Here is a 72,089-nt window from a genome sequence, read left to right as displayed (position 1 = left end):
TTAAATAAGCTTTAGCTGCTGTGGCCTGGGCTAATGGATGGAAGGCACTAAGTTGGCAACATGGTGTGTCAACCTCAATGGGTGACTATGGCTTGCGGCGGCTTTGTCCATAGGCTAAAGATTGTTTCTGCAGAGGCAGGTCATCTCAGATTCTGTAATGGTGTTTTAAGTGTCCATTAGTAGGGCATTTATTACAGAACAGGGCCATGTTTGAGAAGGGTCCAAGAGAGCCATAACCATAGACTAAAATGCAGCCTGATGCCAGTACTGCTTAGGGATATTAAAGATGAACAGAATCCTATTAGATGTGGTTTCCTCTGCGTCTTTTGTTTCTTTTTTTTTTTTTTGAGGAAGATTATCCCTGAGCTAACTGCTGCCAATCCTCCTCTTTTTGCTGAGGAAGACTGGTCCTGAGCTAACATCCATGCCCATCTTCCTCTACTTTCTATGTAGAAACCACGTAGATGCCTACCACAACATGGCTTGCCAAGCAGTGCCATATCTGTGCCTGGGATCTGAACCAGTGAACCCTGGCTGCCGAAGCGGAACGTGTGCATTTAACTGCTGCATCACCTGCTGGCCCATCCTCTGCATTTGATTACACTGACCCAAAGCATCAGCCTCCCAGTACAGCAGCACCTGATACTGTATAGTGATATTCAGAATGCACTTACTGAGCAGCTATCACATGTCAGGCCCTCTACCAGGATCAGGAAATATGGAGATGAACAATACAGAGCTGCCCAACCTCACAGTGCTCCCTTCCAAAGGCCCTCCCAGTACAAGATGGTAAGTGCTACAGTCACAGTGATGCTGGCCCTGATATCAGTTCCCCTGCGTTAAACCCAGCATATATGGGGTTAAACCCAAAGCACTGTTTCTCTGCTTACTCCCTGGCTCCCTAGCTCCAGAATCCACTATTTGCCATGGAGACAAACAGCCAAGGACAGCTACCTGGATTCCTTATCATCTCCTCCTCCCAAGGCCGAATGCAGGCTGGTGGGAAAGCTCCCACCAGCAAGGCCAGTGACTCCCCCCTCCTCTCTACAAGCAGCCACATGCCTCACAAACCTTTAAAACCCCTTGCCTCCCCTCTTTTGGGGGGACGAGGTAAAATGAGACTAATTTGAGGGCTCACTCTCGTCTCCCAGCTGATGTCACCTGAAATAAAACCCCTTTCCTTGTCATAAGCCTGACATTCCAGTTTGGCCCCTCTTGTGTGGTAGGTAAGGAACCTATGTTTGTCTGTGGTAACAATCTGGTGAGGCAGCCAGGGGGCTCTTTCCCATGTCTCTGCGGCCCGTGGGCTGACTGGGATTTCCTGGGAAGCAGACCAGCAGCTGCTTAGGTAAATTTCCCTAGGGACTGTCCACAACACTTTCTGTCTGGCCCAGCACTGCTGACCCTAGACACGTTTTCTCATGGCAAGGAAACAGGTTCTAGGTTTGTTTGTTTTTTCTTTGCTCTTCATTCTTGTGAGTCGACAGACTCCATCTGAAATATGGTTAAGTCACCTCAGGCACACCCATGTACTTCCTTCTCCTCCTCTGTGGTCCCTTCCATTCATGGAGGGGCCATCTGGGGTCCCTTCCGTTCACAGAGGAGCCATCTGGGGTCCTTTTTGTCATGGAGGAAGTACCCGGAGTTCTTTCTGTTCACAGAGGGGCCATCGGGGCACACATTCGGAGTGGGAAGAGTTGTAGGACTTTCTACCCTCAATCTGGGAACCAGTTCGCTGGTGTCTGGTTTTTCTGCAACTGGGTCTGTGTGTCTGTCTTTCTCTGTGTATCAGAATGGGAAACATGCTGTCTGTCCCCAAGCAGAGCCCATTGGGGCTAATTCTAAGTACATGGCCTAATTATAGTCATTAGCCAATGTCGAAAAAGGGATGATTTTCTTTTGTGACATTGCATGGCCACGCTATTCTTTAAACTCTGGAGAGAAAAAAATGGCCAAATAATGGATCCTTAGTTGGAGAAAATTTTTAGAGCTCTTGTCATAAACAACTGTTTTACTGGTACCTATGAAAGACCAAATTAAAAGAAAAATACAACGGCTAGTCTTAAAAACTTAATCAAACTTGGGGTCTCAGTTTCTTCTTGGGGGGTCTTACAGATGCTAATGAAAACATTAAGTTAACAAAGAGAAATCAGAAAAGGAGGAGTCACAGGACTCATCCCAATGGGATGGAAGTCTTTAACTAGTTATTAAAAAGAAAAGGTGGGATGAATAGAACAGACATAAATAAAGTTAAAACAAAGCTTTTAAGAAAACATTGCCTAAGGTTGGATGGGCTAAAGAGATCCCCCAGTGGACCCTAACATTAAAAGACATCAGACAAACCTGTTCTATTCACCCCAGTTTGAAAAAATTTTAAAAAGTCAGGAGGCAGAAATCACAGTGAGAAACCTGACCAGCAATTGTTTGGGGCAAGAGCTAGGCTGCTCAGGTTAATAAGACTATCAAAATTAAAGCATTTAAGCTAATGTCATATAAGAAGGTTATGTCAACTTTGCATGAATGGTTTTTTGGGGAATAAATGTTATGTCTAACTGGGAATACTTTCCCTACATAATGTTGTAATATCAAAACTTGTTAATGGAATTCTAATGTAAACTGTAATTAAAAGTATAAGTATTGAAAAAATTAACATAAAGCCTTGTAAAAATTGGTATATTTAAATGGGTTTTATGTAAAATAATTACATCTCTTTTGCCTGATTGTATTATAGATTATGTTGTGGGGATAGACATTGTGTCTCACTGGGGAATATTTCCCGTGCCTGATATTGTAAGAACATATAAATCCACCCTTCAGGCTATGTTAATTACCATGCTAAAGGAGATCTCACTTTAAAATGGCCAAAATGGGGCAAGTTCAGTTTACCCAAACTGATGTATGCAATTGGAAAAAGCCAGCTACAACAATGGGAAGCCTGTTTTAATCTTTTGAGGCTTCTAAATAAAATCAGGAATACCTTACTGCCTCTTTAAGAGAAAACAATTAAATAATTAAACATGCCAGCAGCCTAAGCCAAATCTGCTGCTTCTGTCACCTAGATTTGCCACTGCAGCTCCCCCAAAATTCCTGATCTAAAATTAAACAAGTGAAAATAAGTAAACCTTTGAGACAATTTGGAGTCGTAATGGCCATTCTGGGGAGCCTCTGTTTCAGATGAGCCCATGTTAGCGGTTACCCTTAAAAGAGAGGATTCAAAATCTCTCATATTGGAATGCAGTCTTTGATTAATATGTGGAATCTTCTAAAAGACAAAGTTATTTAACATGATATAAAATGATCTTTGGTAAATGAAAGCCTGTTTAAGTTTGCTGGTTTGATTTAAAATAGGCATGTCCACTGAGTTACCAGCATCAGATATGATGCAGACATACAGCCTGGGTTTACTGGTCAAACGAGCTCATATTATCTCTGTTACAAAATTTATTGGCAAAACTAATAACTCACTATAATGGCTGATTTTGGTTAATGTCTCATGAGGTTTTTATAGATCTAAATATAATTGTTGAGAACAGGTAAACTAAATAAATGTAAAAGGATAAATATTTTTGGAGAAACTTTTTAACAATAATTATATGTTAAGATGTATGTACTTAAAACAACTTAAGATGATGGCCACATGAAGTTTTTAAGAGGAATTAATACATAATTGTTAAAACTGGGTAAGAGTTTTTGAGAACAATAATTGTGTTTTATGGTTTGTGTACTTAAAAACAGCTTCCAAAATCTTTTTCGTAACTTAAACTTTATAACTTCACTAAATTAAGTTAAATGACAAAACCTGGGTCATCTGGGTCACTTTCAGATGGGATGAAACACTGAAACATTATGGCTGAACGTGTCTAAGTTTATCTACTTTTGGCTTCTTATTACAGAAAAACTAAAAAGTGTTTGGGTCTATTAATATACACACCTTGTGTTTTATCACTATAAAGTAACATGTTTCTAAAAATTATAAAAGGTATTTGTAAATTTGTCAAACCACAAAGCTAATGTAAAAAAAGTTTGTAATTGCTTACTTGGTGTTTACTTAGAGATTAAGTTTTCCAAGGGTGAAAGAATCTAACTAATATATGTAACTAAAGTTACTAAAAATTAATAGGGAAAATATTTATATTCAAGGAAACTAAAATGTATGTTTTTAGTAAAAAAGTATAAAAAATAACAGTATTTTTGCTTGTTGGGTTAAAAAAAGATAAGTTTGTCTAAAGTACTGGGACTAATTCTAAATATGAAAAAGTAAGTGACAAAAAGTTTATAAAGGTAAAACTCTGAGGAGTTTTATGCCTGGTCAAGTTGGTTAAAATTAAAGTAAGTGCAATTAAATAAATAAGATTTTTTTTGAAAAAGATTGGCACCTGAGCTGAAAACTGTTGCCAGTCTTCTTTTTTTTACTTTTTCTCCCCAAATTCCCCCAGTAGATAGTTGTATACTTTAGTTGTGGGTCCTTCTAGTTGTGGCATGTGGGATGCCACTTCAGCATGGCCTTATGAGCGGTGCCATGTCTGCACCCAGGATCCAAACCAGTGAAACTCTGGGCAGGTGAAGTGGAGCATGCGAACTGAACCACTTGGCCATGGGGCTGGCCCTAAATAAATAACTTTTAATGTCAAAATTAAACTGGTACAAAATTAAAACTTGGCCTTCAATTTCTTAAAAAGAAAGATAATTTTCCTAAACTTTTAGTCTTCTCTTGGTAACAAACGATTATAAAGGTTTTTTGCTTTGAGTAGTCTACCAGAAGGATAAGGATTTTATGTTTTCTCACAGCAAATTTCCTATATTGTTTCTGTCAGATCCCTAATCACAAATGCTAAGGTTTTTCTAACAGCTATTTAATTCTCTGCATTCACCTAAAAGTCTTTAACTGTCATTGAGTATAAGGGGATAATTAAATATTGCTTCATAGAGACCTATGATATTATATAGGTAAATGTTATTGATGTAAATGTTTAAAAATTGTATAACATTACTAAAATTCTGATCTTTTCTGATTGTCAGCCATAATTCTCGTTGTTCTCTCAGAATGTTATGTGTCACCAAAAATAGCCAGGTTTCTTTGTCAATTGCCATTTTTAAGTCTTTTGTTATTTACAGACAGTTGTTAGTTTACTCTGATATCATCACAAATATGTTTCATCTTCAGAGAAGTTCACGGAAAGGACTCTGACATTCACTCTAGAATACAAATTTCTGATAAACTTTCAGATGGTAAAACTAAAGTTGGTAAGAAATTGCAGAACTCTAACAGAGAAACTGATGACTTCATGAAACTGCTAACAAGATTAAGGTTGAGAATCTATTACACAGGACTAAACAAATGGATAAGAATGATTATAATTTTTATGACTTCTTGTTTAAAACATTGCTAATTTTTAAAAATGTTTTGTTTTCTCAGAGTTAAGGAAGTCTTTTTCTTTTTTTATCTCTTGCCAGCTGACTTACAACAATTTCATAAAATTATACATTTGTAAAAAAAATTGAAACATTTATCTTTTCTCCCTATCTGATCCCTCCAGAATTTGGAAATTCTTATTAAGTATTCTTAGTTTCATGGCTATATAATTGTTTACATAAGCTCAATAAGAATCTACTCTTCTTGTAACAGGGAACAATTGGGAACCCTGGTTATATTGCCAAGGCTTTGACTGGAATGTCATATTTGAGAGAAACACAGACTCGGATATGACAAGACGGCTTTTGAGGAACGAAGGTTAACTTTCTGAAATAAAGCCACTTGAAAATATTGACCTGGTACCTTGCTTATGGGTTCCTAGTGATCTTGTAAGGTTGAGTAAAGAATGTCACTCCCTCTGGCATGTGCAAGGAACCCCAGGATATTTTGGGGGAACCTCAGAAGAGAGGAATTCACCCAAATCTGTAGGTACTGCAGGCAGAATCTGATGACAAGTTCTTGGTCTGGCTTTCCTGGCCTTGAGAGGCCTTTAAAGTTCAACCTGAGATACCTTATAAAAAGTTCCAGCAAAGCAGATTTAAAAGAGCCTATATGATCAATTGCTATTCTTGCTGTACTTATGTAAGCAATTGGGCCAAGTTTATTAATAACAACTTATTTTGTAAACAAGTGGGCCTTAATTTGGCTATCCTTGGTCAAAATGAGGGTGATTTTAGCTAAAAAGTTATGTTCCAATAGAGACTATAATACACATTCATAAATATTAGATTCTGGTTCCATTAATTGTCTTTGAAATTTTTGTTTCATATTTTTAAATTAGACTGGATCTTGAATTCTTCTAATCTCCTGAAATATCTGAAATAACAAATCTCCAAACTAATGTTTTCCATTTTTTCCATCATTTTCATTTGGAATCATTGAGAATTAAACCTGCCCTTTTTCCTGAAGTCTTAAAAAGTGAAGCTGGAGGACTTGATGTAAACTTAAGAGAGATTCATGCCTGCTGTTGTGCGAGCCACTCAAAAGAAGGTACCTGAGTGCCTGATGACACCATCAGAGACATTAAAACTACAAAAGAGGGACTGGCCAGTGGTGCAGAAGTTAAGTGCTCACGTTATGCTTTGGCAGCCCGGGGTTCTCTAGTTCAGATCCTGGGTGTGGACACAGCACCACTCAGCAAGCCATGCTGTGGTAGGCTTCCCACATATAAAGTAGAGGATGATAGGCACGGATGTTAGCACAAGGCCAGGCTTCCTCAGCAAAAAGAGGAGGATTGGCAGCAGTTAGCTCAGGGCTAATCTTCCTCAAAAAGAGCAAAATTACTAGAAATCTTGACTGGCTGCTCTGTCCTGTTCCTGGGCTCAGGAACTGATTTATAATTTGCTCCAACCCTTAACCTTGTTTTTTCTTTTTGTGTCTCTAGAAATACTTCTTATTAAATACCTGGTTACTTACATGATACAGGCCTAACCTTGGGAGCCCACCTGCATCTTGGCCTTATTAAAAGACTGGTTCAATGAGATGAAACAACCTACACCCCAATTCAGCAGGAAGTAGCTAGATCGGTCATCCCCCAAGTCCCTCAAGATTGAGAAATGAACATAGAATAGGGGGGAGTTGATGCCAGCCATGATATCATGTCCCCTACATTAAACCCAGTATATATGGGGTTAAAACAAAAGCACTCTTTGCCTGCTTACTACCTGCTCCCAGGCTCCAGAATCCACTATCTGCTGTGGACACAAACAGCCAACATTACCCACCCAGATTCCATATCATCACCTCCTCCTCCCTACAAACAGTGTCCCAAGGCTGAACACAGGCTGGTGTGAAAGCTCTGAGGAGCAAATCCACTGACTCCCCCTACCTCTCTACAAGCAGCCACATTCATCACAAACGTTTAAAACCCCTTGCCTCCCCTCTTTCTGGGGGATGAGATAAAATGAGACAAATTTGAGGGCTCACTTTCACCTCCTGTCTGATGTTATATGAAATAAAAGCCCTTTCCTTACCATAAGCCTGGCATTCCAGCTTTTATTTGGTCCCTCTTATGTGGTGCGTAAGGAACCTATGTTTGTAGGTGGTAACAACAGTAGGTTTAAACCAGAATAGCTACCTCATATACCTCAATGTGTGAAAATTTCTTATCAATATATATGCAATTTCTGTATCCTTGGGCAAAGACTGTGTTGAATATGTGACACATACTCAATATTCTTGAATGCATTTTGTTCTCCATTCATGTATCAAGTCACTAGAACAGTAGGCATGGATTGCCACGAAGAACTGAGAAGGCATCTAATGCCAGCTTAGTGGTAAGAAGTTGCTCAGAAAGCTCCCATGGAGGAGAGATGTGTTACCCGAGTCTTCAAGGATTGGAGGAAGATAGCTGGCAAAGAGGCACAGGGAAGGAAGAACTATTCAGGAAGAAGGATCCACCTTTTCCCCAAGGAGATGAATTTAGAGAATTGAAATAATCTAGCTAGAGGGAAAGGAGGCCACAAAGGATCAGGAAGAAAGAGTGTCAGGAGAAAAAGAAAAACAGGAAACAAGAACAGAATGGTGAAGGATTTTAGCAGGCAAATGGCAAAATTAGACACATCTTAGAAATAAGACTCTTGCTTCAGAGAGAAGCAGGGTAAGAGGGACAAAAAGTGCTGGGGCCAAGGGTATCTGACAGACTGGATGAATAAAGAGGAAAGGGCTGATTATTGAAGTTGGAATTGACACACACATGTATAAAAAGATAAATAAATTAATACACACACACTATACTGGTTCTGTTTCTCTGGAGAACCCTGACTAATACATACAGGAAAAATAGTAAAATAGTTTGAGTCCTTACTCTGGGACCATTGGTATGCTTTGTAGTGACCTCTATTACTGCTGCCCCTCCCCTTTGGGACAACTGCCAAAATCAGGCTTGGCTGTGTACCTAGTGGTACCCCTTCCTACAGGAGAGTTGTACTTCCCCACTCCATTAACAACATAAGCCTTGCCCATGTGACTTTCTTTGGCCCATGACAAGAGAGTGGATATGACCTAAGTGATTTGAAAGCATATGCTATTTTCCCTCTGTCACATGAACAGCACCACCTAGAAAGAGACTGTTCCTTCATACTGAACCCCAAAGTGAAAAGGCACAGGGACTAGAGCTGTGACTAATTTATAAGCACTGAGCATAAATGTGAATAAAAGATAAGCCTCGCTTGTTTTAATGACTTTACAATGTACATTATGATAGGAAAACCAGCCTTAATGGACTGATACCATCTTAATGGATTATTGAACTAACGACCTCCCTTGTCACCAAAATAAACTTTATGAAAACTTTATATATATATATAAATATATATATTTATATATATATATAGTCAACGCAAATAACCAATAATCATTCTATAGATAAGAGAGATAAGGTGTTTTACTGGAACCAAGCTCAGGACCAGCCCAGGAATGCAGTTTCCACAAAGGAAGAAAGTGTTCCAGAGAAGCATTATTTTCAGTACAGTTTTATATCTTTTTAGAACAAAGAACGTACATCAAACATGCCCAGGATACATATTTGTGAAAATTTCAAAGAGCTATTTAGTTACAGATTAACAGGTCAACGTGACCCTGCTGTTTGGGAGAGGAAACTTATCTTCAGGAGTACTGATACTGGCATTATAGGAAAGGAAGTGTGCATTCTTATCTTCAAAGAGTATATTATTTTACTTTGAGATAATGTTTCAGGCACTCTTTACTTTAATGGTCCAAGCAGACGCACAATGTATGTTTGACAAGCCATAAGTCAGGTTTCTTTAGTTCAGCCTGAATCAGGTTTAAACCAGAATAGCTACCTCATATACCTCAATGTGTGAAAATTTCTTATCAATATATATGCAATTTCTGTATCCTTGGGCAAAGACTGTGTTGAACATGTGACACATACTCAATATTCTTGAATGCATTTTGTTCTCCATTCATGTATCAAGTCACTAGAACAGTCCCTGGCAAGCTAGGTGTCTGGTTGCTTCAATGACAGAGTTAGAATCTCATGAACTTAATCTATGTGTAGTAAACCTATAAACCATTAATTACCAATCCTCATAGGCAGCAATGGTAGCATAGGTAATTCTAAGGAAATAATGGAGATGCCATTCATATCATTCATTCTTCCATTCATTTGTTGAGGGAGAGGTAAGCCAAACCGCCAGGGCACTACCAAAATAATACCTATTGAACTGCTGTCAACTTCTCTGCTGCCTAAGGCTGTGATCTTCTTTGGGGCAAACAAGAGCCTGGTCAGGAATTAAAAAGAAATCCTGGAGAACTACATGACTAGAAAACTCTGAAAATCTCTAACAGGACATATTCTGGAGTTTCTAAAAGGATGCCCACATGGCCAGGAAAGACCTAGAACAGGAGAAGGCACCAGTTGCTCACCTCTGATTGACGTTATCTTGTACAACCATGAAATGAAACTTCACGCTGTCTCATGTAACGTGTGAAGTCTGAGGTGGACTTTCTCACACAAACCCCCTTGGCAAATGGTGAGAAACATATAGACAATGCATTTAAGGAAATATGACCCATCATTAACAGACCACTAAATTACACTGACACAGACGTGGCCTCTAGGAAGTGAGCTTAAAAATAAAAATGAGAACATAAACAAAATAAACAAACAAAAGGCTGGTAGAAAACTCATTGTCCACACACTACAGGTAAGACAGAAGCTACTGAATTAGTCCAGGAAGATTGCTAAACAATAAGCAGCAACAAGAAACAAAAACTGCAACAACAACAAATACTAGAGAGTGGAGAAACCTCATCCAGAGTTGTCACATTTTTAAAAGTCCAGTTTTCAACAAAAAATTATGAGACATGCAAACAAACAGTAAAGTATGCCACATACAGAGAGTAAGAAAAGGTAGCCAACAAAAAATGTTCCAGAGGAGAGCCTCAATATTGGAATTAGTAGACAAAGACTATTATCAGCTATTATAAATATGTTTTTAAAAAAATCAAGGAAACCTTGCCTAAAGAAGTAAAGGAATATATGACAATGACATCTCATGGAAATAGAGAATATCAATATCAATAAAGAGTGGTATGTTACAAAAAATAGACAGAAATTCTGGGGTTGAAAGTACAATAACTGAAATGAAAAGTTCACTGGAGGTGATGTGGGGTCGGTGAGCCAAGGAGTTGAAAGAAAGATTTCTTGGACTCTCAAGATCTGGCAGTAGTACTCTTATTTAGAGAAGAGTGTGCAATAGCATGGGGACAGGACCCATGGGCAGTCAGAGCTGCTGCGTGGGGACAGGACCCACGGGCAGTCAGAGCTGCTGCTGCCACCGCTGCTCCTGGGAACATGGGTGGAGAGTAAGGCTAACTTTAAGGCATAGATATTTGAGTTATGTCTTTACAAGACAAAGGAAAGAATATGTGAAAAGAGTTGTTAAAATGGTATCAGTGCCGTAGGGTCTGGTTATTGGGTGGTCCTATAACTTTTAGATAAGGATCAAACTGCATTAAGTAAATGGCAGAAGCCACCACTTAAATATTATCTTCAGCTAAAGACAAAGGAGGGTGTTGGGGGGGGGTCAGTTACATGAGGTTGCCAGACAGTAAACAACTTAAGTTCTTGCCTTTGGTATTGAATTGATTAAGAGTTTCTAGAGATAAGGTCATCCCCCTTCTTCCTGGCACAAGAGAGGAGGCATCTTTACAGATGGAGGTTTCCCTTACAAATGTAAATGTTTCCCAACAAAGGGCAAGCAAACTCCACTCCTCAGAGTTGCTTTTATTAAAGGTAACCAGCCCCCTTCTCATCTTCAGTTTTAAAAGCAACCAGCCTAAAATAATCCTCATCAGAGGGACTCAACAAAAGACTTGAGCTGGCAGAAAAAGAATCTTTGAACTTGGAGAGTGATCAATATAGAATTTTCAGTCTGAGGAGCAGAATCAAAGGAAAATGAACAAGGCCTGAGAGACCCGTGGGACACCACTGAGTGTACCAACATACACCTAAAGAGTGTCCCAGAAGGAGAAGACAAAAGCAAAAGGGTAGAAAAACCCTTTGAAGAAATAATGGCCAAAGACTTCACAAATTTGGTGAAAAATATTAGTCTACTCATTCATGAAGTGCAATAGAATAACCTGAAAGAGATCTATACTTAGCCACATGTTAGGCAAATTATAGAAAGGCAAAGACAAAAGGAAAAATCTTGAAAGCAGCAAGAGAATAACGACTTATCACATATAAGAGATCCTCAACACGATTAACAGTTAACTTCTCATTAGAAGCCATTGAACTAAGAGAACAGTGATACGACATGTTCACAGATTTGAAAGAAAAAAATTGTCATCCAAGAACTCTGTATCCATTAAACTCTCCTGCAAAAATGAAACAGATATTAAGACATTATCCAGATGAACAAAAACAGAACTCATTGCTAGTAAATGCAACAGGGAGGGTGGATGAAATGGGTGAAGGGTGTTAAAAGGTACAAACTTCCAGTTATAAAATACATAAGTCATGGGGATGTAATGTACAGCATGGTGACTATATTTACTAATACTGTATTGCATATTTGAAAATTGCTAAGAAACTAGATCTTCAAAGTTCTCCTCATAAGAAAAAAATTTACAACTATGTATGTTGATGGATGTTAACTAAAGTTATTGTGGTGATCACTTGGCAGTACATACAAACATCCAGTAATTATGTTGTGAATCTGAAACTATGTTATATGTCAATATACCAATTTAAAAAAAACAATAGCAAAGATTTAGACTCTTCGTGAGATATACAATTGGCCAATAACATGTGAAAAGGTGTTCAATATCTTTAGTCATCAAAGAAATGCAAGTTAAAGCCATGATGAGATTCCTTTTCACATGGACTAAAGTGACTAAAATCAAAATGTCTAATAACAATGCAAATGTTAGTGAGGATTTGAAGTAGCTAGAGCTCACACATTGCTGGAGTGAGTGTAGAATAGTATAGTCACTTTGGAAAACTGCTTGGCAATTTGTTTATAAGTAAACATCCATCTATCCTATTCATAACCCAACAATTTCACTCTTAGATAGTTACCAAAGAGAAATGAAAATATAAGTTTACAAAGACTCATACAAAGAATGTTTAGAGCAACCTTTTTCATAATAACTAAAAACTGGAAATAATCCCAATGTACATCAACAGGAGCATACATAAGCAAATTATATATTTATACAACAGAAAACAACTCAGCCATAAAAATTAACTGTCAATACTCTTTCATGATTAGAAACAAAGATCTCAGCAAACTGAGAACAGAAAATAATTCCTCAGTGTGATATCAGGAAAAAGACACAAACATTTACTCTCTGCTTCTATTAAACATCGTATTGGAGGTGCTGGCCAAGACAATTAGGCAAGAAAAGGAAATAAACGGCTTTCAGATTAAAAAAGAAATAAAACTATCTCTATCACATGCTCTTGTATATAGAAAATTCTAAGGAATCCACTAAACAAACTATTAGAACTAATGTATAGGTTCAGTAATGGGTCAAGGTACAAGACTGGTATAAAAAATTGGATTTCTATCTGCAACTGTAATGAATAATTCAAAAATTAAGAAACAATCTCATTTATAAAAGCAGCAAAAGCAATAAAATATCTAGGAAAAATTTAACAAGTAAACATAAGAGGTACACTGAAAACTACCCAACACTGTTGAAAGAAAGACCTAAATAAGTGGAAAGACATCCAATAACTTAACACTGTTAAGATGGTAATACTATCCAAATTGATCTATAGATTAACACAGTTTTCATCAAAATTCCATCTGACTTTTCTGTAGAATGACAAGCTAATTCTAAAATTCAAATGGAAATGCAAGGAAAGGTGAATGGCCAAAACAGTTTTCAAAAGACAACAAATTTGGAAGGCTTATTATTCTTTATTTCAAAACATACTATAACTCTACAGTAACTAAGACAATGTGGTCCTGGCATAAGAATAGATATATAGATTAATGCAAAAGATTTGAGTCTAGAAATAAACACTCAATTTATGACCAATTTATATTTGACGAGTACCAAGACAATTCAATGGTGGAAAGATTGTTGTTTCAATAAATGGTGCTGAGATAAATGGATGTCCAGTTCCAAAAGAACGAACTTGGAAACCTACCTTACATCATACACAAATATTAACTCAAAATGAATAATAGATGTAAATGCAGAGCTAAAATTATAAAACCCTTAGAAGAAAACAGGAGTAAATTTGTGACCTTGGATTAGTCAATGGCTTCTTAGATATGGTACCATGAAAGTCTAAGCAGTGAAAGAAATAATAGACAAACTGGACACAATTAAATTTGAAAGCTTTTCTGCATCAAAGGGCATCAAGAGAGTGAAAAGATAACTCATAGAATGGGAAAAATATTTGGGAATCATGTATGTGTTAAGATACTGTCACCCAGAATATATAAAAAACATTTTCCACTCAACAATGAAAAGACATGTAACCCAATTTTTAAAAGGGTACGCACTTTGAATAGATTTTTCTCCAAAGAAGGTGTACACATAGCCTATAATTACTGGAAAGTTGCTCAACACGATTAATTGCTAGGGAAATGCAAATCAAAATCACAATGAGATACCACTTCACACTCACTAGGATGGCTAAAATAAAAAAGACAGACAATTGCAAGTGTTGGTGAGGATGTGGAGAGATTGGAACCTGCATACATTGCTGGTGGAAATGTAAAATGTTGCAGCCACTTTGCCAGGTCCTCAAAAATTTAGACATAGAGTTATGATATGACCCAGTAAGTCTACTTTTAGGTGCACACTTAAGAGAAATGCAAACATATTTCCACCAAAAACTTATACAGAGTGTTCATAGCAGTATTAGTCATAACAGCCCAAAATGGACAAAAGCTAAATGTCCAGTGACTATTGAAAGGTTTAAAAAAACATAGTACACCCATGCAATGGAATATTACTCAGCAATAAAAAAAATGAAGTAGTTCGGGGACCAGCCCGGTGGCAAAGTGGTTAAGTTCACATGCTCCGCTTCGGCAGTCCCGGGTTCATGAGTTCAGATCCTGGGTGGAGACCTACACACCACTCATCAAGCCATGCTGTAGCAGTGTCCCAGGTACAAAATAGAGGAAGATGGGCACAGATGTTAGCTCAAGGACAGTCTTCCTCACCAAAACAAAAACAAAAATGAAGTATGATACACACTACAACATGGATAAACCTCGAAAAATTTAACTAAAGTGAAAGAAGTCGTTCACAAAAGACCAGATATTGTATGATTCCATTTATATGAAATATCTAGAATAGGCAAGTTCATGGAGACAGAACTTAGATTAGTGGTTGTCAGAGGGTGGGGAGAGGGTTAGATGGGGGTCACTACTGATGAGTACAGGGTTTCTATTCAGCTAAAATTCTATTGCAGTGATGGTTGCAAAACTCTGAACACATTAAAAACCACTTAACTGTATATTTTAAATGGTGAATTTTATAGCATATGGAATATATCTCCATACAGCTGTAAAAAAGGGAAATTATGATTAGTACTATAATGTAATCTGTATTGCCAGGCAACTCAAATAAAGGTTAATAGTCATTAAAAGCCATATTTATTAGTCAAACTGGCACTGGTTATGGAAAAACATTTTAATCATAGCATTTAATAATTAAATAGAAGTCTAAATAGAAAGATATATGTTAAAAACACAGAAAATAAAAACTAAGGTAAAATAATGTTCTCATCAAAAGTATTTAAACTATAATCAAGCTTTACACATTCACACTTCAAAGACTCAGCATGCTTTGCTAGAGTAAATGTATATGTTCTTAGTGAATATTTACATAAGAAAAAGTGCTTTTTTGATAATAAATTCCATATAATTTTGATTTAATTACCAAAATACTTATTAGTTACCAAATAACATAGTCATCCCAGAGGGCAGAGTAGAAAAGTGAAAATGTGAGTGCCAGTTCTCCCACTTGCTTCAGCGCCATATTGTCTTGCTTGGTAGGCACTGAGCATCCTTACATTGGGACACACCCCTTCATGTCATATCAAATCTATTTAAATCTGAGTAAAGGCTGTATTAAATATATTGGCTATAAAATTTTGAAATTTTAAAATAAATTTGTTTCGATCCCTCTGGCCATGAATAACTGAATTTACGATTGGCTATGATTTCTCAGTAATCATTGTGTGAAGCGACAAATCTAACAACAAATTCTTTTCTAAGTGAAACAAAATTTTTACGAATACTAAATGTAACACAATCAGGCTGCTAAATCTAGTGACCATTTAGTTAAATATTTCTTCTTTCTATTTTTAAGATGTTTTATATTTTTTACCCCATTTTTCCCACATTTTATGCACTTTGATAGTCTGTGGGCTCTGGGTGCAGTGTTTACAGTGTTTATTGGATATACCAGCTTGACTATACAAGTGACCTTGTGCAAATCAATTAAATTATCTTGTTTCTGTTTTCTCATTCTAAAATAAGACTGAGTAGTGTTTATATATGGTTGCTTTGAGGACTAAAGTCTATATTGCCTTAAATATTATTTAAATGGAGGATACATAGAAAATGTTTATTAAATTCAAGTTAATAATTATTAATACTTTCTTGTGCCAGACATTTTGCTATGCACTAGAGATAACTGAATAAGGCATAGTTTCTTCCCTGAAGAGGGATTTCACTGAATCCATCGACCACTTTGGGTGGTGTACATGTTAACAATATTAAGTCCTTCAGTTCATGAACACTGAATCTCTTTCCATTTGTTTGTGTCATCTTTAATTTCTTTCATTGACGTTTTCAGTTTTATAGTATATGAGTCTTTCACCTCCTTGGTTAAGTTTATTACTAAGTATTTTAATCTTTTTGGTGCTATTGTAAATGGGATTGTTTTCCTAATTTGCTTTTCAGAGAGTTTGCAGTTACTGTATAGAAACACAACTGATTTTTATACATTGATTTGTATCCTGCCACTTTCCTTGACTCGTTTATGAATTCTAACAGTTTCTTTATGGAGTCTTTAGGGTTTTCTGTATATAAGATCATGTTGTCTACAAGCAGGGACAGGTTTACTTCTTCCCTTCCAATTTGGATGTCTTTTATTTCCTTTTCTTGTCTAATTGCTCTGGCTAGAACTTCCAGTCCTATGTTGAATAAAAATGGTGAGACTGTACACCCTTGTCTTGTTCCTGATCTTAGAGGAAAAGCTTTCATCTTTTCACCATTGAGATGATGTTAGCAGTGGGATTTTCTTACACAGACTTTATTATATTGAGGTAATTCCTTCTATTCCTAATTTGAGAGTTTTTATCCTGAAAAGGTGTTGAATTTTGTCAAATGCTTTTTTCTGCCTGTCTTAAAATGATCACCTGATTCTATCCCTTATTCTGTTAAGGTGGTGTTTCACATTAATTGATTTTCATATGTTGAACTAATTTTGCATCCCAGGGATAAATCCTACTTGGTTGTGGTGTATGGCCAAATTTTACATCTATCTTCATCAGGAATGTTGGCCTATAGTTTTTTCTTGTGGTGTTTTTGTCTAGCTTTGGTACCAGGATAATGCTGACCTCATAAAATGAGTTTGGAAGGATTCCTTCCTCTTCAATTTTTTGGAAGAGTTGGAGAAGGATTGGTATTAATTTTTCTTTAACTATTTGGTAGAATTCACCAGTGAAGCCACCTAGTTTTTGGCTTTTCTTTTTTGCGAGAGTTTTGATAGCCGAATCAATCTCCATACTAGTTATAGGACTGTTATAGGACTGTTCATATTTTCTATTTCTTCGTGACTTAGTCTTGGTAAGTTGTCTATTTCTAGGAATTTATCCACTTCTTCTAATTTAATTTAGTGGCATATAATTATTCATGGTTGCCACTTATAATTCTTTTTATTTCTGTGGTCTTAGTTGTAATGTCTCCTTTCATTTTTGATTTTGAGTGTTTCTTTTTTAATTTAGCTAATGGCTTGTCAAGTTTGCTTATCTTTTTGAAAAGCCCTTAGTTCCATTGATTTTTTTCTGTTATTTTTCTATTTTCTATTTTGTTTATTTTTGCTCTAATCTTAGTTATTTCCTTCCTTCTGATAGCTTTGGGCTTTGTTCTTTTTCTAGTTACTTGGCATGTAAAGTTAGGTTGTTTGAGGTCTTTCCTCTTTTTTTGTTTAGTGTGGGTGTTTATCACAGTAAACTTCCCTCTTAGTACCGCTTTTGCTGTATCCCATAAGTTTTCGTATGCTGTGTTTTAATTTTTATCTGTCTCAAGGTATTTTCTTTCTTTCTTTTTTTAAAGATTGGCACCTGAGCTAACAACTGTTGCCTATCTTCTTCTTATTTTTTTTAATTGCTTTCTCTCCCCAAATACCTCCCAGTACATACTTGTGTATTTTAGTTGTGGGTCCTTCTAGTTGCAGCATGTGGGATGCCGCCTCAGCATGGCCTGATGAGTGGTGCCATGTCTGCACCCAGGATCTGAACCAGTGAAACCCCAGGCTGCTGAAGCCGAAAGCACGAACTTAACCACTGAGCCCTTGGGCCAGCCTCTCAAGGTATTTTCTAATGTCTTTTTTGATATCTTCTTTGACCCAATGATTGTTCAAGAGTGTGTTGTCTAATTTCCACGTTTGTGAGTTTTCCAGTTTCTTTTTGCTATTGATTTCTAGTTTCACTCCATTGTGGTCACTAAAGACACTTGGTATGATTTCAATGTTCTTAAAATTTTACCTTTGTTAAGATTTGCCTTGTGATCTAACATGTGGTCTGTCCTGAAGAAAGTTCCTTATGCGATTGTGAAGAATGTGTATTCTGCTGCTGTTGGGTGAAATGTTCTGTACATGTCCATTAGGTCCAATTTGTCTATAGTATTGTTCAAGTCGGCTGTTTCCCTATTGATCTATCTGGATATTCTAGTTTTCTATGTTTTTAACCAAAGGAAAAGGTATAATGTGCTGAAAATACTGAGTGCAATAGCTAAAAATTTATTTTTTGTTAAAAGACATTTGTTAAAGAAAGCATAAATAAAATATTAAACATTTTGTAGAAGAAAATAAGATAAAGTTTGACTATAATTGCAACATATTTCGTGATCTGATTTGATAAAATCAGTTTGTACTACTTTTTAAATAGTACACATTGTCTTAAAAAAATAACATACAATTTTTTATCTTTGGAATTTATCCAACTTGCCTGGATGATTTCGTAGCCCCTGAAACATTTTAGTTAAAAATTAGCATCAGTAATCTATTCTGCTTTGGTTTTCTGTGGTGTTATTATTTGCAGCTATTTATACGTCCTGGGCATAGGGTCTAGAACAGCTGAGGATGGAATAGCTTATGTTAAGTACTTGAAATGCCACATTTGGCAGTTAGTAGCTTTTGCTCTCACGGACTCTTCCTCTCAGATGAAAAAACGCATTTTTTTTTTTTAAATGATGTGGATGAGGATGGAGATGTGGATAAGGGGAAAATTATTGAAAAGAGAATTGTTATTCTATCCAAAACCATATACTAGCATATATCTGAACTCAGAACATCTCAAGAGATCAAAATAGCCAATTTGCAAAAATTATGCTTCACTTTTGAAGAAGAAACATACACAAGGAAGGAAAATGAGGGAGTGCTCAGGCTCTAGGACCATTGATTAACCATTAAAGGATGCTCGCCCTTTGTTTATATCCCAGAGGTTTTTATACACTGGAGCACTGCACTGCAGCAATTTGGGGATCAACAAAAGGGACAGCCAAAGGATTGGGGATCGTCTTTCTTTTGTAAAGGAAAAGCGTCATTGTGCACCCAGGACTGTCTGAGGCAGAGCGATTTTAGGAAAGTATGCGAGATAGTTGCAGATTAGAAATTGCCTGTGTACCTCTTTGGAATTCTCAGTTTGATGACTACCAATCTAAATCATAACTTTTGTGAATAGGAGAAAGCTGGAAAAACAGAGGGGAGGAGAGAAGCAGAAAGGAAACAGCAATGGCTTAACTTCGCAGTAGGTTAGAGCCTAGTGGAAAGCTGCACGGGGAGAAATTCACGATACAGGGGTGACCAAGGAACATGAAATGTCGTTGTGGTAGGTTTCTGAGATGGCTCCCAACGATCCTCACCTCCTGGTATTCATGTCCTCGGGTAGCGTCGTCCCTTTGAGTGTGCAGTGGACCTAGTGACTTGCTTCTAACAAATAATACTACAGAAGTGATTAGATGTCATCTCCAGGTTAGATTACAAGAAGACTTTGACTTCTGTCTGTCTGTCTCTCCTTCTCTCTCTGACCTCACTCTGGGGGAAACAAGCTGCGCATTCTGAGTAGCTGCATTCAGAGGTCCTCAAGGCAAAGAACTGAGGTTTCCTACCGACAAACAGCCAGAACTGAGACCGGCCACCAGCCACACGAGTGAGCCTGGAGCGCCCCCTACTGAGGCGTCTGCAGCTCATCCCTTGATTGCAGCCACGTGAGACCCTGTGAGTCCAAGGCATGCGGCTAATCTGTGCCTCTATTCCTGACTCCAGAAACTGTGAGAATAACTGTTTGCCGTTTTCAGCTGCTGGGTTTTGGGGTAATGTGGTATGCAACAATGGGGAACTAGTACAGACACGATTATCTAATATTCTATTTTTAAGTTGTTTAAGTGCTTAGTGTGTAACTATTATCAAGCGAAATACAAAAGACTAGTGTAGGGTCCTTACCTTAAGAATCAGTATCAGAAAGCCCATGATTGTAGCACAAACATATGTAGGCACACACATATAAACACAAAAGAAGATGAATTCAAAGAGCTGAACTCTCTAAGACTTTCCAGTTCTCAAAGGCACCGTTCCTCATGTTCAGTCCATCCCGATCTTCTCTCCAGGCTCACTTCCATTTCCGCCCTGCAAACACAGTGCACGCCCAGGCACACACACTGGAGAACCACGTTCTATCACTAACCAGGTTGACTATTGCTGTTGGATGGAGGCTAGGTAGTTTATGAAGCATTTGACACACAATTCACACTGTAATTCAAATTTGGAAAAAAATACCATTACATTGTTGTTTTCTATAACTACCCTGACTCATGGAAATTGATCTAATTAGTTCTTGCCACAATTGCACCTATGTTTTTTACCTATGAAATAGGATTGCACATCTGTAGTTTTAAGAATTCAGTGAGAGTTAAAATGACTACAGGTTAATAAAGCTGTTTAGAGCTTCCCTTGCAGCATATTTGACTTGTGATTTCTCGTTTTTGATGAAATAGCATTTGCTACCCACAGAAGGCATTCTCTTCCTACGAGGTTTCGGCAAGTGTCAGCACCTCTCATGGAGACAGACATCAGCCTTATATCCTGAGCAGAGATACTGATTGGATTATTTACTTTTCTAAAGATTCAAAGTATTGCAAGGTGACATTCATACTACATATATTGTTCACTTAGGAATGGTTTAATTTATTCATACATTTGAACCTCTTCGTAGCACTGTCCTCATGTGCCTTGCTTGAAAACTCATTGCTTTGTCCCTTGTTCTTTCTGACATTTGAGTAGCTCACATGGAGTCTGCCACATACTCATTCTATACTGCACTTGTTACAAAAAATAAATAGTTCTAATCCTCAAATACATTTTATTTCCACTTCAATAAGACATACTCCTGTTACAGAAGAATTTTCTCTTGTGAAAGTGTGTACTATGCACAGAATAAACCACACTACTCACACTTGGTCCATTTTTCCATTTGGAATATGCTTATGTAGAAAGAGAATGTTTCCACCAAATAAAGAGCTGCCATAGATTTTATTCTGAACTAAAAATCCACTATAAATTTGAGCAAATACGGCTCTGATTAAATAGTCTCAGTGCTTTGTAGAAATAACCTTGGCTGATTGTTTTCCAGGGGGATCATTAAAGGACGAGGCAGAATGTTTGATCTGCAGTGTTACCGGCAAGTTTTGCTGGTTTGCTTCTCTCCATAAATGATCAGCCAATGGGACTTCTGTGCTTGTGACAGGTTCCAAGCAACCCATCTCTCTCAACCTTATGTCCATCTGACCACCAAGTGGTATTTGTCATCAATTCGTCATCTTCTTCTCTTCATGCCTACTGCAGCGCTTTTCTTCAGATCCTCATTTCCCCCCTTCTTTTAAGTTCAAATGTTTTATAATTTACTTTTAAATAATTTCAAATGTATACAAAAGTAGGCAGAACTCCCATACCCCCTTGAACCAGAATACTCAATTGTTAACATTTTACCACATTTGCCCCATTCTGCCCCTCTGTATGGTGAGTGGGTTCATGGAGCTCCTCCTGCTGCCAACCCTCAAGAGGAAACTTCTCAGTCATCACTTTAAAAAACCACAGACGATAACGCAGAAGAGCTAAGGCTCACCCTGAACTCCCTGGGGATTTCAGGCCTGAGAATTAGCCTGATGTCAATGCTTTTGTCCTGAGCAGTTGGGAGGTTGGCATTGCTATTTACTGAAATGAGAAAGCCTGTGGTGGAAGCAGGTTCGTGTGCAATATCAGGAGTTTGATTTTGGAAATGCTGCGTTTGAGATGCCTACCAGACAGTCAAACAAGATAGAAGCGGACAGTTAGATATGTAATCCTAGAGTTTAGATGAGAGGCCTTTGGTAGAAGTTTAAGTTTGGGAAAGAACCATTTAGAAATAAGACTACTCAGGGCAACCCATAAAAATCATATGCCCTGGAAGTCTGACCTTATACTTCTTTTCCTGGTTTAATTACTAGTGGCACCTTCTTTCTCTCTTAAAAATGTCCTTATTTAGACAGGAAATTATATGGTATTCTCCCCGTAAGGTATATAAAGTATTCAATAAAGATACTAACAATTATTTATGACATCACACATTTTGAAGAATTGATTCAATATATCTATTTTGTATAATGATATATTTAGATTAAAATTATTTTGAGAAACTTTGAAAAACAAAGTTATGTATACATATTTTGTGCAGATTTCTTGATGGTAAAAATGAGATTAGATCTTGATAAACTGGACTTTATTATTGGAATATCAAAATCTATAAAATCTATAAAATGTCAAATTACTAAATTTAATTAAGAACAGATAGTCAATTTAGAAGTCTTGAAGAATGTGTGCTCAGTGGCCAAAAAATAATTTAGCAGATCTAAAGTTAAGGTAATTATTTGAATGTTGTCATTGAAGAGTAGCCATATATCAGCATTTGAATGTTAGTGCATTTAAAATATTCTGTAGCATTTCATTCAAATGTTTCCCTCATCTCTGCTTCAGTTTTCTTACTATAACTTAGCACCTGAAATATATATGTTTGTTTAGCATCTTTCTCCTCCCACTAGCTCCCTGCCTGTTCAGTTTTCTGCTATATTCCCAGTGGCTTGAACAGTGCCTGGCACATAGTCAGTACACAATGCATGTGCATTGACTGAATGAAGAAATAATTTGATGAGACAAGATGCTGCATGAGATATAGAATATGGGATGAGTATATTTTAATAAAATCAATTGAAAGACTCCTATGTTGAAGGAAGGTAACATGTTAGGAAAATGATAGTTAAGGTGGCTAGATCTTCATTCACTTCATGTACATTCACTAAAATAACATAAGCTCCCTTTAGTGCCAGTTCGCCATAACTGTAGGGTCCCAACATCAGGTATTGATGGCTCAATTTCTGTGCCTATGATGCTATAAAACGTTCTCCACTGTTTATTGCCCTCTGTCTCCCTAGAAAGCAGGACAATCTTGTCTCCACAGCAAGGACAGGATTATGGGAGGGTGTCAGGTGGCAGGTTGAGGGGAATCAGAGAAACTAAAGTGAGAGAATAGATGTGGAAAATCAGATTCATTGTATTATAGTTCTAACTGGGGATGGATATGGGAGTGTGCTGAACCCAAGAAACAAATTATTTGTGGACACAACAGCAGTTGCTAACTGTTGTATGGTTTGGTTTAATATAGCCTGCCATCCATCGGGAAAGAGTTCCATGCTTAAGTGGATTGCTTGCTAATCTTAGTCATTCTTACTAGCAAGGAGAACATACATTTTTCTCAAACTGTTACTTAGAAACATCTATATCAAAGTATATGTGCTGGATAGAAAGCCGAATCACAAACAATATTTTTAGCATCTCAGAAAGAAATTTGAAAAATGGAATAAAATGGCTTTGTCCAGATTAGGTAATTGCGTATCTTTTACTACATTTTTGGCACAAAGAAGAAATTCCTCTAAATAATACATAATATATAAGAGGATTTATACCTTATAAAACCCCCCAATTCAATGATGATTAATAGTGGAATACCAAAGGTAGGATGGCAGAAATGTCCGTCCTAGATTCAGTCAGTAAAAGGAGAGTGCGGGCGGCTCTCCCAACCTCCCGAACAGTGTACAAGTTTCGGTTTCTTTCACATCCTCATCATCCACATTGCGTATTGTCAGACTTCCTAAATTTGCCTTTCAGAAGGATGTGAAATGTGATGCCATTATGGTTTCAATTTATTCTCCCTGTTTACTCATGAGGCTGAACATTTTTATATTATTTATGGGCAATTTGGCTTCCTCTTCTGCATTACTTCATCTTTTAGCCTGTTATTCTCTGGAGATTTTTGTTATTTCCTTATTAATTTGTAGGAATTCCCTATGTATCCTAGACCCTAATCTTTTGTCAGGAATGTGCCTTACAAAAACATTTTTTCTATCTGTGCTTTATCCTTCAGTTTGTTTTGGTGTCTTTCTTTGAACAAATGTTTTTAATTTTAATGCACTCAGACTTATAAACGTCTTCCTTTATGGTTCATTCTTTTTGTCTTGTTATTTGAGGCAAGTTCTTTCATTTTGGTTTTCTCTTTTCATTTCTATTTCATCTATCATTGCTGTTAGCACAGGGAGTGGACCAAGCATCAATTTATCACTCTATCTGGACCCTCTAAATAACTCTTGAAGACATTTATGAAAGGCCAAAGGGATGTATGATAGCGGTTAAGGTAGAGTGAAGGTCACATCAGGGTGCTTTGAAAAATAAGAAGCAGAAGCTTACTAAGAAGCAATGGAAAGGATCTTACAGAAGGAGGAGATGGTTAATTTGAAGCCAATGGGATGTGTTTGATCGAGAAGAGGTTGAACGTGCAGAAGAGAGATTTACTGCGTATATCATTGTGTCATATCATGCATAATCATTGTATGGATGTACAAGGACCCTGAAAAGATGGGAGGTAATGGAAGGAACAGCCAGGGGAGGGTGACAGGCCCCAGGTAGGAAGAAGGGCAGCTTCTCTGCTGTTAACACAAGGGAAGAAGCCGGGCTGTATGAGATGCGGCTGGGTTTGTATCTGTGGAATAAGGAAGACCAGGCTTTCCTGCCTAATGTCTATTTTCTCTGTAAAATGAAAGGATTCCTTGTCTGTTGAGAGTGAAAAGAGTTGAGATAGGAGAGGATGAGTCATTCTCTTCTTTGAAAGAAAGTGGAGCAGCCATGTGACACTGTGAAGGGTGGGAGAATGAGTTGAGTAGAGAAATCTAGTAGGGTTGCCAGGCCGTGTTGAGGCCCATTTGAAGATCTTTTCCTCAGGATTCCACCCCGCTGGATGGGCTCGCTCTGTCTTTGCGCTGGCTGACTCCCCAGTAAGAAACCAGAATCTGAAAATTCCACACAGCTGCTGGGGCTCGTGGTGAGTCAGAGTGAGGCTGGGAGATGCAGCTGACCTAGGGTCTGTGTGACAGCGTGGGGGTAGCAGATTTGGGCTGTCACCCCTGGAATGGAGGCTGACTGGGTGACTGTGTGGAGAAATGGCACATCTCCTTGGGCCTCTCCCAGTGGAATAAATAAATAGTTAATTATTTATACTTGGGCTATTTGATTACTATTCAGGTGGGATTTTGTCACCTTATCAGTTCTTTTTAAATTAATGGACTATTTTTTAGAGCAATTTTAGGTTTACAGGAAATTGGGCAGAAAGTGCAGAGAGTTTGCATATACTCCCTCCCTGCCCCAACAATTGCCCCTATTATTAACATCTTGCGTTTGTGTGGTACGTTTGTTAAAGTAGACGTAGCAATACTGATACATTATTATTTATTAAAGTCCATAGTTTACATTAGGCTTCACTCTTTGTGTTGCACATTCCATAGGTTTTGACAAATGTATAGTGTCACGTATCCACCTTTACAGTATCATACACAATAGTTTCACTGCTGGAAAATTCCCATGTTTCTTCCTTCCCACTCTCCCCACACCCCAATTCTGGGCAAACACTAATCTTTTACTGTCTCGATAGTTTAACCTTTTTCGGAATGTCTGGTAGCTGGAATTATACAGTTTGTAGCCTTCTCAGATTGGGCTCTTTCACTGTGCTATATATGTTTAAAGTTCCCCCAGGTTTTTTCATGGCTTGATAACTCATTTCTTTTTATCACTGAATAAAATTCCATTGTATGGACCTACCACAGTTTGTCTTGGTTTCTTCCAAGTTTTGACAATTGTGAATAAAGCTATGATAAACATTCATGTGGAGGTTTTCTGTGGACTTAAATTTTCAGCTCAGTTGGGTAAATACTGAGGAGTACAATTGCTGGATCTTGTGGTTAAGACTGTGTTTAGTTCAGAAGAAGCTGCCAAATTGTCTTCTAAGTTGTTAGATTTTACATTCTCACTAGTGATGAATGAGAGTTCCTGTTGCTCCACATCCATGTCAGCGTTGATGTTGTCAGTCTTCTGGATTTTAGCCATACTAATAGGTGGATAGTAGTATCTCATTATTGTTTTCATTTACGGTTTCCTAATGAGGGATGATGTGGCACATCTTTCCACATGCTTATTTTCTATCTGTGTATCTTCTTTGGTGAGGTGTTTGTTAAGGTCTTTTGTCCATTTTTTAAATTGCATTGTTTATTTTCTTATTGTTGAGTTTTAAAAGTTCTTCGTATATTTTGTATAATAGCCCTTTGCCAGATATATGTTTTGCAAATATTTTCTCCCAGTTTTTGGATTATCTTTTCATTCTCTTAACAGTATCTTTTACAGAACAGAAGTTTTTATTTCAATGAAGTCCAAATTATCAATATTTTATTTCATGAATCGTGCTTTTGGTGTTGTATATAAAAAGTCATTGCTAAACCCAAAGTCACTGGGATTTCTTCCTATGTTATCTTCTAGAAGTTTTATAGTTTTGCATTTTAAATTTAGGTCATGATCCATTTAGAATTAATTTTTTTGACAGTATAAGGTCAGTATCTGGATTCATTTTTTTTTGCAGATTGATGTCCAGTTGTTCCAGCACTATTTGTTGAAAAGACTATCTTTGTTCCACTGTATTGCCTTTGCTTCTTTGTCAAAGATCAGTTGGCTATATTTATGCAGGTCTATTTTTGGGCTCTCTGTTCTATTCTAATGAACTATTTGTCCATTCTTTCATCAATACCATTCTATCTGGATTACTATAGCTTTATAGTAAGTCTTAAAGTTGGGTCATTCCAGTTGTCCATCTTGTTCTTCTTCTTTTAATTTTTTTTAGGAAGAATAGTCCTGAGCTAACATCTGCCACCAATCCTCTTCTTTTTTGCTGAGGAAGACTGTCCCTGAGCTAACATCTGTGCCCATCTTCCTCTACGTTATATGTGGGATGCCTACCACAGCATGGCTTGACAAGTGGTGTGTAGGTACGTCCTGGGATCTGAACTGGCAAACCCTGGGCAGCCAAAGTGGAGCATGTGAACTTAACCACTGCACCACCGGGCTGGCCCCTTGTTCTTCTTCTTCAGTATTGTGTTGGCTATTCTGGGTCTCGTGCCTCTCCAAATAAACTTTCGGACCAGTTACTGATATTCGCAGGGTAACTTGCTGGGATTTTTGAATGGGATTACATTAAATCTATAGATCAAGTTGAGAAGAACTGACATCTTGATGATATTGAGTCATCTTATCCATGAACGTATATTTAGATCTTCCTTGATTTCTTTCATCAGAACTTTGTAGTTTTCCTCATATAGATTTTTGTTTTAAAATGTAATTTTTATTATTATTCAGGTTTGGCGAGAACAACAGATCAGGATACAACTGCTATTGAAAAGATAGTTTGTTTTTCACAGTTCCCAAGAGAAGGGGGCATGCTATGCCAGAGGTGGAAACAAGGGGAAGCACCAAAGTCAGTCAGGAGGCACAGGAGTGGGAGGAAAATATGACAAAAGTTTTATTTCAGTTTCCGTGGAAAGAATAGGTGAGCCAGGCTAAATAAGTTTAGGACTGGCTATTTTGAATAATTTTAGCAGGCTCTGGGGTGTAGGAGCTGTATCAAGTTGTCCAATACCTGGCCCTGGGGTGATAAGGGCAGGGGAATTTTGACCCCCAGAGTGAAAGCCTGATAGAAGAGCTGGGGGAGTAGAGAATATGAGCTCTTGATTGGTAAATTTGCATAGGAAAGGCATGCCCCTGGGCAGGATTTTTGCTATCTCTAGGAATTAGTTAACCCTCTAAGAGTAGGCTCACCCTAGTCAGTGAAGGCCCCAGATTCCAGAGCATCAAGAGTACAGAAAATAAGAAAATATAGTTAGTAGAATATTGTACGTATTTTGTTAAATTTATACTTAAGTATTTCATTTTTTGGTGCTAATGTAAGTGGTGCTGTATTTGCGATTTTAAATAATAATTTTCATTTATCATATATAAAAAAACAATCGATTTTTGTATATTTACCTTGTATCCTGCAACCTTGACATAATCGGTCATTCGTTCCAGTAGATTTTTGGTAATTCTTGGGGATTTTCTTCATAGAATATTATATCACCTGTGAACAAATTTTTATCTCTTCCTCCTCAATTTGTCTACTTTTTATTTTGTTTTCTTGTTTATTCACGAGCTAGAACTTCCAGTGCGATATTGAATAGTTGTGGTGAAAGAGGATTCTTTGGCCTTGTTCCCTCTCTTAGAGGGAAAGCATCTAGTTTCTCATCAGTAAATATGACGTTAAGTGTAGTTTTTTGGTAGATATTCTTTATCAAGTTGAGGAAGTTCCTCTCTATTCCTAGTTTGTGGAGAATTTTTGTCATGATTGAGTGCTGGATTTTGTCAAATGCTTTTCTGCATCTATTGATATCATCATGTGGCTTTTCTTCTTTACCCTGTTGCTATGATGGATTAGATTAATTGATTTTTGAATGTTGAACCAGACTTGCATACCTGGAATAAATCTCACTTCTTTGTGGTGTATACTTCTTTTTATACATTGTCATATTCAATTTGCTAATTTCTTGTTGAGGATTTTGCATTTGTATTCATGAAAAATACCAGTCTGTTGTTTTCCTTTCTTGTAATATCCTTGTCTGCTTTGGTGTTAGAGCAATACTGGCTTCATCGAATGAGCTAGGAAGTGTTCCCTCTGTTTCTATTTTCTGCAACAAATTTAGAGAATTGGTATAATTCACCAACGAACCCACCTGGGCCCAGTGCTTTCTATTTTGGAAGGTTATTAATTATTGATTCAATTATTTTAATGGATGTAGGCCTATTCAGATTATCTATTTCTCCTGTGTGAGTTTGGTAGACTATATCTTTTAAGGAATCAGTCTGTTTCATTTAAGTAACCAAATCTGTGGGTATAGAGTCATTCATAATATTGTTTTATTATTCTTTTAATGTCCATGGAATCAGTAATAATGACAGCTCTTTCATTTTTGATACTAGTAATTTGTTTTCACTTTTTTCTTGGTTAGCTCGGCTAGAGGTCTATCAATTTTATTGATGTTTCCAAAGAACTAGCTTCTGTTTTTATTGATTTTTTCCACTGTTTTCTTGTTTTCAATTCCATTGATTTCTGCTCTGATTTCTACTATTTCTTTTCTGTCACTTACTTTGCATTTAATTTGTTCTTGCTTTTATAGCTTCCTGAGGTGAAAGTTCAGGTTACTGAGTTTAGATCTTTCCTCTTTTCTAATACTTGCATTCAATGTTATACATTTCTTTCAAAGCACTACTGTCGCTGCATCCACAAATATTGACAGACTGTTATTTTCACTCTCATTTAGTTCAAAATGTATCTAAATTTCTCCTGAGATTTGTCTATGAGTTATTTTGCATTGTGTTGTTTAATTTCCAAATATTTTGGGATTTCTTAGCTATCTTTCTGTTATTGATTTCTACTTTAATTTCATTGTGATCTGAGAGCATACTTTGCATGATGTATATTCTTTTAAATTTGTTAAAGCATGTCTTATGGCCCAGAATGTGGCCTATCTGGGTGAATGTCTCATGTGAGCTTGAGAAGAATGTTTATTCTACTGTTATTGGATAAAGCATTTTATAAATATCAATTTAACCCAATTGATTTATGGTGCTGTGCAGTTCAACTCTGTCCTTCCTGATATTTCCCCTGCTGGGTATGTCAATTACCAACAGAGGGGTATTGAAGTCTCGAACCTATAGTGGAGGATTTGTCTGTTTTTTCCTGCAGTTCTGTCAGTTTTTGCATCATGTATTTTGATGCTCTATTGTTAGGAACATACACATTAAAAATTGTTATGTCTTCTTCGAGAATTGACTCCCTTTATCGTTAGGTAGTACCTCTTTATATCCTGATAATTTCTTTTCTCTGAAGTCTACTTTATCTGAAACTGAATTATCTACCCCATTTATTTATTTATTTATTTATTATCGAAGTATAGTTGACATAAAATATTATATTAGTTTCAGATGTGCAACATAGTCATGTGATGTTTTTATACATACAAAACGATTACGATAATGTCTAGTAACCATCTGTCACCATAAAAAGTTATGACAATGTTATTGTCTGTATTCTCTATGCTGTACAATACATTCCCATAACTTTATTTATTTTATGACTGAAAGTTTATACTTCTTAGTTACCTTCATGTATTCCACCTACCCCCTACCCTCCCTCTGGTGACCACCAGTTTCTTCTTTGTATCTATGAGTTTGTTTGTTTTGTTTTTTCAATTCCACATATAAGTGAAATCATACAGTATTTGTCTTTCTCTGTTTGACTTCTTTCACTTAGCATAATATCTTCTAGGTCCATCCATATTGTCACAAATGGCAAGGTTTCACTCTTTTTTTTATCACTAAATAATATTCCATTGTGTGTGTGTGTGTGTGTGTGTACTGCATCTTCTTTATCCATTCATCTATTGATGGAAACACTTAGGTTCTTTCTATATCTTCGCTATTGTGAATAATACTGCAGTGAACATGGGGGTACATATATCTTTTCAAGTTAGTGTTTTCATTCTCTTTCTTATAAATACCTGGAAGTGGAATTTCTGGATCCTATGTAGTTCTATTTTTTATTTTTTGAGGACCCTCCATGCTGTTTTCCATAGTGGCTGCACCAAGTTACATTCCCACCAACAGTGTACAAGGGTTCCCTTTTCCATACATGCTTGCTAACCCTTGTTATTTGTTGTTTTTTTTACAATAGCCATTCTGACCGATGTGAAGTGATATGTCACTGTGGGTTTCGATTTGCATTACTCTGATGATTAGCGATGTTGAACATCTTTGCATGTATTGGTTGGCCATCTGTATATCTCTTTTGGAAAAATATCTATTCAGGTTCTCTGCCCATTTTTTTCTTTGAGGAAGATTTGACTTGAGCTAACATTTGCCGCCCACCCTCCTCCTTTTGCTGAGGAAGACTGGCCCTGAGCTAACATCTGTGCCCATCTTCCTCTACTTTATATGTGAGATGCCTACCACAGCATGGCCTCACAAGTGGTGCATGGGTCCACACCTTGGATCCGAACTGGTGAACCCCGGGCTGCCGAAGAGGAATGTGTGAACCCAACTGCTGCACCACCAGGCTGGCCCTGTCCACCCACTTTTTAATTGGATTTTTTTTTTATATTGGGTTGTATGAGTTCTTTATATATTTTTGATATTAACCCCTTATCAGATATATCATTTACAAGTATCTTCTCCCATTCAGTAGGTTGCTTTTTCATTTTATTGATGGTTTCCTTCACTGTACAAAAGCTTTTTATTTTAATGTTCCACTTGTTTATTTGTTCTTTTGTTGTCTTTGCCTGAGGACAAAGATGAAAACAATGTTGCTGAGACTCATGGCAAAGAGCTTACTGCCTATGTTTTCTTCTAGGAGTTTCATGGTTTCAGGTCTTACATTGAAGTCTTTAATTCATTTGAGTTTATTTTTGTATATGGTATAAGAAAGTGGTCCTGTTTTATTCTTTTGCACATAACTGTAGTTTCCCCAGCAACATTTATTGAAGAGACTGTCTTTCCCCATTGTATATTCTTGCCTCCTTTGTCATAGATCAGTTGACCATGTAAGTGTGGGTTTATTTCTGGTCTTTCTGCTCTGTTCCATTGGTTTATGTATCTGTTTTTGTGCCAGTACCATACAGTTTTGATAGCTATAGCTTTCTATTATAGTTTGAAATCAGGGGCATGATACCTCCAGCTTTGTTCTTCTTTCTCAAGATTGCTTTGGTTGTTGTAGGTCTTGTGTGGTTTCATGCACATTTTAGGATTATTTGTTCTAGTTTTGTGAAAAACATCATTGGTATTTTGTTAAAGATTGCATCTAATCTGTAGGTTGCTTTGGGTAGTGTGGACATTTTAACAACATTAATTCTTCCAATCCATGAGCACAATACATCTTTTCATTTATTTGTGTTGTCTTCAATTTCTTTCATCAATGTCTTCTAATTTTCAGAGTACAAGTCTTTCATCTCCATGGTTAAATTTATTCCTAGATATTTTACCCTTTTTGGTGTAATTGTAAATGGGATTATTTTCTTAATTTCTCTTTCTGATTGTTCATTATTAGTGTACAGAAATGCAACAAATTTCTGTATGTTGATTTTATATCCTGCAACTTTACTGAATTCCTTTATTAGTTCTAATATATTTTGGTCGAGTCTTTAGGGTTTTTCTCTGTATATCATGTACATATATCATCATATTGTAGTATCATGTTGTCTGGGAATAGTGAGAGTTTTAATTTTTCCTTTCCAGTTTGGATGACTTTTATTTTTTTTTTGGATGACTTTTAATTTTTTCTTGTCTGATTGCTGTGGCTAGGACTTCTAATATGATGTTGAGCAAAAGTGGAGAGAGTAGGTATCCTCGTCTTGTTCCTGATCTTAGATGCTTTCAGTTTTTCACCAGTTAAATGCTTTCAGTTTTTAACCACTCAGTATGTTAGCTGTGGGTTTGTAATATATTGTCTTTATTATTTTGAGGTATATTTTCCTTACATCTTTGTTGAGAGTTTTTTTCATAAATGGATGTTGAATCTTGTCAAATGCTTTATCTGCATCTGTTGAGATGATCATGTGATTTTTATTCTTCATTTAGTTAGTGATGTATCACATTGATTGATTTGCATATATTGAGCCATTCTTGCATTCCTGGGATAAATCTCACTTGATCATGGTGTATGATTCTTTACGTATTGTTAAATTTGGTTTGCAAACATTTTGTTGAAGATTTTTGCTTGTAAATTCATCAGGTATATTGGTCTGCAATTTTCTTTTTTTATAGTGTCTTTGTCTGCTTTTGTATCAGGGTAATGCTGGCCTAGGAGAATGAATATGGGAGTGTTTCCTCCTCTTTAATTTCTTGGAATAGTTTGAGAAGGATGTGTACTAACTCTTCTTTAAATGTTTGGTAGAATTGACCTGCTAAGCCATCTGGCCCTGGACTTTTGTCTGTTGGGAGTTTTTTGATTACCAAGTCAATTTAACTACTAGTAATCAGTCTGTTCAGATTCTCTATTTCTTCCTGACTCAGTCTTGGAAGATTGTATGTTTTTAGGAATTATTTAATTTCTTCTATGTCTTCTAATTTGTTGGCATATAGTTGTTCATAGTAATCTCTTATGATCCTTTCTATTTTTGTAGTGTTAGTTGTAATGTTTCCTCTTTCATTTCTAATTTTATTTGGGGCCTCTCTTTTTTTTTCTTGATGATTCTTGCTAAAGGTTTATCAATTTTGTTTATCTTTTCAGAGAACCAGCTCTTAGAGTCATTGATATTTTCTATTGTTTTGGTTTATTTTTTTAGTTTCTATTTTATTTATTTCCACTCTGATTTTTATTATTTCCTTCCTTCTACTAACTTTGTGATTCTTTTTCTAGTTCTTTTAGGTGTAAGGTTAGATTGTTTATTTGAGATTTTTTTTCATGTTTCCTAAGGTAGGCCTGTATAGCTATAAACTTCTCTCTTAGAACTGCTTTTGCTGCATTCCATACATACATTTTGGAGTGTTGTGTTTTTATTTTCATTTGTCTCAAGGTATTTTTTGATTTCCTCTTTGATTTCTTTGCCGACCTATTGGTTGTTTAGTTGTATATTGTTTAGCCTCCATGTGTTTTGTGTTTTTTCCAGTTTTCTTTTTGTAATTGATTCCTAATTTGATACTGTTGTGGTCAGAAAAGATGCTTGATATGACTTCAACCTTCTTAAATTTATTGAGACTTGTTTTGTGGCTTAACATGTGGTCTACCCTGGAGAATGTTCCTTGTGCACTTGGAAAGTGTGTCTATTCTGCAGTTTTTACATGGAATGTTCTATATATATCTATTGATTCTATCTGGTCTAATATGTAACTTAAGGCTAATGTTTCCGTGTTGATTTTCTGTCTGGATGATCTATCCATTGATGTAAGTGGAATGTTAAATTCCCCTACTATTATCATATTTCTGTCAATTTCTCTCTTTATGTATGTTAATATTTGCTTTATGTATTTAGGTGCTTCTATGTTGGGTGCACACATATTTGCAAGAATTATATCTCCTTGTTAGGTTGATCTTTTTATCATTATGTAGTCCCCTTCTTTGTCTCTTGTTACAGCCTTTGTTTTAAAATCTATTTTGTCTGATATAAGTGTTACTACCCCAGCTTTCTTTTCCTTTCCATTTACACAGAATATCCCTTCACATTCATTCTATAGATTTGAAGTGGGTCTCTCCTAGGCAACATATATATGGTTTTTTTTTTTTATTCATTCAGCCACACTATGTCCTTTGATTGGAGCATTTGGTCCACTTACATTTAAAGTAATTATTGATAAGTATGTATTTATTGCCGTTGTGTTAATTGTTTTCTGGTTGTTTTTGTAGTTCTCCTATATTTCTTCTTCTCTTGATCTCTTCTCTTATAACTCGATGACCTATGTGTATCCTTTAAGCTAAAGTGAGTCTCTTGTTATAGTTTTGTCGTTTTTTAAATCCATTTAGCCAGTCTATGCCTTTTGATAGGAGAATTCAGTCCATTTATATTTAAGGTAATTGTTGATGGATAAACACTAATGTTATCTTATTAACTGTTTTCTGGCTGTTTTGTGGTTCTCTTGTTCCTTTCTTTCTCTTGCTGTCTTTCTTTGTGGCCTAGGGTTTTCTGTAGTGGTATGCTTTGCTTCCCTCCTCTTTATCTTTTATGTATCTATTGTAGGTTTCTGACTTATGGTTGCCATGAGACTTACATGAAACATCATATAGATATAACAGTCTATTTTAAGCTGATAATTTAACTTTGATCACAGACAAAAATTATACCATTTTACTTCCCCTCATTTTATGTTTTTAATGTTACAATTTACATCTTTTTATACTGTGTGTGCATCAACAAATTTTTGTAGCTACAGTTAGTTGATATTTTTTCCTTTAATATTTGTACTGGAATTAAGTCATTGGTACACCACCATAGTGCAGTGTTGGGGTGTTCTAAATTTAATTATATGCTTACCTTTACCAGTCTGTTTTATATTTGTATGTTACCAATTAGTGTTCTTGCCTTTCAGCTTGAAGAACTCCTTTCAACATTTCCTGTAAAGCAAGACTAGTGGTGATGAACTCCTTCAGATTTTCTTTTGTCTGGGAAAGTCTTTATCTCTCCTTTATTTGTGAAATACAACTTTGCTGGGTAAGTATTGTTGGTTGGACTTTTTTCCCTTGCAAGGCTTTGAATGTGTCCTACTCTCCCCTGACCTGCAATGTTTCTACTGAGAAATCTGCTTATAACCTTATGAGGGTTCCCTTGTATGTGAAGAGGTTTTTTTTCTTTTGCTGCTTTTAAAATTCTCTCTTTGTCTTTGATTTTATTGTGTATCTTGGAATATATTATACATGTATATTGGAATATATATATATTGAAATATTTTATATTGGAATATATTATGTGTCTTTTTGGGTTGAAACTCTTTGGGGACCTGTGAGTTTCATGAACTTGGATGCCCAAATTTATCCCCAGATTTGAGTAGCTCTCAGGCATTATTACTTTAAATAAGCTTTCTGTCTCTTTCTCTGTCTCTTATCTTTCTGGGACTCCAATAGTGTGTAGATTGTTTCTCTTAATGGTGTCTCACAGTTCACGTAGGCTTTCTTCACTCTTGCTCATTCTTTTTTCTCTGTTCTCTTCTGACTGGATAATTTCAAACAACCTGTCTTTGACTCCACAGACTCTTTCTTCTCTTGATCAAGTCTGTTGCTGGTGCTCTTTATTGCATTTTTCATTTCATTCATTCTATTCTCCAGATCCAGAATTTATGTTTACTTTGTTTTTTGTGTGATTTTTCTCTCTCTGTTAAACTTCTCATTTTGTTCACTTATTATTTTCATAGTTTAATTGAATTGTCTTCCTGTGTTTTCTTGTAGCTCACTGAGCTTCCTTAAAACAACTATTTTGAGGGGCTGGCCCCATGGCCTAGTGGTTAAGTTCAGTGCCCTCCACTTTGGTCACCCAGGTTCGGTTTCCAGGCATAGACCTACACCATTTGTTGGTAGCCACGCTGTGGTAGAGGACTAGTCAGAGGAAGATTGGCACAGATGTTAGCTCAGGGCAAATCTTCCTCAGTAACAATGGCTACAAAAAAAAACAAAAGACGCCAATTATTTTGAATTCTTTATTGCATGAATCACAGATCTCCATTTCTTTGGGTTGGTTTCTGGAAAATTATTGTGTTCCTTTGATGGTGTCATGTTTCCTTGTTTTACATGTTCCTTGAAGTCTTGCATTGCTCTCTTTGCATTTGAAGTAGCAGTCACCTCCTCCAGTCTTTACTGCCTGGCTTCAGGAGACAAATACCCTCTGTCAGACCTGCTAGGGATCCTGAAGCTTCCTCAGACCTTTTATGTGGATATTCCCCCTCCATATTCCTGTTTCCTCTTGGAAGGGAATTTTTAGCTGTATACCTTCTTCAGATCCTCCAAAGCCAGACCAGGTACTTTCCCTAACATGGCACTAAATGTTTAATTTGTATGTTTTCTCTCAATTCTGCAGAATCTGGCTGGCTTTCTGTGTGTTCTCACTAGCTGTCTGCAAAGGCTTGCACTTGCTGCCCTCAAGGACAGACACAAGGAGCCAGCCACAGGTTGGTGGTGTGAGGGTGAGGCACATGGATTGTTGGGGGTGCCTGTGGGCCAGTTTGAGGGATCCACAGGCAAGGCATCTCCTGTGGCTTAGGAGAAGGCTTCCTCCTGGAGTCAGCAAGGCACATAGTAGGATCCATATCCCTTTGATGCTCTCTGAGAACACTGGCTGCTGTTCTCTTAGCCTCTCCTCATCCCCAAGTCATGCAGCACACTTCAGTATTCTCCATGGGACAAGGAAAAGATGGACTTCTTTTGCAGTATTCTGTACAGCTGTGGAAGTCAGGCACTCACTCAGATGTACTCACTTTTCCCCTTGAGAGAGAGAGAGTGGATTGAGAAGGTCTCTCTTGGCACTGAGCTGTGCCACTGTGGGGAGGGGCGACACAGGCAGAGCAAATCTGTTCCTCTTACCCTCTTCAGTGTGTCCAATATTAGACATTTTTGTTCTCCAACAGTGTGCTGGAACTTCTTTCCTTGACACCTGGACTTCCACAAAGGTCCTCTTATCCTTGGGTAATTGTTAAAGTTGGTTTATTTTTGGAGAAGACAGTAGAAAATGCCTATTCCAGCATTTTGATGATGTCACTCTCCTATACCTGCTTAGTCAATTCTAATATTCCCTTATTATAAAGAATGCTGTGATGAGCCCCATTGTGTATGGAGCCTTTCCCTATATTTCGGATTATTTCCCTCGAATATTTCCTAAAATAAAAATTACTGGCTGCAGAGTAAGAGCAGTTTTAAGCATCCTGAGATACACTGCCAAATTGCTCTCCTGAAAGGTCATGTTAGTTTACAGTTCCGCTGCCAAGAGTTAAACCCATTTGTTTCATTTCATTCCCCATCCTTGAGTATTACCAAGAAAATATTTGCTAATCTTACAAGCAGTTTTCAAGTTTTGAAATTCTATAGCACCCTGTTTGTCCCCAAATACATGAGCTTAAATATCAACACAGAAATAAAAAAGAATACTCCTCATCTTGCTTTTGTTTAGTAATTATTAAAATAAAAAAATTCAAACACACTTTGTGTTCCTTTCCCTGTGATGTATATAGTAATTTGTATATCCATTTTCAAATCAAAATCATTAGCTGATTATCTCAAGTATAAACAAACATTCTATCAGATGTCATTAGTATTCACACTGGAAACAGCCCGCATCTTCACTGTGGATCATCAAGATTGCTCAACCCACAGGGAAGAGATGAAACAGAGACAGTTGCTAGAAAAACTAAGAGCACAATGCTTGTAAGGTTCCATAATGAGCATGTGTCTTGGCTTCCTGCACACCTGTTTTCATGTGCACTTTCACACTGAGAGAAGTTTACAGTGAGCTCTGACAGCAGCATGGGCCATATGTGTAAGACAATCATTGCCTCAGCCTCTGGCTCGCCCGTAAGAATTGTAGCTGAGAAATACTATTTTCTTTTCCTTTTTGTGTGTGCCTCAGAGTCCTCCCTCGCACCTGTGCACCGGTGTTGGTAGCTATATAAGCACATACCAAATATATAATTTAGGGGAAAAGGATCTAGTAAAAATAAGCATATGCTAATGGTTTAAGCCCAAAAAATGTTTTAATCTTTTGTTTTTGTAAATCATCTCCTTTAAACCTTCAAACAACTCTCCGGGGAAGAAGGAGCCATGGAGGAGATAGAATTGAACCCAGGACAGCGCCCTGGTACGTGGTTGTCAGTTAAACTCTTTAAATCTAGAGCTTCTGCTCTTTCAGTCCTGGGAAGTCTGCCCCTCACTTCTCAAACCAGATCCACAGCCGGCACCTTACTTCCCTGCTCCTTCCCTGGCAGCTGGGGTGCTGGTGTGACTTTGACGGGTCTCATTAAATTTCGTGAACTTTATGGCCTCCATCCAAAGGACCTCTTTTTGCCCCACCCAAAGGCAAAATCCAAGGACAGGAAGGGTGATGTGGGTGTGAGGCTTTTCAGTCCATAGGGATAGCATATATTTGACTGATAAAAATGATGTGGTTGGGGGGCTGGCCCCGTGGCCGAGTGGTTAAGTTCGCGCGCTCCGCTGCAGGCGGCCCAGTGTTTCGTCGGTTCGAATCCTGGGCGCGGACATGGCACTGCTCGTCAGACCACGCTGAGGCAGCGTCCCACATGCCACAACTAGAGGAACTCACAGCGAAGAATACACAACTATGTACCGGGGGGCTTTGGGGAGAAAAAGGAAAAAATAAAATCTTTAAAAAAAAAAAAAAAAAAATGATGTGGTTGGGCAATTTATCTTTGTATGTGAACTAACGTTAGTCATTATCAATTGGAAAGCCAGTCTGCATCTCCTTTGCCAGGATTCAAAGCTGGTTTCATTCACCTCTGCTCCCGGCTGTGTAGCATCTATGGGCAAGTGGCCAGCCGTTCACCTCAGCCCCAGAGAACGTAGCTACTGAGCCTGGAGGGAGGGCAGGGCAGTGGGAGACAGCTTCCCCTGGAAGGAGAGCCAGTATCTTGGGCACTTCCATCTTACCTTATGGCAGATGGAGATGGCTTCTTTCAGAAGGAAAGCCATAGGAGTTAGTGTTAGAAAAACTCAAGACCGGGATCAAAATAGATGTTAGTCCTGGCTTCGTATTAACTTTCTTTTCGTTCTGAGCAGGCCTCTTAAACACTCTCTAGGTTTTCTCAGGTCTCAGTTGTCTTATCTGTACAATAGGGATAAGAACTTGGAGATATTGCAAAGATTTGCTGTATCAAATGACATAATAAGTGGGGAAGTACTTTGTAAAATTGAAGCTGTATACCAGCTGGTTGCGTAGATATCTTTCTTAAATTTCTTTTTCCTCTGAGGAAGATTCACCCTGAGCTAACGTCTGTGCGAATCCTCCTCCACTTTATATATGGGTCGCTGCCATAGCATGGCTGACAAGTGGAGTAGGTCTGTGCCCGGGATCCAGGCCCGTGAACCCAGGCCGCCAAAGCAAAGCGCACCGGACTTAACCACTATGCCACCGGGCTAGCCCCGTTTTCTTAAATCTTATATTCCTCTTCCCCCTGCTCTGTGACTCCTCATCCTCTCCTCTCCTCTCCACCAGCAAGTGCATCTTGGAATTCCATCAGAAACGTTAGGCTAAGGCGGCTTCCATCCAGAGAGCCGCGTGGAGAAGTCAGTTCCCCGTGGTAAACGCTCCAGGCGTGAAGCGTTCTCAGTCCTGTAGAGGGACTGTCTGATCCATGACAGTGCACACCCCTTCACTGCTTCCATCGCTGACGTTCTAGCAGAACGTTGCCTTTGCACGGGTCTCAGCTTAGAGAAAGGAAATTGCAGGTTTTGTGGTTGTTTGGTATTAGGCAGCAGAAAAGGAAACATTCGTACCCTGCTAGGCAGCCATAAAAACGGGATTTAGCTCTTCAACCTACTGAAAATTAGAAGACTACTAAAACAGAGCACAGTTCACAGAAGGAAAAGATAACAGAGCATACGGTGAATTGAGCAAATGGTGGCTGGTAGTGGTGTGAGAGCTGGAGAGGAAATTGCAGGAGCAAAGACATTCAGTGTGCTCTTAATTCAGCACCTGGCTGTGCACCAGAAACTCGTTTTCTTTAGGACTACATGGTTCAAAGACCAGGTTTAAAGCTAGAGTTTAAAATGAAAAAGGCAAGAATGACCTTTGACTGGACATAGGATAATTCATGCCAGTCTCTACTCAACAGTGCATGGACCTACTTTTTAAAAAAGCTTTTCATTTTGAATTAATTTTAAACTTGCAGAAAAGTGTAAATAATACATAGAGTTTCCATATATCTCTCACCCAACCTCCCCTAATGTTAACACCTTATGTAACATAGAACAACTGCTAAAACTAGGAAATCAACATTATGTATACATGATAGGTGTAATACATTTAACAAAATAAAAATGATTTAATGTAGTTAACAAAATACAGACCTCATTCTAATTCCATCAGTTTTCCAATAATGTTCCATGATGAACATTGCATTGCATTTGGCTTTTACTTCTTCTTATGCTCCTGTAATGTAATCCTCAGTTGTCCCTTATTTTTCATGACCTTGACTTCTTTGGAGAATTTAGGTCAGTTATTTTGCTGGGTGTCCCTGAATTTGGTTTTGTCTGTTGTTTTCTCCTGACTGGCCTGAGGTTAGACACTTTTGTCAAGAATACCAGAGAACGAAGTTGTGTCTTCTTTGTATCACGTGAAAGGGACCCAGCTGTCAACATGTCTAATGACTGATGATGTTGACCTTGATCGGTTGGTCCAGGGAATTTCTGCTGAGATTTCTTCATTGTAAGGCTACTGTCATTTCCTTTGCAGTTAGTAGATATTTTGGGGAAGATACATAGAGACTAGCCAAATCCTGTTTCTCCTGAAACTTTACCCACTAATTTTAGCATCCATCACTGGATCTTTTCTGCAACAATTATTACTGTAGTGTTTGCCTAACTGAATTTTCTATTTCCTTCTTTCCTTCTACATTTATTATTTGGAATTATACTACAAGGAAGAACTCTCCCTTTTCCTCCATTTATTTACTTATTATGTCAATTTTTAAAATTTATATCAGAAAGGACTCACGGATGTTTATTTTTTGCTATGTCTTATAACCCAATACTGTCACCATCTATTTTGGACCCCAGATCATTCCAGGCTTGGCATTAGGATCCTTCAGGTTGGCTCCTGTGGTCTTTCTACAAACATTCATCTTTTTTGAGCATTTCCTTAGTTTCTGGCACCACAAAATGCTCCAGGGTCCTCTTGCGTGTTCCCTGCTCTTGTCCTGGGATCAACTGCTTCTCAGAGAGCCCTGGCTCCTTTCATCAGTAGAAGATGATCAGAAACAAGATCTGAGTGCTAAGTGTGTTTATCACTACTGGGTGTCATTGCTTCTAGACCTTTCAGCAGACAGAGTTAGAAAAACGTGTACAGACTAACCCACACATGTACACACATCTGTATTTCTGTGTCTGTCTAACTAGCTGTCTGTACGTGAAAACCATGAATTTTTATACTGCAGTCCAACACTATAGGGTCCACTTAGCTTTCTCTCTTTCCTGATTTGTAACTTCCTTCTCTAGCAGTGAGGAACCTGGTTCTCATTATGTGCAGAATATTCCTCGTTGGCTCAATTTTAGTATATGTGTGAACTAGTTTCAGACTTGCTAACCCACACTCTGGTGAGAAACACATTCGTGGTGTGGCCCTTTCTGTCTTTGTTCCTACAGTATTCAGGCAGCGTCCTGCTTTCCCCATCACTCGTGTTAGTTCTTTCCTTCCCCGGGCCTTTCACGTGGTTATGGTGTTCATTCGCAATACGGTTTTTGAAACGACACAGATACTTGAGTTCGTAGGCCACGGTCAGCATGCTCTTGACTGCACCTGTTGAAACTGGCTTCCTCTTTCCTGACAAGATCAGCTCCTGCAGCCTTTCTCTGCACAGCCAGAAGCCCCTTTCCCAAGCTTGGACTTCCGTCCTACACTGACGCTGATGTCCTCATCTGAAGAACAGCGCATGTTCTGGGTTCCTAGGCCTGCCCAGGTTTAGGTCCAGTGCTGTCAGAAGAGGGCCCCTGCACACCCACACCGCAGCCCGAGGTGCCTTTACCCATGTAGGAGCACGGGAACCTCCTGCTCCGGCTTTGCGTGGCCTGCTTGTGACTAGCCGAAGCCCTGACCACGGCTGAGACTCTGAAGGGTGTAGCCGCCCCTGACACAGGAAGGGTTAATAATCACTGGAAAAAGCTTGCCAAGAAACTGTGACCTGGAGGTGAGAAGGCCGATTAGCCAATGACAGGTAAGACCCCCGGCGGGGGGCAACCTAAGACAGGCGGTGGCCGCCGCCGGGGGGGCACAGATGGAGAAATGATATTGATATCAGGAGCAGGAGGGACCGTTGCCTAAGAGACCTTGCCTGCTCCGAGATAAAAATACACGAGCACAGCAATAACATGATAATATCAAAACAGAGGCCAAGGGAGGGCTCCTTGAGAAATCACTAAGAATTCTTGGCATTCGCTAATTATTTCATCCAGAACACCTGTGTATGTCTAACAGATGTAAGCTATGTATATATTGAAACGCTGGTTACAATAAACTCAGAGTGGCCATCAGCCCTCTCCGCATCTATCCTAATGTGTACATTGGATTGCGACACCGACAAGGGGGCCTGAGGATGGGCTGGGGCAGGCCCATGACACCCCAGACAATGCTGTGTGATGCAGTCCTCTTGGGTTTATTGGAGACCAAACACAGAAGGGTCCTCAGGATGTGTCTTGTCGGCATGAAGTGTGCACTCTGTTGTCTGTCATGCGTGTCCGTCAGGGCTCCTGGGCTGTGGCAGCCATTGCTGCCTCCGTGGAACCCCCTCTGCCTTCAGCACCTCCTGCCTCTTGCCCGCAATCTGGCCCCCAGCGCTTCGGTTCCGAGGAAGCCTTAGGTGTGTCCGAGTGTGCTGCAGGCCAGCCTCGAGCCGGCAGAGCGAGGACCAGAGAAAAGTTTTCAGCGCCTGTCCCACCCCTCCAGCCCTGTGAGGAAGGAGCTCAGCGCTCCCACTGCCTGGGCCCCCTCAGAGGCAGGGCCGGCCAGGCCGGGAGGCAGAGCCAGCCTGGGGCCCCAGCCCTCTTCCAACGGTGCCTGTGTTGGTCTGCTGGCCGCCGGGACTGCATGCCACAGACCCGGCAGCTTAAACAACAGACGCTTATTCTCCCTCTCTGGAGGCTGCAAGTCTGAGATCCAGGTGTCGGCAGCTTTGGTTTCTCCTGAGGCCTCTCTTCCTGGCCTGCAGATGGCCATCTTCTTGCTGTGTCCTCACGTGGCCTTTCTCTGTGGGCGCATCCCTGGGGTCTCTCTGTATGTCCTAATCTCTTCTTATGAGAACACCAGTGAGATGGGATGAGGGCCCAACCCAAAGGCCTCGTTTTAGCTTAATCACTTCTTCAAGGCCCCATCTCCTAATACAGTCACATTCTGAGGGACCAGGGGTTAGGACTGCAGCATATGAATTTTGCAAAAGACACAATTCAGTCCATAACAGTGTCCAGTGGTTGCCTTCTCTAAGGATCTCATAAATTTGTAATAAGAAGCTCAGAACTGCTGAGGGATCAGTGTCTTCCAGCCTAAGGGAAGTGGGCTTATAAAGAGCAGATCAAATCTTAACTGAAAGGAGTACATCTCTAGTCAAGTAATTTCGGACATAAGCCTAAGGGCCTAGAGTGATATTTTGGGAGTGAGACGCCCATATATCCCCTAAATCATAGCCAGAAGCTCGTGGAGCCGCCGCAGCTCCCAGGCTGCCCTCACACGGTGCAGCATAAAGACTACAGCTTGCACCAGGCGGGAGGAGCCCTCCGTTCTTGGCTGTTGTCCTGCAGATTGCTCCAGTTTTGAAGTGCTTTGTAACCAGAGGCAAAGTGTGGTTTCTCCTTGAAACGCTCAGCTTTTTTTTTTTTTTAATTTTATTGCCATAACATAGATTATAACATTATATAGCTTTCAGATGTACATCATAACATATTTTGAATTCTGTGTGGCTTACATCATGTTCACCACCCAAAAACTAATTATAGTCCATCCCCTCACATGTGCCTAATCACCCCTTCGGCTCTTCCCCTCCCCACTTCCCCTATGGTAACCACCAATCCAATCTCTGTTGCTATGTGTTTGTTTGTCATTGTTTTTGTCTTCTACTTATGAGTGAGATCATACGGTAATTGACTTTCTCCTTCTGACTTATTTCACTTCACATAATACCCTCAAGGTCCATCCGTGTTGTCACAAATGGCTGCATTTCATCATTTCTTATGGCTGAGTAGTAGTCCATTGTGTATGTATACCACATCTTCTTTATCCATTCGTCCCTTGATGGGCACCTGGGTCACTTCCGAGTCTTGGTTATTGTGAATAATGCTGCAATGAACATAGGGTACATGTATCTTTATGCTTTTGTGTTTTTAAGTTCTTTGGATGAATATCCAGCAGTGGAATAGCTGGATCATATGAGAGATCTATTCTTAATTTCCTGCAGATACTCCATACTGCTTTCCATAGTGGCTACAGCAGTTTGCACTCCCACCAGCAGTGTACGAGTGTTCCCTTCTCTCCACATCCTCTCCAACACTTGTTGTTTCCTGTCTTGTTAATTATAGCCATTCTGACCGGAGTGAGGTGATACCTCATTGTAGTTTTGATTTGCACTGAGAAAGAGGCATAATGAGGAGACAAAGGAATACATTCCTCAGCTCTTTTTTTACTAAGAATCCCCAAATAGCCAGTAAGAAGCTATCTCGGATCCCCGCTTGTAAGGAAGGAAGGAGGCACACGCGTCCTGTTTACGCTCTAGGCCACGGATTCCTTCACGGTGTGGGCCAAGGTCACCCTCTGCTGATGGCTCCACAGGACCAGGGAGTGGAGGCCGAGCAGAAACCCCTTGCAGAAGGTGACCGGGAGTGCAGGCTGAGCGCTGGGAGAGGTCAAAGGGGAAGCAGCGTGCAAGCAGGGCCAACCTGTTGCTGATGAAAGGGTAGGTGTAGACTTTTATACATGACACCATCTGACTCTACTGTGACTTTTGGTAGACTTTTCTCTCTCTCCTTTTATTATTTATTTATTTATTTAGGAAGATTAGCCCTGAGCTAACTGCTGCCAATCCTCCTCTTTTTGCTGAGGAAGACTGGCCCTGAGCTAACATCTGTGCCCATCTTCCTCTACTTTATATGTGGGACAGCAACCACAGCATGGTGGTGCCATGTCTGCACCCAGGATCTGAACCAGTGAACCCTGGGCCACCAAAGCAGAACATGTGGACTTAACCACTGCGCCACCGGTCAGGCTCCTTTCTCTCTCCTTTTAGACTGGGAGCTGCTTACAAGCAAAGACCTAGCTTTTATTTTTTTTATCCTCATAAAACATATCAACTGAATGCAGAGTCCATGGGGAAATACATTAAAAAGGTGAGTTTAAGACATAAGTGTCTTAAGGAAAGGATTGCCAGAGTGGGGGCACCCAGGGAAGGCTCAGGAAGAGGAGCTCGATCTGGGTCACAAGGGGTGGGGAGAAGGAGGATGAGCAGGGAAAGGAGAAAGCCTTCAGTAAGGAGGACGGAGTGACATGGCTAACCGTAGGAATATTTGGGGGCTTGTGGCTAAATGGATTGAGTTCAGGGAAATATGAGGAGATCAGGCTGGGAGAGTTGGTTAAGACCAAAGAGTGGAGAGACCGAAGTTGTAATAGAGATTGGACTTTGTAGTCAGACGAAAGGTGAGTTTGGTTTCACACAAGCTTATGTTTGGGGGACCTTTAACTCTTATGTGGCGTGTTCGTATACTTGTGAAAGTTAAAACAATTCTGAGGTTCAGGAGTGTGCATGTTTGTGTGTCTACCTCCACATCTATCTATCTATCTATCTATCTATCTATCTATCTATCTATCTATCATCTATCTATCTGTCTATCCTATCATCTATCATCTATCTATCTATCTATCTATCATCTATCTATCATCTATCATCTATCTATCTATCATCTATCTATCTATCATCTATCATCTATCTATCTATCTATCTATCATCTATCTATCATCTATCTATCTATCTATCTGTCTATCATCTATCTATCATCTATCTATCTATCTATCTGTCTGTCTATCATCTATCTACCATCTATCATCTATCTACCTACCTATCTATCTATCTATCTATCATCTATCTATCTATTTATCTATCATCTATCTATCATCTATCATCTATCTATCTATCTATCTATCTCTATCTATCATCTATCTATCTATCTATCTATCATCTGTCTATCTGTCTATCATCTATCTATCTATCTCTATCTATCATCTATCATCTATCTATCTATCATCTATCTATCTGTCTGTCTATCATCTATCTATCTATCTGTCTATCATCTATCATCTATCTATCTATCTATCTGTCTATCATCTATCTATCATCTATCTATCTATCTATCTATCTGTCTATCTATCTATCTATCATCTATCTATCTATCATTTGTCTATCTATCCATCTATCTATCTATCATCTATCTATCTATCTATCTATCATCTATCATCTGTCTATCTATCTATCATCTATCATCTATCTATCTATCTATCTATCATCTATCTATCTATCTATTTATCATCTATCTATCTATCTATCTATCATCTATCATCTATCTATCTATCTATCATCTGTCTATCTATCTATCATCTATCATCTATCTATCTATCTATCTATCTATCATCTATCATCTATCTATCTATCTATCTATCTATCATCTATCTATCTATCATCTATCTATCTATCTATCTATCTATCTATCTATCATCTATCTATCTATCATCTATCATCTATCTATCTATCTATCTATCTATCATCTATCATCTATCTATCTATCTATCTATCATCTATCTGTCTATCATCTATCTATCATCTATCATCTATCTATCTATCTATCTATCTATCTATCTATCTATCTATCATCTATCATCTATCTATCTATCATCTATCTATCTATCTATCTGTCTATCATCTATGTATCATCTATCTATCTATCTATCTATCTATCTATCTGTCTATCATCTATCCATCATCTATCATCTATCTACCTACCTATCTATCTATCTATCATCTATCTATCTATTTATCTATCATCTATCTATCATCTATCATCTATCTATCTATCTATCTCTATCTATCATCTATCTATCTATCTATCTATCTATCTATCTATCTATCTATCTATCATCTGTCTATCTGTCTATCTGTCTATCATCTATCTATCTATCTATCTATCTATCTATCTATCATCTATCATCTATCTATCTATCTATCTATCTATCTATCATCTATCTATCTATCTATCATCTATCATCTATCTGTCTATCTGTCTGTCTATCATCTATCTATCTATCTATCTATCATCTATCATCTATCTATCGTCTATCTATCTATCTATCTATCTATTATCTATCTATCTATCATCTATCTATCTATCTATCATCTATCTATCTATCTATCTATCTATCTATCTATCTATCATCTATCTATCTATCTATCTATCTATCTATCTATCTATCTATCATCTATCATCTGTCTATCTATCTATCTATCTATCATCTATCTATCTATCATCTATCATCTATCTAGGGTAGTAGTTAAGTCTATAAAGTTGTAGACTTTGGGGTCAATTTGTCAGAGATTGAATTGTGTCTCCAACACTTACTATCTGTGTGACCTTAGGGGAGTCACTTCATCTCTCTGAGTCCTCGCTCCCTGATCTGTAAAGTGGGGCTGGTAACAACAGCACTTGTTTCTTGGGGTTGCTGTGAAGGTGGGATGGCAGGTGAACCACGTGGGGAGGTGCCTGGCCCTGGGAAGAACTAACGTATGCTACTGTCATCGTTGTCAGAATGACACTGATTCTGTGGGAAATGTTGCTCCTTGCCCCCACATTCAAGCAGGAACCTCTCACGTTTCTGAAAAGAGGAGGAACATAAGGAAGCGAAGCTTTGGGAAAGTTGATCCCATAGTGTGTGGAGTGAACTGACATGGGGTGATTGACACAAGGCCTCAAGGCCTCAAAAGCCAGTTGTGGAAATAAATCATACACGTGTTTCATAAACAAAAACACAGCAACACAGGAGGTAAATAAGGTTCAGGTGGATGACACAGACGGGGAGAGTTCCTGGGAGGATGGTGAGGAAGAGAAAGGGGGTCAGAGAGGAGGTGTGGAAGAAGAAGTGAGATGGGACTGGTTCGACCGCTGACCTGGACCACAGTTTTGACTACACAGAACATCATTTATTTACGTCTGAGATGGAGTTCTGGGAAAAGCGTCATGTTAGATACAGTGGAAATGCTGGAAGGAGGCAGCGTTATGCTACCTTTCTTGAGAAAATATTATTTTCCTTCTCTTTGCCTAATAACCCTCAGCCAGGGATGATAGCCCGCCTTCCGGAAGACTGGTAAAAGCTGGTTAAAGCTGGCTAAAGGTGTGCATTACCTTGATTCTCTAAGGCACCAAGCAGTCAGATGTTCTGTTCACAGGGTGCAGAAAAAGTGAAGGTGCATTTTATTCCTTACACATAAAAGGATGTGGTAAGCTATCTCTGGAAACGTATGTGTGGGTTTTCGTGAAGAAAGGTGGTATTTGGTAGGGCATTGCAGCTACAATATGATTTTCTTAGTAAGAGAATGAAAGCAATAAAACTAAAAAGTACATAAATGTCCTAGCAGAACAGGGCAGGCCTGTGGAGGCCCGATGTGCCATGGAGAGGCCTCAGCTGTTCTACCCCACGGGACGGGAGCTTGACTGCGTCAGTCATTTGGTCTCACCTGTCTTAGGTGCATCTCCTTTCACTGCCTGAGGGTGTCTGTGGAGCTAATTATATACCACTCATTAAACAACCACAAGTTGTCTGTGTGTGTGAACGTGTACACACTGGCTGCCACCAGAGCTCCACGGGAGTGCGTTTCTGATCTGAGCTTCAAGCTCTCCTGCTGCTGGGCGGAAGCATCTCTTCTCTACTTTCTCGTTCTTCTTTCCCTTCCCCTCCTCATTTTCTCTCTTCTCCCTCCCTCTCCTATTTCTCCTCTTCCCCTTCTTCCCCATCCTTTTCTTTTCCTTTGGTTCTCACGTGGAATCAATATCTCACACAGATGAGTTCTTGTGTCAGAGATGATGTCCTAATGGCAAAAAGTTCTCTCATCCCACCATCATATGTCTGCCTCCACTCTTGGGATCTGCTCTTTGACATTTCAATCTCATTACATGTAATGGGTTGAATTGTGTCCCCTCCAAAGTCCTGTGTTGAAGTCCTAACCCCCCATACCTCAGCATGTGACCTTATTTGGAAATAGAATCATTGTGGATGTAATTAGTTAAGATGTGGTCATACTGGAGCATGGAGGGCTCCTAATCCAATATGACCAGTGTCACTATAAGAAGGGGAAATTTGGAGACAGATGCATGCAGGAGGAACTGTATGTGAGTGTGAAGGCAGAGATTTGAATGTTGAATCTACAAGCAAAACAACACCAAAGATTTGCAGCAGCCCACCAGAAGCCAGGGGCGAGGCCAGGAACAGATTCTCCCTCAGAGCTCTCGGAAGGAAGCAGCCCTGCTGAAGCCTCGATCTCAGACACCTAGCCTCCAGGACTAGGATTTGTGAGACAATACATTTCTATTATTTAAGCCACCCAGTTTGTGGTTCTTTGTTATGACGGCCCTAGAAAACTAATTCTCCACGTTTTTATGTGTTCTTTATGTACGCATGCATTTAATCTCCTTTCTGATTCTGGAAATGACTTGAGACATTGGTACCAAAGAGTGAGTAAAGATTGAAAAAGAATAAGAATAACCCTTCTATAAGGGGTTATAGAAGGAAGGCAGTTGGAAGAAGTAAAGGCAAAAATTCTGACAATGAGCTCATCTTTTCCCTTAGCATTTTTTATGAATCAAATTAATTTGGAAGTAGGAAAAGGTGTGTTGATATTTAAACCTATGAAAAGGCTCATACCTTCAAAGAGTCATGGGTCAAGTTTCCGATTCTAGCTTGAAGCTGTACTGGGGGCTCTGTGAGGGCCCTGGCCATGTTTGTTTTGTTTGTCGTTGTGTTCTCAATATCTGTCACATGGCTGGTACACAATACACAGTTATTGACTGCCTGCTTGTCTAGGGAAATGAACTTAGCCATTTGGTAAAACAGAAACCATGTGTGGTAAAAACATGCCATCATTTGAGGGAGAGAAATGTGAAACTTTAGCTTTGATTGGGAAGTGTGTATTATCAGTTCCTACCTGTTCATTGGGGATTATTTGTTAAGCATTCACCAAATACTAGCTGTGGAAGGTTCAAAAAAATAACATTACATGCTTGTTGGCCTCAAGGAGCTTATGATCCAGCTGTGGAAATTAGACTTGAGAAGACATCTATAGTCATAGTTTAATGAAATGCCCAAATGTGCCTCCCGGTTGGCAATGCTGTGGGGGTCCAAAGAAGAGATGTGGGTGTGGCCAATGGAGGTTCGTGGAGAAGGTGGAACGAAGGCTCCCTGAGGCAGTGTCTTCTCATCTGTTTATCCCCAGGGTACCAGAGTGTCTGGACCTCAAAAAGAATTTGTTGAATAAACAAATGGATGAGTGTAAAGTTGGCTTCTAGAATTGGTAGGTTTAGGGTGGAGACGGAGAAGTGTTCCACAGGGCCGGGGCTGACTTCATGGGTGTGTTCCTGTACAGCTGCACAGGGCCCCATGCTCAGAAAGGCCTCATGCTTGGCTAATGTGCTGCCGTGGCGTCTTGAAATTCTTAATGAATTTTGCACAAGGGGCCTCTATTTTCATTTTTCATCAGGCCCCACAAATTATGTAGCTGATATCACCTGTGCTATCAACACTTACAGGCCATGAAGAGGCTGGTCTGAGTGTTTGTGTGAGTGTGCATGGAGGAGCAACGAAAGCCAAGTCTGAAGGAATAAAGTGGATCTAGAGAGAATGAAGGCCAGCCTGGGGGCCAGTGTGTCCCATGGGTGAGACTTGCTTGAATGGCACAGTGGTTTTAATAAGTATAATTTTGAATTCTGCTGTGAAAAGACCTAAGCCAGTCCAGTTACTGACAAGCCTTCAGCTCTGCTTGTCGATTGAAGATGGGTGAGGCGGGAGACCTTCTCCCCAAACTTTCATACTTGCTTCACTACCAAGTGTTAAGGAGCCAGCCTCAGGAGAAAGTCAGCCACACACACCGGCATTAACTAAACAACCGTTCATTAACAGGCAGGCACAAAACCACTGACACGCCTGTCCTGGCAGCTCGATCAAGCCTCTGGGCTGTTGTTTTTGGGGCTCAGGCCACCACTTGCCATCAAGGGTTTATCCAAGGTCAGCATGGGAACATTCCAGGGCAAGATTCTCTAACCTTGTGGCTGGCATCAGGTGACCGATGGACAAATGCAGGGCTCCTTTGGGGTAAAGCCTTGGATATTATCCAAGGATAAAGGATACAGGCCTCTTTGGACACTTGGTCCTGTTTATGCAGCAATGCACAGAGTCTACAGTATTTGTCAGTCCACATATTTTGAATACATTCGTCTTTACCAATGAGGGCACCTTTCTAACGTCAATCATGCTACAACAGGCCACTATTGTCTCCAGTGAAAACCTCTTCCTGACATTCAGTATGATCATTAGAAAAGATTCAAGTGTTGGTTGAGATGTCACTGACAGGAGCACTTATAGCCGCAGCCTCTAGAACATGGCTCTGTCAGGACTGTCACCCCTAGACTGTGGGTCACCCCCAGAGAGTAGTTTTAATGTTTGAGCAATTAGTTAGCTTGAGCTAACACACATGACACCATCTATTCTGAAGCGTTTTAAAAGGAAATGACGAACACCACAACAAATGCTTTAGGTAGGCCATGCCAATTAAACACAGTCCCCACCGCTCCCCACTGTATTTCACCCTGTGGCTTCTGTCGTTTATGCCCCCTGTTTGGATCCTGCAGCCTTTTGATGAGGATGTGAGTGCTGAGGGCCAGGTGAGGGGATTCAGACTTGACTCAGTAACTGACACTGGCAGGCCATGCTGAAGATGGAACCTAGGGGAGCACGTGAAGACTAATTAGACGGCCGCTCCTGAGATGGGGTCACGTCCCAGTTCCACCCCGACTTGGGTGTGTGGAGTTGGCTGCTCCTTCACCTCTCTGAAGCTGAGCGTCCTCATCTGTAAAAAGTGTAGACTATAGACTAGATAAGATATTCTGTAAGGAATCTTCTAACTCCAAAATGTTACTACTTTATACTCTACTCTGTGCACATAGGCAGCTCGGACTATTTGTGGAGGGAATATGGCAACAGTTCTAGTTGGGAGACAAACACAATTTAAAATTTGCAAACATATCTGTAAAAATGCCATTCATGGTATGGAATGACTTATTTGGTTTATTAACTCCTACACACACCGTTATGCTATAAGGGACGTTGTTCTGTGGTCCATTTCCTCCTATTTATTTATCATACATGTATTTATTAGACTCTACTCTGTTAAGATAAGACTTAAGGTGGCATTTCTTCCACTCTCCATCCTCCTAATCATTTCATAATTTCTATCGCGAGCACTAGGTGGCGATGTTGTGCTTTTTCCTGTTTTCTTTTTAGAATTCAGCGATGGCTGAGATGCTGCTTAAAAATAATAATTGGGTTTTCAATTTTAGCTCATTTTGGAATCGTATTTCCTCATTGTCTAAAATGCGACAAGAGCCTTTTATTCCTTAAGCTCGGAGGCATTGGATTTTTTTGTTGTTATTGTTCAAGATAACAATCCCGATATCTAAGTAAAATAAAAAAAACAAATCTATCCTGTGGTATAAAAGGAATTGGGATTTTTCCTTAAAAGGGAATTTAGAATTCATCCTGAAAATATTTAGAGAATTGACAGAGAGTCTTATTCTCTATGGAGGATGTGACAAGTTCAGTGTTAACCATCTCTTAGTATACCTGTTTTCAGAGAAAAAAAGAAAAGGCTACTCTAAAAAGCAAAAATCACTTTAGGTCATCATAATCATATAATTCTGTGAGAAGAAAGACATTAATCTATCTGAAAGAAAACTCTTTGCGAACAAGGAAAATCACCCAGGGCATTGCTTTCTAGAATGAGGGTGAATGCCAGAAAGAAAGAGAAGTTCATTAACCAAGAATTTTCTTCTGTATGACAGTGAAGAGTATGGACTCATCTCTTCCACAGATACTGATTCCAGAAACTACCAGTTTAGAGGAAAAGTTGTTCGTGTGTTCAATGATCTAAGATCGGTTTTCTCCAAGTACTGTTATACTGACATTGGGCAAGTAGGGGCAGGAGTGAAGATGGATAATATGGTACTAGGCTTATTTGCTCTGTGATTTATGTCACAAATCCTCACTGATAAACACATAGCCAGTGGGAGTTGCAATCCTGGTTGGGCCGCGGGCTCAGTATGGCCTATCCTAGCTTTATAGCCAGGGCACCAATCTTTCAGGGTCTTGACTTATTCATCTGTTAAATGGAGGTTCCTACGTTTAGGACTGTCGTGAGGACTCAATAAGTGAGGATTAAAAAAAGGAAAGTGCGGTGCTTGGAGCGTAGTAGCTATTATCATTGTTTTCCCTTTTGTCTAAAGGTTGACCCCAAATGACCCTAAAGTCACCCAACCCGAATTACTGGCCAAAGTGAAGTTTAGATGTCAAAAGCCAACTCAGATCTTTAAAATGGCCATAACTATATTTTAATTTAATGAATGTATATATCTTTCCCTATTTGTATAAGGAATATAGCAAATTCATAAATAGTTTCACTTTTGGAATAAGTCACCATCTTTTTAAAAACCACGTGAACCTCTCCCCTACAAATAAAAAGCAAAAACAAAGAAATGAAAAAACCAATATGTGAAGCAACGGCCTCCACAAGTGACTTAATCCTGTAAGAAGCTCTGTTAAAACTGCCCTGGCTTAGCTGTTCAGAAACGCTCAAGATATGTGAGTATGGGTGTGACTACGGAAATCTGGTTTTGATTTGATTTCTCAAACTCATTTAACTTTTAGATGTAAAGTCTAGGTAAGCATAAATAATTTCCATTACTTTGCCTAATTGAACAGGTAAAGATTGAGGCGATACCAGAATCTACTATATATTCATACTATATATTCTATATATTCATATATTCGTATATATATTTATATATATTCCTATATATATAACCCTAACCCTAACCCTAATATATATATTTATATAACCCTAATATATATATTTATAAGTATTCTATATGTATTCATATATATATTCTATATTTATATATATTCTTATATTCATATATATAATTCATATATATGAATTGAATTCATATGAATATGAATTCATGTATATATTCATATATATATATTTTTTATATATCTATATATTCCTCTAACTTGTTAGTTCCTAGAACCAGTGTCTGTAAAGGGGGTGAGTCCTTTAACCGTCCTTCAGGAGAAAACATACACTTTCTCTGAGTCCTTGGTCTCAGATACTTGTCTTTCTTTCAGGTTCCCACTTTCACTCTAGAAAGCATGCCTTGGATGATTTCCCTTGTTTGTGGAGAATTCTCTCTCAGGTAGATTAATGTCTTTTCTCCCCCAAAGTATATGGTTTGAAATAATGAGACCTCAAGTTCAGAAGTTGCTTTCTTGCAAGTGTGACAAAAATGCTGGGAAGCACAGTCAGCCCCAGCAGCTGGGATGGGGAGACGGGACCCTTGGTTATGGAAGGGGCTTGGAGCAATGTCACTAAGGTGGAGGAAAACCATGACGATGATGATGAAAGCCAACTGCTCTCCCCGCAGCCCTTCCAAATCAGAGACGTTGAGCACCCAGCACGTGCTGGACATCAGGTCTACAGCAATGTCCTGGCTCAGAGCAGGGCTTCTCCAGTGGGGACAGTTCCCCCCCCCCCCTTGGTACATTTGACAATGTCTGGAGACACTTTTGGTTGTCATAACTGGCGGGGGAGGACTACTGATGTCTAGTGGACAGAGGTCAAGGATGATGCTGAACACGGTACCGTGTCCAGGACAGCTCCCTCAACAAAGACTTAGCCAAATGTCAACAGTGCTGTGGCCGAGAAACCCTGGCTTAGAAGACGCTTCTGCATTGTGGGGTTCGGCCCACTATGGTGTGGGTTAGGATTGGGAAGTGATAATGGGATATCTGGGCCTTAGGTAAGCACTTTAGAATACCCTATAATGAAAAAATCACATTTTTTTAACTCTTTGCTGTTTTTATCATTGTGTCCACAAGAAATGCAAGCTCATAGCTTTTTAGGGCTATTTTATAAGACTTCAATGATATTTTTAAGAAAATTACACAAACTAAACATTGTGTACTACTAATGTCATATGCTTACTCTAACATAATATGAGCTGTCATTCTGAATGAGCCTGTTAGAAATGGTGTTTTACTAGCATACAAAACAAGAGAGAAGTGTTTTTTTTAACACCAGCGTTCAATTGCGGATGCAGCCTGGGGATATGCTGGTGAGTAAAAAGATGCACTCACAGACTTCATGGAACCAATAGTCTTAGGGAAAGACAACCATGAGTCAAACAGTGACCTGAATCAGTGTGAAACTGCAGTGGGCTAAGTGCTATGACAGAGAGGAGTCTGGTCTCCAGGAGCAGAAGGTAGAGAGCTGTTGGCTGGAGATGGGCAAGGGTGCAGGTCAAGGAGGCTAAGAAGGCCCGCATGGCTGGGGAGCAATAGAGAAGATGCTGGAAGGTAGAGCTGGGGAGGCAGGAGGGGCAAACCAGGCTAGGAATTTAGATCTTTATCGTAAGAGCAGTAAGAAGCAGTAAATTAATCAGAAGCGTGAGATAATCAGCTTTTCTTTTTTAAAAAAGGTACTCTGGTTGCAGAATGGAGAATGGATTGGGGGCAAACAATTTTGTTGTTCTTATTCTCATCATGTAAGTGTATCCAATGTCTCTTCCCAAACAGGTTTTGGTGAGATGAAAGAGAGGCCTTGCCTGTAATATCCTGGGATGTGGGATGGGCTTCTTAACGGGGTTGATGTATGGAACCAATGTGAAAACTCTAAAAGTGATGTCCTGAAGGTGGAGCAAGGTCTGAGTTGGGGCAAGTGGTCCAAAGCCCAAAATTCATGTGTTTAGACAAAAAGCATAAACCAAGATGGGCACAAAGGCAAGAAATTCAGTGATGGAGAAACACACAAGCAGGGGAAAGGGACAGCCTGGGAAGATCCCCAGACCTGGCAGGCATACTTCCTGTGACTTTTCATGGACACAGCATGCGGGTAGGCTCCCCCAGCTGGCCTCGCTCTGAGGAAGGGTGGGAACCAGAGTCTCCTTGAGTTGATCAACAAATCCTCTTAATTAACTCTTGCAAATTTCCAATGTGGAATGTGAATTTCCCAAACCACCATTCCAGTTGGCATCTTCCCCAGTGTACCAGTGTAGGACCTGGCCATGGTGCCACCAGAATTCCAGTACTTTTTGTTTAAGATTCTCTAGATTTCTTGCTAATTCAGGTTGCCGGAGTGCAGGGGGGAATATGGAGTCTAAGCAGGCTGGGAAAAAGGCAGGCAGTTGGGAAAGTCAAGTTGAATGCCCATGAAAGGGATAGTCGAGTAGAGAGGCTAGAGGACTGATGACCTCATCATTAGTTTATTTAAGAGTTAATGCCACAAGAATGCATTTCCCCACCACTGTAATTCAGTCACACTCGTTGCAGTACTTGGGCTTTCTTCTCCTTCTGTACCATTCTGTCTCTCTGGAATCCAGGCCTCACACTCCTTTTTTTCAAGAGGGGCGCTTAATGTACCAGGCTACCAATACAGGGCTGTCCTCGTGGGCATGGCCACCATGCTGCACACATGCAGCAGGCGTCATGTGCAATGGAGACTATGTGAAAGATGCCCCCTAGAGTTGTTCAGTGCACAAACCATGCAGTCACACGTAGCGACGGCTCATGGGGGCCCCTGATGGCATCCAGGAGAATCAGGAAGTGTGTCTGGTGTCCTGCTGGGTGATTCACAGGGGATGTGCAGGCCGGCCTCCCTCCTGCAGTGATGAGGAGGACCCATGAGTCTGTGTTTGAGGGATGAGCTCACCCCAGTGGAGGGCTGGTCAGCATGGCTTGGCTTGGTTTCCTTCTGCTCCCGGGAAGGTGGAGTCATGTCAGATCTCAGTGCTGGCTCTATCCTTCTGTCTGCTCCCCCATGATCTGTCCTCCCATTTCAGCCCCTATCATCTGCTCACACAGCTCCCACCACCTTCTCCCCCCGTCCCCTGTACCACCCTCGTGGTGTCTTCCTGGGAAGGGGGTGCTCTCCCCTCTCCCTCTACGCTGTGTATGTTATGTTTTAGGGCACACAGTCTCTGCTCCTCTCAGGGCTTTACTCGTTGACCATTTTTGGTCATTTTGCTCTTCATACCCTTTATCCTATGATCAAGATTCACACTTGGAAGTTTAAAAACAGAACACTATTCGTGTCTTGCTCTCTGCATTCCTTCCAAAATGCGAGGCCTCTGACTGATGAAACAAACAGTGAGGAACTGTGGGAAAGAGAGGAAAATGCACAAATTAATATAGCAGGAATTCATGTCTCTGAATCCCTGATTAGTGGCATAGTTCTCTACTTTCACCACAAGTTCTGGGCGTGGCAGCTTGTCTATCTTCTCTCTGTGGTTTACCTAGCTCCTGGCACAGTGCTAGTCCAACACAAAACAGGGGCTGGGTGAATACTGGGGGGATAAATGAACAGACATTTTCATTTTTGTGGACATTGTTTCATATCAGGATGATTTTCAGCTGCGTGTAACAGAATCGTTCCTGCAGAGGCCTAGCAAACAGGCAGCTGCTTTTTCTCACGTGCGGTCCGGAGGTAGAGGGCCCAGCAAGAGCAGCACAGGGTGGTCCTCGAGGAAACTGTTCTATTTTCCTGCCCTGTTCTTTGCACGAGGCTTTTGAACTCCTAGTTGCAAGACAGTTGTGCCCCTTCAGGCAGGATGAAAGGGAAGGTCAAGGGACAAAACTAGGTGAATCTTTATCTTTTTATTCGGAGAAAAATAGCTTTCCCAGAAGCTTTGCCGATATCTCATAACAAGCTGCGTTTTGCGGCACCCGTTGCAGCAAGGCAGCCCGAGACCAAGGTTACTTGATCCGAGCACTTCGCCGCCCAGATTCTCCTGTGTCGGATCCAGCTGCAGAGGGCATCTTAGTAGTGATGGTGTTCTATTTACGTTTAGCAGTCTGTTTTTTCAATTTATATAAAAATAATTTCTTTATATTATTTACTAACAAGAAAGAATTTTATAAACAGAATTCCTAGCCTGATATTTTTGAGAAGCTTTTTAGATAAGACCTAAAGTTCCTTTCACTGAAAGAGGAGGCCTGGAAATATTTCTGACAATACCTTATGAGAAAAAAACCCTTACTGTAGTGGTGCTCGTGAGAGTAATCTAAACTGATTGCATCTGATCAGTAATTTAGAATTTAGGTGAAGCAAGAATGGAATTGAAAGATAAATGAGCCCTTTAAGAAAACGTCCAGGCAGTACACTCCTTTTCATCTCTGCTGAAGACGTATTTTTCACATATTCAAAGTACTGGTTTTAGTCATCCATCTGCTCTAGGAACAGTCACCGAGCGCCTGCTTGGTCCAGGTGCTTTGCATACACAGGAATGCATGGTTCAGCGATGTTTACGAAGTGTGTCCACGTGCTGGAGCTGGAGCAGCGCATTCCATCAACAAAGTCCGGGTTCTCGTGGACCCTGCGTTCTAGGGGCAGCAAGCAGAAAATAAACAAACATATGCATAGATGAGTAACACCCTTTAATCAGAAACCAGTGCTTGAGGAAATGAAACAAGGTGATGGAGTGGAGAGCGACAGCAGGAACGGGGGAACCCTTTAGATGGGGAGGGGGCGGGTGGGAAGCCTTCCTGAGCCCCCAGGGAGAGGAAGGAGCCAGCCGTGGGGAGAGGGGAGGTGAGGGCCCTGGGCAGAGGAGACAGCAGTGCTAAGCCCCAACGCAAAATAACTTAGGGTTCTGACCAAGAGAAAACGGCCAGTGTGGCTGGGAGTAATCGTGAGGGGGATGATGGTGCAAGGTCACAAGGGACCAGATCAGGCAGGACCTTGGGCCATGTGAAAGAGTTCGGACTTTATCCCAAGTGAAATTTGAGGCTGCTGGAGGGTTATGTCTGATGTATGATTTAAAACCGCTCTCTGATGGTTAGCTGTAGGTCTTCAGGCTGGAAGCGGTGGGGTAGGTGGTGGGGGGGTGTAGGCAGTGGGGCAGGCAGTGGGGTAGGCGGGGAGAGGGGAACGTAGGGGGGTAGGCGGTGGGTAGGTGGGGGGTAGGTGTTGGGGTATGGTGCTTGGATTGAGGTGACAGCTGTGGGGAAGATCGGGAGGTGGAGCCAAGGAGACGTTCCGTCACATTGTGTGGGGTGGAGCAGGGGAAGAGACGTGGGGATGGCCTCCAGGTTGGGGATGAGGCACAGTGCTGTTCCTGTGTTAGTCACCTTGGGCAGCCATGACTAAGTGCCACAGGCTGGGGAGCTTAAATGACAGTTTTTCTCACATTCTGGAGGCTGAAAGTCCAAGATCAAGGTGTCGGCAGGTTTGTTTTCTCCTGAGGCCTCTCTCTTTGGCTTGTAGATGGCTGCCTCCTCACTGTGCCCTCACATGGTCTCTGCTCTGTGTGCGCCCGTCCCTGGTGTCTCCCAATGTGTCTGAATCCCCTCTTTTGAAGACACCTGCCACACTGGATTGGGGCCCACCCTACGGCCTCTTTCTAACTTGGTCACCTCTTTAAAGGCACTGTCTCCAAATACAGTCACAATCTGAGGCCCTGGGGGTTAGGACCGCAGCATATGAATTTCAAGGGGACACGATTCAGCCCATCACAGTCCCCAAGGAACAGATACTCAGATAAGCCTCTCAAAAGAGCTGATTATGGGAACATAGAGAAGCCCTTGAAAAGCCAGAGATACCATCAAGACAAAGATCGCCTTAAAAACAAAATCTGGAGGTCTAATGCATTTCCCTTGGTTCAAACAGCGCTACAAGGGTTAACAGTACCAGTAAAGAAATTAAAAGAGGGCAGAGGTGGGGGGAGAGAAGGGAGCAGGGGAAATGAAAGTTTTTTAAATGATTCCGATTGTTTTGCTGTGAGAAACATTATCATGTGCGACTATATTTACTCAGATAGGAACTTTGGCTTCAGAATGTAGGGAATTTCATGATTATTGATAAGCTTTGATATTGTGAAAATTCCTCAGCTCTCTGGGGAGCAATGGATAGAAATGATTTGCATTCTGAGGCTGTGGGGAGAGTTGGTAAAAAGAACGACCTGGCTCCACGTCACATTTGGCAGCTACTTCCTTAATGCCTCAAAATCATGGCAATTCCAGGACAAGATTTCTTCACAATGAAAATACTTTGTTTTTTCCTGATAACATGAATATTATGTGATCATTCATATATCATTTGTGCACGATTAAATATTCAGACAATGCAGGGAATATATAAGAAAGAGTGAAATCATCTGAAATTCCACCCTTTGAGTTAACCACCATTGACAGCTTTCAATGAGCATTTCTCCGTGCTTTTCTTTATGCATATGCAGTCATGCACCAATTAACGACGTTTTAATCCATGACAAAACACATATACCACGGCGGTCCCATGAGATTAGTACCTTGCAGCCTGGGTGTGCAGTAGGCTGTACCATCTAGGTTTGTGTAAGTGCAGTCTGTGGTATTTGCACAACACTGAAATCAGCTAACGATGCATTTCTCAGAACCTATCCCCATCGTTAGGTGATGCATGACTGTATCTGCACATCTATAATCCATACCATGCAAGCCGTTTTATTTATAGTATTGTGATTATGTGAGTGTGTGTGCCCCCCTCCACTCTCCCCTTCCATCTTCTGGGAACTGTTTGTATCCTATAGCTGCCTGGTTTGTATCCTTCTCTTTGCTCCAAGGACTTATGTTCACTTACAAATATATACCTATATTTACACCTAAATGCAGGTACAATTTTAAAATTAATGTCTATTTTACAAAAATGTGATCTCAAATGAGTGTATCTGTCTATTCAAGCCGCCCTTTTCCCTCAGCCTGCTTTCTCCTTCTCCTCTGTTCTCTGTGAGCTTTCTGCCTCGTCCGTGCTAATGGCACGTCTGCTCTGTGCCTTGAATTGCTTTTCTGTGCCTGTTCCATCAGCATCCCCGTTAGCATCAAATGCTCAGTCAGCGTTGCCCTGGCTCTCCCAGTTCCTCCTTCTCCCACCTCTCCTTTGTGGAGGAGCTGAGGAGGCACCTGCTGCTGGGCAGATGATGCGGTTAGACGCTGCGTTAGCACACGCCCCATGGATTTCTCTCAGAGCGCTCTCCATCTCTAAGTGTGTTAATTCCGTCTAAATGTCAGTGAGTCAGAGGGTGTTTCTACACATTATTATAGTTAGTTATTCATCAATCTGGTTCACTGTTTGAATTGACCCTGACCTTGGTTTGGAAATCCACAAAGTGCTTCCCTGACCTTTTTGTCTTTGTCACTGCTTTTCATGCAGGTAGAGACTTGCTCTTTTCTCCTCACCGGGGAGACTTAGATTCACGCGGGAAGGCATGAATCTAGTTCCTATGGCTTTGCGTCCCACAGAGCCCACCCAGCACCGTCCCTACCACCTGCTTGCCTCTTCCACACCACTTCACTAATCTCCATGCAGCGGATGAGCATCGCTTAACTGAACCTGCCTGATAATCACAGTTGTTTTTATTGAAATTATGTTCCAGTCCTTAAATGAAATGTCCTTCTCTTCAGGGATGCCTGGGTGGCAGAAAGGAAAATTGGTGTATCTTTCTGATCAGTGTGCTTTCCATTCTTAGAAATATTCTTAGTGTGGACCTTGGCCCCAGGGGAGTGTGATCTCTGGTTTTAATGTTATGAAATCTTCACCCCAAAGGGAAAGCCAGATATTACTAGCTCTACATTCTTAATAATGTACACTAAATGAATTGCAATTTATCTAATGTAGATAAAGTAAGAGTTAATGGACACATATTATGCTATTACTAGAGTTTAATGAAAACTTAAGATTTTTATTTAAAATATTGTATAAAAAGTGAAGTTTAATGAAATTGTGCAGAAGTAGAAGTTGTAGAATGCTCAAGAAGTAGATTAACTAGCAATGAGCACTCGATCGTGGCAATTTCTCCTGCTGTCATCCTGTCCTAAGCTGACTTATGCCCATGTCTGTATCCTGCAGGGCCAATTCTTCATGACCATTGTTAGCATGGACTGGGGCTGGCCAGGTCTGACACTGCACCCAGGCAGGGGTGAGGGCTGGAATCCAGAGACTGGCGCATCCTCCAGGCCAAGCTCCTTGTCCTCTCATGCAGGCCCTGAGCCCGCTGGCCACAGGGCAGCTGCGGGATTGGGAAGGAGATGGTGACAGCTGCCAATTTCAGTGACATGCTGAGTGGTGAATGGGTCTGGGTGCCACTTCTGCCAGAGGAATGGTGCCAAGAATCCTGTCCGCAGAATTCAGAGCTCTGCAGGGGACTGTCAAGTAGACGGATGTTCCCCATGCTTGGCCTGCTGTCACGACTTCCGGGAATGTGTGGAGAAAAAAAATCCTTTGTTGCTCAAAAATGAGGCTTCAGACAATGGAATGTTTCTGCGATCATAAACTTTCAGGAGCTAAATATTGACCTGCTGTATGTGTGTGCGCGTGAGTGTGTTTTTATGTGTGCAGATGGTTGTGACTTTATTTTGGCAATTAAAATACGGGTTTAATCCTTTCTGACAGAACCTGGGTTTTCCACCACGTGGGTGCCCAGGAAATTTACTTGCGTCTAACCAACACGTGCACTCTGTTGACGGGATGGATGAATTGTCCGTGGGGAATGGAGACTAGAGACCAGGTGCTTTGAGGTTGGGAGACAGCCCGAAGGAGTGAAATGAATTCCACACGTCATCTGTGGGATCTGCTTTATCACATTAACTCTCTGGCTACCTACGCAGTGTAAGTCTAAGCAGATCACTTAAACCATCTGGAATTTTTTATGTCAAAATTTTATCAATGGTAAAAGGGCTAGATTGACTAGCTTACTTAGAAATCCCCTTCCAGATCAAAAATTATCATGCAAGTGTGAAATGACAGCAGAGTTATTACCTTTATCATCAGATGCATATATACAAAATGCATTAAATATGAAGGCATTTGAAAAATAATGTAATTAGGAGAGGAATCTAGTAACTTCCAGCATTTAAACTATAACTAGGGTATAAGTTAGACACTCTGAAAAATCCCTTTTAGTAATTATTGCACAATTATTTATTAGTGATTGTTACAAATCGCTGCCCTGATCATTTATTTATTCATAAAATATTTTTGAGTTCACACTGTGTGGGAGGTAGTTGCAAGGTGCTATGGACATAAAATAAATAAAACACGGTCGTCGTCCTCAGAGAAGTCATGGGAGTGGGTCTTGGAGAAAGGGTGGGAAAGAAAAGGTAGAGAAACGAACTATCATACGGTATAACATATAGTTGTATTTTCTAAATGACAATTCGCTGTCTAGGAAATGCTGATCCTGTGGCATATTTCTATCCACATCACAAAAATGTAAGATGCAAGTGACTGCAAAATGTTAATACAGGCTCCTAACTCATTGGTTTTTCAGAAGCTAAAACCAATCACAATGAACAAGAAAATGTGTATGTGAGTATCACATATGTACTGTTTGGGAGAAACGGTGTGGGGAAATGTAGGAGAAAGAGAATTGCTCCTGAATAGGGTAGATAGGAATTCAGATTCTGACTCTTTCCAAATCTGTTGCTTTATTTCCGTAACTTAACTTCCCTTGTTTGTGAAAACGTGGTTGCTGAGACAGTGAAATGAATAACGTGAAAGTATCTAATTTTCTGTTCCACTCTCTTAGTGTTGTTATTGTTGCAACTGCTGTTGGGAACTGTTTCCCCCTAGTCTCTGGAAATGTTTCTTTTATTTTGCTGAAATCGCCCATTGCACAAGTGACAAAAGGCTTCCTCTGGTCTCCAGTACAACTGAGGCAGCTTGTTATCGGCATTAAATTTGCCTTGTTAAATAGTTCCCATTTACGCAGTAGTGGGACTTCAGCTCCTTTGTGAGGCTCCCTAGAAAATGTGCGTGCAGTGGGGGAGGTCTCCGTGGGCTCCCAGGCTGTCTAGAGTGTGGCCTGTCTTCACTGCCACCAAGCTCTATTTCACCTGCTCTCCATCCCCTAAGGGCCATTTTGGCCTCTTCTCTCTCTCTAAGTTTCCTTTCCATTGCCACTCAGCCTGACACCCTCTACCTCTTTTCCACTGGCCAACCGCTATCTATTGAGAGCCTAATACATGCCAGGTGCCCGGCAGTGTATCTTCTGCTTTGTAGGAGTCATTGCCTGTGGCACTGGAACTTTCCTGTTGCGATGGCCTATTATTTCTACTGCCCAAAAAGCCGCTGCTCTGGCTTACCTTGTTTAGGCTTCCAGGGAAATGACATCTCCTTCTCTGAAGTCCACCCTTAGAGAGGGGCTTTGCTGCGTGGTTACTCAGCCCAATGGATTAACATCTCTTTTAATCTATACACGGTTTTGCTTCCCAGCACTGTACTTGCCACAAAGTTGCTGGGCCACTTGAGGTCCCTGAAATCCAATTCAGTTTCTGATGTGCCTGTTGTGGTTTGCTCCAGATTTCTTTTTAAGGATCTGAATACCACTATCAAACAGGGTTTGAACTCTTTTTCCGTTAGGCTCCTTGACTCCTATATAAATTGGTGGAAACAGACAGACACCTGAATACAAAGTGTTGCTTTACTTCGCTCACAGATATATTCAATATCAAGTTGGGACAAGCAGACACGCTTCAAGATTTAAAATAAAATGGAATATTCCTTTTAAAAGAGCTCTTGACTTCCAATCAAATTGATGGATTTAGCATAGTAAATCTCCTTCTTCTACTCCAAACACAAAGAAATTCTGGATGAAATAATTTTAAATATTTTCAAAGGTTCAAGAATCAAGGGAGGAAGACCCAGAAGTGAGCAGAAACTGAACTGAGATGGCCCTTGGATAATGGACCAGATATAGAGCTTTTGACAGCTGTATAGGATTGGGAAATCAGTCCCAATAGAGGGAAACCAGCCTGCAGGCTTCACACTAAGCTGGGAGCAGAAACTGAGCTCCTAGGTGAAAACCCGGAGCTGGGAAATTGCTGCTCGTCCTTGAGTGCAGACTGGACTGTCTACCCACTATGCTGAGGTCATAGCAAAGAGCTGACCACTCTTGGCCATGGCTGTAAACAGAATCATCGATGACCAGAACTTGAGGCCTGTGGAACATTTGGTTGTTGAACTCAGATTTACACTCCCTCAGAGATTTAGCAACAGGACCCACAATAGGGCTGGGCAAAGGCAATCAATAAACAAGTGTGTAGAGAAGTCTCCAAGGCCCAGAGAAAGAGTGTTCATGGAGAACCTATGATGTGAAATCAGGTCATACAGAAGAACGACTCGATCTTTGATAGTGTTGCTTCCTTAAAAATTGGTCTACAACCCCCGCACTGCGCAACTTCAAAGCGGTGAACGCATGTCTCAGGGAGAAGCAGTAATAGAAGAATATGAATACTACTTAAATAGGCTTAAAAGCCCAAAGAGACAAAGGGGAAAATAGTGAATATGACATAAAAGCATGAGTTCATGAAATGGAACAAGCAGATATGAAAAGTGACCTAAAGTATGGTAAGTGAAAAAAAAAATCATTACATGTGTTAAATGAGACATTAGATAAAACCGTAGGGTTAATTGGTAAAATGGACGACAGATTAAGTAAATCTTTCAGAATTCAGCTCAGAGAAATAATGAGATGAAGAGTAGAAAAGAGAAGTTAAGAGATAAGGAAGATAAGAGGAGAAGGTCCATTATAGCTCTGATTGGACTTCTAAGAGGTTGGAGAGAACGGTAGAGGCAACGTTCAAAGAGATACTGCTGAGAATTTTCCAGAAGTGAAGAAACCCTCAGATTGAAAAGTTAGAATAAGTAAATTTTATACATACACAAAGAAATGTTGTAAGGAAACTGTAAAACATCAGTAGAGAATTCTAAAACCCATCAGAGAGAAATCAGAATGCTGATAAAGGAACAACAGTCTAACAGACTGCAGCCTTCTCATCAGAAATAAGAGGGGACAGAAGACAGCGGAGCACAATATTTAAAGTCCTGGGGGAAAATATTGTGAACTTAGAATTCTTACCTACATAAATGCATACTTAAGGATGAGGGGGCAGCAAGGACATCTTCAGATCTACAAAGACTTTTAAGTGTTATTGTTTAAAGGCTTGTACAGAAAGATATATGCAATATACAAAATAATCTACCTAAGCAAGAATAACGAATTCATAAAGAAGGAGTGGGGTGCAAGAAGTAATAGCAAAAAATGTGTAGAATGTGATGGTATATTTGAATAGTTATTCACGGTAAAGTAAGATAATAGCAATGAGAATGAAAGTGAAACAACGTATGTGAGTGTGAGTTTACAGTCCACGTGGAAATAAACAACAGAATGCTCGTCCTGCGAGTTGGATTAGGAGTGTGGGACGTTGTGAGTCAAGGTGTGGTATTACTAATCTTTGTGCCTTGTTTGGGAAGAGACTAGAGAGAATGATTTGTTTTAACTTGTTTAGAAAGCAAAAATTTAAGTATATATGTTAAAAATTTAAGAGTAAACACACAAATAATAATATAATGCATAATTTCTCAAACAGTAAGAGGAAAGATAGGAAATATATACAGTTTGATCAACCTTGTGGAAGGTGGAAAAGAAAGAAGATAAGTGGATAAAAATATATATTAGAAACCCAAAAGCTAAATTGTATAAATATGTTAAACTATATCAAAATCATAAAATAATGAATGGACTGAACGCAGAACTTAGAGACAGATTGGCAGATAGGAACAGATTGGATTAATATCTAACCATTTGATGTTTATAAAAAACACATTTAAAATATAAAGACACAAAAATGTTGAAAAACAATGGGCTATAAAATATCTGCCAGGTAAATACTAAAATAAGATGATGTAGAAATATTAATAACAACTAAAAGAGACTATAAGACAAAAACGAAAAAGGAAAAGGAAATATTTCATATAAAATAAGAGAAAAAATCCCCCAAGAAGTTATATCAATAATGGTTGTATGCACATGAAATATAATTTCCAAACATTTAAAGCAAGAACTGACAGAATAATAGAAGAAGTTGACAATACCCCAATGATAGTGGAAGGTTTAGCCTATACCTTTCAGAAAATGATGGCTCAAATTTACAAATCATTGAAGTTTTGAAAAACATAATTGACAAACTTTGATCTAATAATTTTATATATAATTTTTCTCTTGACAAAGATTACAATTTATTTTAAGCATATACAGAACTTTAAAAAATATACCATATATTTATTGAAGAAAATCTCAACAAATTCCTAAGAACTGATGTTATACAACCATCTCCTCTAATGCAATAAAATTAGAAAATAAGGAATTAGAAAGAGCTCAAAAAACCCCTGCAATGTTTATGAAAAACATATTTCAAAATAATTCATTAGGGGAAGGCCAGGGTTTCTCACCAGTTCAGATCCTGGGTGCAGACATGGCACTGCTCATCAGGCCACGTTGAGGTGGTGTCCCACATGCCCCAACTAGAAGGACATGCAACTAAGACATACAACTATGTACCAGGGGGATTTGGGGAGATACAGCAGGGAAAAAAAAAAAGATTGGCAACAGTTGTTAGCTCAGGTGCTGATCTTTAAAAAAATAAAAAAAAAATTAAAAAAAGAATTCATGAGTTATAGAAGAAGTCATAATAGAAATTAAGAAAATAAGAAAAGGAGTATAATTTTTAAAAATGTGGACCGTAGTTAAGCCAATTCTCATAATGAAATTCATAGCTTTCAAAAATACATTAGAAAATAAAAGATTTTAAATATCAATTATCAATTAGCTAAGCAGCCAATTCAGGAAGTGAGAAGGAAATTAACAAAGCAAAGTGATTGGTTCCTTCTCCAATTCTGAAAAAATTAAGATAGCACCTCTTTAAATATTGCCTCTGTCCTATTCTTTCTTCTCTTTTTCAGATGCAGATTAAAAGTAGTCTCTGTGCCTTTTTCTGCTCTTTTGATTTTCTCGTATTTTTTTTCTTTCTGCATTGCATTTTTGATAGTTTCTTTTGACATATTTTCCAAATCATTAATTCTTTCTTCCGCTGTGTCTGATCAGCTGTCAAAGACACTTTGCGACTGTATTTTTGGTTTTTGTATTTTTTAGTTATAGATGTTCTGCTTTTTTTTCTGATTTCTTATAAAATGTTTTTATAGTTTTCTGCTCTCTGTAGATATCTTCAAACTTGAATTTTATTTAAAATTATAATTAGTTTTTTTAAAAAGTCATGTAATAATTTCAATATGTAGTTTTTATAGGCTTGTTTCTCTTGTCTGCTCTTTCTTCATCATGTCTTATTTGTGTGGGGGGGGGTGGGGTGGGTGTGTGAACACGCATGCACTAGGTTATCTTTATGTGCTGGTCATTACATTATTTTATTAAAGATGATTTTATTTAGGGCAGTTTTAGGTTTACAATAAAATTGAGAGAGAGTTATAGAGATTTCCCATATATCTCTTCCTTCACACATACATAGCTTCCCCCAATATCGGTGTTACTACCAAAATGGTACTTTTTTTTTAATCAAGGATGAGCCTACATTGACACCTCACAATCACCAAAAGTCCATAGTTTACTGTAGGGGTTGCTTTGGTGTTGTACATTCTATGAGTCTGGACAAATGTATAACGGCATTTATCTGCCTTCATAGTATCACACAGAGTAGTTTCACTGCTCTAAAAATTATCTGTGTTCTGCATATTTATTTGCATCCCTCCCACCCCTACCTCCATCCCTGGCAACCACTGATCTGTTTGCTGTCTCCATAGTTTTACCTTTTCCAGAATGTCACATAGTTGGAATCGTATAGTATGTAGCCTTCTCAGATTTGCTTCTTTCACTTAGCAATATCCATTTAAATTTCCTTCATGTTTTTTCATGACTTGACAGCTCATTTCTTTTTATTCTGGATGTACCAGTTTATTTACCCATTCACTTAATGAAGGATATCTTGGTTGCTTCCAAGTTTGGGTAATTATGAGTAAAGCTGCTATAAACATCTGTGTACAGGTTTTTGTGTGGACATAAGTTTTTAACCCCTCTGGGCAAATGCCAAGGAGCGTGATTGTTGGATCTTATGGTAAGATTAGGTTTAGTTTTGTAAGAAATTGCCAAACTGTCTTTCAAAGTGGCTGCACCATTTTGCATTCCCACCAGCAAAGAATGAGAGTTCCTATTGCCCCACATCCTCACCAGCATTTGGTATTGTCAGTGTTCCAGATTCTGGTGATTCTAATAGGTGTATAGCGGTTGATCATTATATTTTAAATGTTTTTTGTAGGAATAATGTGATGCCTAAGGTGAAGATATATTCTTCCAAAGAGGGTTTGCATTTATCTCTACCAGGCCCTTCGTGACACTGTCGGTTTGTGGATGACCTTAATTCAAGTTTAAAAGTTTGATGTTATCTGGATCATCCAGGTGATGAAAATTCTGGTTTCCAGAGCTGCTTCATTTACTTTTATCTCTTGAGAGCCGGCTTTAGGAGTCCCTGGTTGATGTGGGCTGCATGTTCATTAGAATCCCACTGGGCGTGTCTGGGTGTGACACTGGTCCCATTGGCACAATCTCATAACTTGTCGGTAGCTGTGTGGAGGGTCAGCAAACGGACTCAGAGGAAAAATGGTTTTGACAGCTGAGTTTACCTTTCTGCATTCTCACATTTTCCTATAAACCCATACCAGTTCTTTTTAGGAAATCCTATGTTTCTTCTTAACCTATATCCCTAAATCTGCAATTATTCCATATTGTGTGTATTCTTGTTACAAATTCTCCTACTTCGTTATTTTCCCCCTACACAGAAAGTGCCTATTTGACATCTCTTGGATGTCTTGTCAATATTTCAAATCCAACATGTCCAAACAAGGCCATTTATTCACTCTCCACCTCACCTACACACACACAGACACACGCACACACACACACAACCCTCTGCTGTTTTCCATTCTCCCATCCTAATACATCTTCTAAATGCTCAGTGAAAAGCCCAGGAGACGTTATTTTGTCCTTGCTGTCTCCCTCCCATGCACTCTCGACACAACCTCAGAAGCCACCCATTTTTGTTACTCTCCGAATCCACTACGTCCACTGTAGTTCTGAGCCACCGTCATGTGTGTGTGTGAGTAATGCAGACACGGCCTAACTAGATGAAAACTTGGCTTCTCCTCTTGCTGAGGACATCACTTCCGTCTTTAAACCCCAGACAGAATAATCTTTAAAAATGTAAATTGTATCATGGCCTCTCCTGTTTAAATGGCATTCCACAGCACTGGCATGAATTGCATGGGTAGCAAGGCTGTGCTTTAGGACCCCACCACGTGCACTTACATTAATTTCTGTTTATCTGATAGGTGAAGCTTTGACTTGCCGTGGGGACTTATTATTCTGCCTAGGAACATGCTTCCCCAGATCTTTCCTGGGCTTGCTTATTTTTATCATTCACTTCTCATCTCAAGCGTCACGTCTTCAGTGAACTCTTTCCTGACCACCCGCTATAAATTGCCAGCCCCTGCCCTTGTGCCTACTTGTCCTTACTATGTCTCATACTGTTTTATTTTCTTCATAGCCCTTATTTCTATCTGAAATGGTTCTGCTCAGCTTCTTAGTTTTTTGTTTATTGTCTGTCTTTTCTAATGGAATGTGCCCCTGTTTTCCAGATCCTAGAACACTGTGTGACACAGAAAAATGTTCAATAGATATTTTTTTGTGGTTGTTGAAATTGGGGAAATTTCCTATATGTTTCCTGAGTTCCTTTGTTTTCAGGAACACAGGTTGCATTTGAATTTGTAAAGTTCATTTCTTTTTTAGAAATTAAAAAAGGGGTGAGGGACAAGGTCTGTGCCTAAGACATCAAGGGAAAGCTTCCTTTCTCTGCTGGAAGGTGGGGGCTTGCACCCTATTACCAGATCCTCCTCAGAATCAAACCCGTGTGATGGTGACTGTATGGCACGGGGCCTGCACCTGTCACCATCACCTGGCACAAGATCCACCTGGCCTGGCTCCTCTCCCCATCACTCTGGTCCTTCTCACCTGAAATGGCTCCTCTCCCCATCACTCTGGTCCTTCTCACCTGAAATGGCTCCTCTCCCCATCACTCTGGTCTTTCTCACCTGAAATGGCTCATCTCCCCATCACTCTGGTCTTTCTCACCTGGCATGCCCTCCCTTACTCTCCAACTCACTAACACTTGCCTCTTCCTTAATTGACTCTATTTACCATTCCTTTACTCCTTCAGTAGTTGTATGGTTTAAAAAAAAATATTGTCTTGAATTTATTAGGATTTGATTCTTTCAGGTGGATTACATATTTTGTTTTCTCCTTTACATTTGATGGGGTTAAGGATAAATGTAGCAGACAAAATTAAGTACTTGAAAGATGCTTATTACATGAATAAGTGAATTAATGAAAATGTTTGTGTGTAGATTTTAGAGATTTAATTGGTAGTTGGTTAGTATTTACATGATGATTATCGTTCAGTGTTTCCCCTTCATTTTACATCAGGGTTTTTTCTTAATCTGACCAGATTAAAAAAAAAAAGGAAATGACTTCCTCGTTTGTGAGCTGGAATAA

Source organism: Equus caballus, chromosome 15 (assembly GCF_041296265.1).
Source record: "Equus caballus isolate H_3958 breed thoroughbred chromosome 15, TB-T2T, whole genome shotgun sequence".
NCBI classification, from domain to species: domain Eukaryota; kingdom Metazoa; phylum Chordata; class Mammalia; order Perissodactyla; family Equidae; genus Equus; species Equus caballus.
The sequence above is the reverse complement of the archived record's forward strand: the minus strand, read 5'-3'. Positions refer to the sequence as shown.